This window comes from Thamnophis elegans, chromosome 8 (assembly GCF_009769535.1).
Source record: "Thamnophis elegans isolate rThaEle1 chromosome 8, rThaEle1.pri, whole genome shotgun sequence".
Taxonomy (NCBI): domain Eukaryota; kingdom Metazoa; phylum Chordata; class Lepidosauria; order Squamata; family Colubridae; genus Thamnophis; species Thamnophis elegans.
Window position 1 is genome coordinate 74678456 of NC_045548.1, and position 72089 is coordinate 74750544.

Consider the following 72089-nt stretch of genomic DNA (forward strand, 5'->3'; position numbering starts at 1 on the left):
ACACACACACACACACATCTGATACACACACACACAAAGACTTCTCATGCTAACTTCCTGGATTCCTGGATCAGATGTCTCCACCTTTTCACTGGCTGCCTAGTGATTATCTACTAATCGTGATTTTCTTAAGAAGTCAATGACCACATCTTGGTACCACAGTGAGCAACATCCTGATTAGGCAAAGCACAGAGTATGTTTGCATGTTTCAAACTTTCTTTTTCACGCTAGATGCAAAAGCTTTTCATGTTTTTTACAGGAGATCAATCCTCACCTGCTATGTTGGCACTGACTGAACCCCGTGCTTTATATAAAAACTCCCCTGAATATTTCTGTTCAGTCTCTATTTCCACATAGAGTGCATCTGGTGTATCAAATTCTAGAGGCAATTCTTGTTAGGTATAATACCAGAAAGTTATGACAAAGGGGTGAAATTCAGCAGGTCTGGACAGGTTCTGGAGAACCGGTAGCAGACATTTTGAGTAATTTGGAGAACCGGCAAATACCACCTCTGGTGGTGGGAGTGGGGTGGGAATGGAGATTTTGCAATATCCTTCCCTGGAGTGGGGAGAGAATGGGGATTTTGCAATAACCTTCCCCTAGAGTGGGGTGGGAATGGAGATTTTGCAGTAACCTTCCCTTAGAGTGGGATGGGAATGGAGATTTTGCAATATCCTTCCCTGGAGTGGGGAGGGAATGGGGATTTTGCAGTAACCTTCCCCTAGAGTGGGGTGGGAATGGGGATTTTGCAGTAACCTTCCCCTAAAGTGGGGTGGGCATGGAGATTTTGCAATATCCTTCCCTGGAGTGGGGAGGGAATGAAGATTTTACAATATCTTTCCCCCAGGAATGGGAAGGGAATGAAGATTTTGCAGTATCCTTCCCCTGCCACTGTCACCAAGCCATGCTCACAAAACTGGTATTAAAAAAATTAAGTTTCACTACTGGTCTGTATATTTAATGTTACATAGATTGACAGCAGCAAAAATTGTATTTACGCAATATTGGAAAAATGAGAACACCCCACCGGATGAAAATATAATCCGGAAAATATTGGATTGTGCAGAGATAGATAGATTGACATTGAAAACAAAAGATAAAGAAGTTACAGAATATTATTTAACATGGAATAGGTTTTATCAATGGTTAGAGTAAGAGGAAGAAATTTGATGAAGAAAGAATATTGTCATATTTAGGTAAAATATGAATGTTGTTTATAATTTCAAATATTTGTTATTATTATTGTTGTTGTTGTTGTTATCATCAGTATATGTGTTATTTTTTCTTTTCTTTTTGTAAAATGGTATGTCCGGACAATACACTGTATTCAAAATACTTATATAGAATTTTTTTTAAAAAAAACCTTGAAATAAAAAAAAAATAGAGGCAATTCTTTGAACATTGTGACACATGATGGGTGAGCAGACTTTCCTTCTGTTGATGAACTCTCTGAACCTCATCTAAATAAGATTTAGTTATATTTTCTCTGCAAGTTCTCTCAACTCCAATCACTTTAGCCTTCAATACCGTGATACAATAATCTTTCACTCTCCAACTTTTAAGATTTCTCGGGAAATCGCTTTCAGACACAACATAATTTTGGAAGGTTGAATCTAACCCGGAGATATGGAAATACAATAATAGACTTTTTTTTTTAAGTAGCTGTATATTTCTGTATCTGATACTTTATTATTAAAATCTTCCATACATCCAACGAAGGTTGGAACCCAAGAAAAGTCAATTGAGACTAATCAAATTATAAAGATATCTTCATAATCCGATGAGTCTCAATTGACTTTTCTTGGGTTCCAAGCTTTAGCATGGAGATAAGAGATTTAGGAGCAGATGTTGATGATAAAACTTCTCAGAGGAGAGCAATCCTGTTGAAATAAAATTTCCTTTTCATAATAGCTACCTAGGTTGTGGGCAGGATCCTCTTCCTTCCGCTGGTGATTTCCCTGCAAAAACAGGAAACAAATCTTCGTAGAACTTCATGCTCACAAGACACAGAATATATCTAGTTGCATCACACATTTTAGCTAGATCTGCTTTTCTGTCCCAGAATAGAAAGAAGATCTTCAAAAGATCTGCTTACTATCTCCTGCTACACTGGCGTTTAATCCTGTGAATTGTTCAACAGCACATCTGACAGATACTCCTTGATGTCTGTTAAATTTTGGACATTATAAACAAAATCTATTATGTTTGGAAATTGCTGTTCTTCATCTATGGAGCTACACCTAAAGAGGACTTAAAACTCATCATATTTACTCTACAACTTCACCATCAATCCTTCCAGAAATCAATTACACAACATAGTCATCTCTCCAAATCTGATGACCTGTTACCAATTGTTTCAAAAAGGTAAGATTTTTGGTTGCTCTTAGACTTAAGCAAATGCAATAATATTCATCTATTTTTCCAGTAATTTCTGCACCTGATTTTTTGTACCAAAATGTTTTTGGTTTTTTGACCTTTATACGTTGATAGTTATGGATATCTCAACTGTCCTTTTGGGGATTAATTTTCCAATGTACTGTTAGCCATAAAAATAGAACTTTACAAATGTCTCACAAACAATTAAAGGATCTGAAACCCACAATTTTTAATGGTCCTGATGTAAAGATAAGAAACCCTTTCAGCTCACCCATTTTTCAAACTAATCTGCCACTTATTTCCATGATGAAGTTCTCCCTCTGTGATTGTGTATGAAGATTCTCAATCTGTCTGGGGGAATTTCCATGCATTGCTTCCATCCAGGGGTGGAGAAGCTGACAAGAAAATTTGTACATTTAAATTTAAGCTTACTTAAATTTATACTTTGCACTGTTTCTAGTTTGGAATTGGATATCTCTAATAATCAAACTTTAATTGATTTGAGAACTTATTTCTCTCCCTCTCTCCCCCCCTCTCTTTCAGCTTATTGTGAGACCACAACACAGCTATCAATTTTTCTATAACACAGCAAATATGCAAACTCTCCTTCTTCTTAGAACTTTGTCCCATACACACACACACTCAAAGCACCATGGCACAACACCTCCCATAGTTACAATTTGTGCGGGGGAACGTTATCAAATATTGGCAGCGGATATAAGTTGTTACAATGGTAGGATGGCAAGATAGCAATTTGATAGACATTTTTTACAAATTAGCAGCCACAACACAGCTGCTCTTCTTGGATATATTTCCAAAACATCATACAGATTAACAGAGCGGGAAGGGACTGTGTAGGTCATCTAGTCGAACCCCTCACCCAAGCAGGAGACCTTACACCATTTTTTACAGATGGCAGTCCAGTCTCTTCTTGAAAGCTAGCAGTGATGAAGCTCCCACAACATCTGAAAGCAACTTCTGTTCCATGGGTGGATTGTTCTCACTGTCAGAAAGTTCCTCCTTATTTCTAGGTTGAATCTCTCCTTGATCAGTTTCCATCCATTGTTCCTTGCATGGCCTTCAGATGATTTGGAAAATAGTTTGACCCCCTCCTCTCTGTGGCAGCCCCTGAGATATTGGAACACTGCTATCATGTCTTCCCCTGGTCCATCTGATACCATTCCTATAGCAAAAATCATAAACGCATGGCCATACTAATATCATACATAATTTTCTTGGGTTGTTCACTTTTATTAATAGCATTTAACTTAGTATATCATATGGAACTTTGGATGAGCTAGGAATGAGGTCTGTGGAGATTGAATTTTGTGGTGTTGCAGGAGTTGCATTTTAGGCATCAGCTGGAGGAAGCTATGATTTCCTTGTGATCATGACTTGATAAGAATCGTGGAAATGTAAAAGAGCACAGATGATAATTCTGAGAAATGCAAATCTGATATATAAAATGCTCTTAGTGGTTGTGGTGTAATTTAGACACCGAATAACTGCCTGTTTAGATATTTAATGTTTAGTCGAGATAAGATGCAGTTAAAATAGGACAATTAAGAATTCAACCTCTAGGTCCAGGGACTCTCTCTACCTGCATGAATCATAACAAACTTTTTTGTGGATGATCTGAAGAATCTCTTTTTATGACCTACAAAGAAAGAGGCTGATTTGTTGTTAGTTGCAAAGTCATGTCCAACTCATCGTGACCCCATGGACATTGTTCCTCCAGGCCAAGGTGGCGCAGTGGTTAAATGCAGCACTGCAGGCTACTTCAGCTGACTGCAGTTCTGCAGTTCGGCTGTTCAAATCTCACCGGCTCAGGGTTGACTCAGCCTTCCATCCTTCCGAGGTGGGTAAAATGAGGACCCAGATTGTTGTTGGGGGCAATATGCTGACTCTGTAAACCGCTTAGAGAGGGCTGAAAGCCCTATGAAGCGGTATATAAGGCTAGCTGCTATTGCTATTCTCTACCATCCTCTGTTGTCCATTTAAGTTCATGCCAAATGCTTGGGTAACTCTTTGGCCACCTCATTCTCTGTCATCCCTTTCTTCTTCTTTTGCCCTCATTCGTTCCCAACATTAGGCTTTTCTCCAGTGAGTCCTTCCTTCCCATTAGGTGGCCAAAGTATTTGAGTTTCCTCTTCTGGATCTGGCCTTCTGAAGAGCCATCAGGGTTGATCTCCTCTAGGACTGACCACTTTGATCACCTTGCAGTCCAAGAGACTCGCAGGAATCTTCTCCAGCACCACAGTTCAAAGGCCTCCATTCTTTGGCGCTCAGCCTTTCTTATGGTCCAATCTTCACAGCCATGCATTGCAACTGGAAAAACATTAACGTTCACTATACACACTTTTTTTGGCAGGGTGATGTCTCTGCTTTTTAGAATGCTGTCTAGATTTGCCATAGCTTTCTGCCCCAGGAGCAATCATCTTTTAATTTCTTGGCTGCAGTCCCCCTCTGTGGTGATCTTGGTGCCCAGGAAAATAAAACTACCTCCATTTCTTCCCCGTCTATATGCCAGGATGTGAGAGTGCCAGATGCCATGATAGAGACCGTCATAGATTTAGGCAGGAAGAGCTTCAGTTAGAAGCAAACGTCCATTCATCTAAGATAATGTATTTGTTCTGCTCATTCACTCACCTTTTATATTCCTTAGTCTGCTGTAGCTGGAACAAGATGTCTAGAATATTGGCAAGGGACAGGGATCCTCAGGGATCCTAAGAATTGAGCCACAGTAGCGCAGTGGTTAGAGTGCAGTACTGCAGGCTACTTCTGCTGACTGCCAGCTGCCTGCAGTTTGGCAGTTCGAATTTCACCAGGCTTAAGGTGAACTCAGCCTTCCATCCTTCTAAGGTGGGTAAAATGAGGAACCAGATTGTTGGGGGCAAGAGGCTGACTCGGTAAGCCACTTAGACAGGGCTGTAAAGCAGTGTAAAGCTGTATATAAGTCTAAGGGCTATTGCTATTGAACAGAAAAGGTGTTGTAGTTTCAAAAGGATTCCTAACCACAAAGAAGTTTGGATTAAAGAATGTACTCAAAACTGGACATTGAAATTCAGCATAGAAACAACTTTTTTGTGGATAGTGGAAGTATCTACCTCTCGAGTAGGCAATTGGAATTTTTTTTTTAAAAAAATGATTTTATTGCATTTTAAAAATATTTGAATGGTGGAATGGCCAGAGTCACTGAGAGATAGTTGAATGCTCAGTCAGGCAGATGTTGAGACTGAATTTAGCATTTTTATCCATCTATCTACTCCTTTCCAAAGACCTTGGACTGGCAGATGTTTAAGTATGATAGTGTTAATGGTAACATCACAGAATGTAAGCTGTTCCTAGCAAAGGTGCTTTTTGCAATTGCCTGATGTTGAATTTGTCAACCCTTCTGGTTTCCAAGTGGTTTTTCCAGTTGTTTTGTAGTTTCACCAAAGGTGTTCTGACCTAGGCTTCCTTAACTAGCATGAAGCAGAGTCTGGGTCCTGGCAAAACCTCTTTTATTTACATGACTGTGAATGACTTTCATTCACAGTCATCAAGGCTTGGCAAACAGTCTTTCAAAGGAATGTTTATCAACACGAACCTTATCTTGCTTGGAGAGCTGCCAGATAACTAGTTTCCAAATGCAGGGCAAGGCAACACTTGGCACAGAGTCTCTTATAGTCACAAACAGAACTTTCCACTCTTGAAATGACCAAAGGGACGGATTGTTTCCTGCAAAAGCCCACTCCCCATTTGCACCATGTATGTTTCCTATGGGAGAAGCCAATCGCCTCCAAGGTGTGGCTTTACTCCCAAGTCGACCCTGCTTTCTTAGTTGTTCTTGTCTTCTGGCAGCTCTGCGCATGCGCACACTGGGAACAGGCTCCAGGTGTTCCTCTGCCTCACTGCTGTCTAGCTCCCTCTCTGCCTCCAACCCAGAGCCCTCATCTGAGCTTTCCTCAGCCCCCAGGACTGGCTCATGTTCCTCCCCAACCTCCTCACGGTCTGACCCTGCTGCCAGCTCTGCTGGCCACCGGTGGGGCACAACTGTGGGCACTCTTTTTGCTTCCTAATGGCATTGGAAATTCTATTTTATCTATTTGCCTATACCTACTGTTATTACTATGATAGGTTGCATAATCAGCTGGTTGTTTAGAATGTATTTTGCATAGTGTTAGCAAAGTTCTAAAACTTGGCTCAGTCAGTCAACATTAAAGATGAAGGTGAACATAACTGTGTTCTGGTACTTGAGGGGCTGTCACAAAGAAGAGGGCATTGACTCATTCTCTTGGGCACAAAGGGCAGGGCAAGGTGTAATTGGTAGATGCTTCTCAAAGAGAGATACAACTTAAACAGAAGGAGAAATTTTCTGACAGTGAGACAGACAATTAATGGAATAGATTGCCTTCCGGAGTTTTGCATGCTCCATCACTGGAGGTTTTCAAAAATAGACTGGACAACTCTTTGACTGGGATAGTATAAGATTCCTGCCTTGAGCTGGGGATTGTATTAGAAAACCAGTGAAGTCCCTCCCATCCCTATGATCCTATGATTGAGGAATTATTGAATCAACTTCTCCTTTTTTTTCTTTAACAGGAACTTCCATTCCAAAAGAAGAGATTTTGGAGCATTACAAAAGTCCCTTAATTGAATCTCAGCCTGGCAAACATGAACGCTACAAGAGAACATTCTGACAATAGTAGTACCAATTATTTCTATCGACACGCAATTATCATATCTCCAGTCACGTTAACCATCTGCTGCATAGGACTCCCATTGAATGGAATTGTCATCTGGCTACTCGGCTTTCAGATTAAGAGAAACCCTTTCACTGTGCTGATTCTGAATTTAGCTATTTCTGACTTTGGGTTTCTCATATTTGTGGCTATACATTCAATTAGTGTTTTTACAGCTGTTCAAGCCTTTCAAAGTTGGGTGATATTTTATTTGTTCGACTTCATGTATATCAACGGTCTGTTTCTTCTGACGGCAATCAGCATTGACCGGTGTGTTGCTGTGCTCTTCCCAATGTGGTATCACTACTCCAGGCCAAAGCATATGTCTCCTATTGTGTGTGGCTTTTTCTGGATCTTCTCTTTCCTCCTTGTTGGGATTGGAAGCAATATCAAGAATTTAATTTTTTCTTATGTTCCCTGGGACGTCGATTTGATTGTGACTGCTCTTCTTTGCCTCCCATTGATCACAACCTCTACTGGGATCCTATTCATGAAAATATGTGTTAAATCTGAACAAGTGAATCGGGGAAATCTTTTAGTGATGATCTTAATTACTCTTCTCTGTTTCCTTATTCTTACCCTTCCATTATATATTTATTTGGTCACTGCCCCGTTTCTTGGCATCAATAATTCCTCCTCGTTCAATTTTCAAAATTTTTTATATTTTAAACTCTGTGCTTCCCTAAACAGCAGTGTTAACCCAGTGATCTATTTTTTGGTTGGGAGGAAGAAGCAAGCTCAGCCCAAGGAAAGCATGAAGGCCATTTTTCAAAGAATCTTCAAAGAAGATTTAGTTCCTGAAACCAGATAGAAGTTTCCAAGCACAGTTTCAAGTTGATTGATTCCTGAGGTTTTCACCTGATTAAAAGTGAAAGTTTCCCCTTTCTCAAAAGTCATCCATCACATTGACCAATAGAGGTGTTGTCTGGTTTCTTGATTACTTTCTCTTCCTCCCCCTCCTTCCAACCAACTGTTGAAACATCCTTGGTTCTCACAGGAAAACAGCTACAAACCCCCAGCTATCTATTTTCTTCCCCTTCCCACCCAGGGGCAACCCTGAAGCTGTAAAGATGCCCTTAGCCAGATTCATGTCAGGGTTTGACCTGAGTGTTGTATGTTATGATTTATGAAGAATTTATTTTATGATGATTATGATCATGGTTTATCACATGTTGCTTGTATGTATCCTGAGAGCTTTTACATTCCTTGTGTGCCCAATCACACTTGGCCAATATTTTTTATTATTATTATTATTATCTATTATGTAACGGGAATTTATCTTGAAGATTGGGGGAATATGTGGGAAGCAGTTTTCCCCCCTCTACGGCTATTATGAATATACCCATAATCAAAATGACAGTACCGTAACTGAAACTGTTTTGCAACTCAGATCCATGATATAAAGCAGTGATGGTGACTCTATGGGTTAAATAGCCTACCCCGCCCCCCTTGGAGGCCCACTGGAGGCTTCAAGAGCTTCCCTGAAGCCTCCGGAGCGCAAAAAAACCCAGCCCTACGGGCAAACCAGAAGAACGGACTTTCGGTTTGCTCGGAGGCTTGTTTTGACTGCTCCAGAGGCTTCAGGGAAGCCTCCTGAAGGTCCCTGAAGCCTCTGGAGGGCTTCCGGGGGCGGGGGAGGCTGTTTTCACCCTCCCCAGGCTCCTATAAAGCCTCTGGAGCCTGGGGAGGGCGAAAAAACCATGCAAAAAATGGGGGGAGGGCCTGTAGTGCACGAATGCGTATTCGGGGGTAGTGCATTGCATTATGGGTGTGGCATGCCCGCACACGCCCCCCTGCACTCACCCCACTTATGGCACATGAGCCAAAAAAGGTTCTCCATCGCTGATATAAAGTTATGTCTTAGGGATAGTGCTGAGAATTGGATCCTGCCTTCACAAGCAAATGTATGTAGGCTGTGTGGAGAGTAGATTAGATTAGATTAGATTTATTAAATTTGTATGCCGCTCCACTCCCGAGGGACTCGGGGCCGCTAACAACCAAAGAAAGGCGGGGATACAATAAGACAAAAGACAGACAAAATAAAAACAACAACAGTCATAACGATTCAAGTGGGGCTGGAAGTCCATCAGCCCCAGGCCTGCCGGAACAACCAGGACTTTGTGGCTTTGCAGAAAGCCTGGGGGGCAGTGAGGGTCCAGATCTCCACGGGGAGATTGTTCCAGAGGGCCGGAGCAGCCACAGGGAAGGCCCTCCCCCGAGGATTTGCCAGTCGGGATTGGCTGGCGGATGGAGTTTGGAGGAGGCCTAATCTGTGGGATCTGATTGGTCGAAGGGAGGTAATTGGCAGGAGGCGGTCTCTCAAGTACCCAGGTCCGATACCATACCGAGTAAGTGGAAGTAACAGGATTCCTTTTCCAGTAGACATCAATGAGATTAAACATTACTGCTGTACTCTTATATCTGGTGTTCAGTCTCTTTCAACATATTGATTCTGGCTCCTGAGTAAACTAAGAGCATAGACCTCCACCTGTCAAGGTTCCAAAGGATGAGCCCAACCGAAGCATGCACATTTGAACCCTTCAGAATGCGGCAGTTTATTGAGTACATCATTTTGGCACTGATGAAGGCAAAACCAGATCTACCTAATTCCAACCAAACTCACATAGTTCCAATATGGATTTCCCCCTCTCCCTATTAGTGCAGTTCATATTGTCCAATTGAGTGTCATTGTTTTGATATGAGAAAGAGTCTCTGGAATTGGCAAACACCTGCCAAGTGTCCTTGGTTCTCACAGTTCTTCTTGAAGTCTGGAGTCTGCATTCCATCTCACCCTTCCCTCCTCATAGATTTTTGGTGAGTTGATAATGGTTGCAAAAACATAAGCGCTCTTTGAACTTGACACCACCATCCTGAAGTAATGTTGTGGAGAGAACTGTCCAGGATAGCTTATTTCCACCTGGTTTGGGAAGGTCTTGGTGAGTGTAAGATCCCTTTACCTTCTGGATGTTGAGTTACAGTCAAGTGAGACCTCATCAAATAAGGTCACCTCACAGATGACAAAGAACACTCCACCTGTTCAGTACTAGTGACTTGAGACAATCAAATATCTAACCATTGTGCCTATGGGACTTCCAAAGATCTAACATTTGAAGAAGCTAAAATTGTTTTATTTGTTGTCACTGCCCTTATCACATCTATCAATTGAAATCAATATTGGTGTGTGTCCAATAATAATATACTGCACAGGTAGGTTCCTACTGGTTTGCACCAGTTTGGTGGAACCGGTAGTGGAAATGGTGACTGGGTCTCCAAACTGGTAGGGACGGCATGCTCACCACACCCCCAAACCAGTTACCTGGTCTCTGTGACATCTTTTTTTGAACTTTTAAAATGTTTAGGTTTAGGTTTAGGTTTCGTTTAATTTATATTCTGCCCTATTCCTAGCGGGACTCAGGGTGGCACACAAACCCAAGGGGGGAAGGGAAACACAGAAACTACAAATACAAGCATTTAAAAAATAACCAACAGCCACACAAATCGAGAGGGGAAGGGAACTCATCAACCCCAGGCCTGCCAACACAGCCAGGTTTTAACGGCTTTTCGGAAGGCCTGGAGAGAGGTGAGGGTCCAAATCTCTGCGGGGAGTTCGTTCCAAAGAGCCGGAGCTGCCACAGAGAAGGCCCTCCCCCGGGTGGTAGCCAGATGGCATTGGCTGGTAGACGGAACCCGGAGGACACCAGCCCTGTGTGATCTAATGAGTCTTTGGGAGGTAATTGGCAGCAGGCGGGCTCTCAAGTACCCAGGTCCAATACCATGAAGGGCTTTATAAGTGACGACTAGCACCTTGAAGCGTATCCGGAGACCAATCGGTAACCAGTGCAGCTCGTGGAGGATAGGTGTAACGTGGGTGTACCGAGATGCACCCACGATCGCTCACGCGGCTGAATTCTGGATGAGCTGAAGTCTCCGAATGCTCTTCAAGGGCTGCCCCATGTAGAGCGCATTGCAGTTCTGCACATGCGCATGCACAGATCTATTTATAGGCAACTGCGCATGCGCGCACCGGACTGGCAGTAATGCTGGCAGAAACCCACCCCTGATATACCATGGTTCTCTGAAAATATGACCTACTCAGAAAGTAAGCCCTAGCCTAATTTTTACATGGGAGCCCAATATAAGCTTTACCCCCCCCCCCAAATAAGCCCTAATTAAGGCCCCAACCACCCCAGGGTACACGGGTAAGGATGGGAGATGGAGCTGCCCTACTACTTACCTTCAGATAGTTGCAGCCTGGCCTTGCACACTTCGGCTCATTTCTTCTGCAGCCAGCAAGGTGTTCCTCAAGGCCTCTGTAGCCAATAAGAGAACTTCAGATGATCGGCTATAGAGGCCTTCAGGAAAGCCTAGCTGGCTTTACCGGCTGAAGAAGTTCCTGAAGGCCTCTGACAGCAAAAATTAGGCTGGGGATGATGCAGGCAAGTGAGGTTTGAATGTTTGAATGTTTAATAAATTCATAGGCTGCCCAATCCCGGAGGACTCCGGGCGGCTTACAACAATACAATTAAAATAAAAGTTAAAAAACACAAAAAACATAGTTAAAAAGACCACAACATACACCCAGTCTAATCGGGACTGGAACTCAAACATGAGTTCAACAGCCCGGGGCCTGCTGGAATAGCCAGGTCTTAATAGCCTTTCGGAAGGCCATGAGAGTGGGTAGGGTCCGGATCTCTGGGGGCAGTTTATTCCAGAGGGTCGGAGCAGCTACAGAGAAGGCCCTCCCCCGGGTAGTTGCCAGCCGACATTGTCTGGCTGACGGAACCTGGAGAAGGCCTTCCCTGGGCGATCTTATCGGTCGTTGGGAAGTATGTGGCAGAAGACGGTCCCGCAGGTATCCGGGTCCTAGGCCATGTAGGGCTTTAAAGGTGATAACCAGCACCTTGAATTGCATGAGTCAATGAACAATCCCCCCCCTCAAAAAAATATATGACCTGGTGATTTTTTTGGTGGAAAAAATATAAGACAGGGTCTTATTTTCAGGGAACTGGGTAGCGAGCAGAGCAGAGCAACACAAAACAGAAATTCAACAATTTATACCATTTACAATATGTAGCTTGCCTAACCCAATAAAGGTCATCTTTGACTTACAATAATAATTGGGACCAGAATTTCCATCACTAAGCAATGCAGTCATAAAGCATGATGACATCCCTTAGGCAGAGGTGATTCGTTTAGTCCCAGTTGCTATCGTTAACTGAAATCCATGTTCAAACAAGGCAACTTTCAGCCAGATTAGCGAGGAAGCTGGCAGGAAGTTATAAGTCCCAGCCCTGCAGGCAGGTAAGTGATTGCTGTTGAGTGGGGGAGGAAGGTGGTGAATGTGGGAAATGGAAGGAGGTGAGGAAGTTTGAGAGGGTGCACGAGAGGCATTGCATACAAGAAAGTGGGGGTGAGGCATTGCACTGGAGAGTGTGATATACACACAGCGCAGATCAGGGAGGAACGGAGAGGGACGTGAAGGATGAAGAAGGAAGTGAGGGAGTATGTGAGAGTTGCCGCGTGGGTGGGAGTTTGTTCAAGTTGTACAAGTGTCTGGTGTGGTTTGCCAGTGAAGGGTGTGTGGGTGGGGGAAATTGACCACAATGGCTTTCACTCTTCCTTGCCAGCTTCCCTTCTGACTTTCGCAGAAACCAACAGGGAAGTTTGCTAATAGCTATCACATAAGTGCAGAACATTAGACTAGACTAGACTAGATTCAAATAGAATAGAATAGAATAGAATAGAATAGAATAGAATAGAACAGAACAGAACAAAACAGAACAGAATTCTTTATTGGCCAAGTGTGAGTGGACACACAAGGAATTTTCTTTCATGCATATGCTCTCAGTGTACATAAATAAAATAAAATTAGAATACATTAATCAAGAATCATATTCTATTCTACTCTATATGAAATGATTTTGGAAGGCTTAATATCCAGAGATGCCAAAATATAATAATAGACCATTTTTAAGTAGTTGTATATTTCCGCATCTGTTATTTCACATTAAAATCTTCCATATTGATAATCTAATAAAATTTCTACTGTCTTTTTTTCTGGTTTGAACTCATTTTCCAATTTTCAGCAGGCAGATCAAAGCTATAGGAGCAGAAGTTCATGTTGAAAATCCTCAGATGAGGAGACCAATACAGCTAAAAGAAAAAATAATAATTTTCCTTTTCCTGAGAGTCTGTAGAAAGAGTCATCCAGGTCATGGTTGTCCCAAAGATGTTTTTTTTTTTCTGGAGGCAACTGGACTTTCTTTTTTTTTTCTTTTGAAGACATTTCACTTCTCATCCAAGAAGCTTCTTCAGTTCTGACAGGATTGTGGGGAAAGGAAGGATTTATATTCCTGGCAGACAGCAGGTCATTTGCATCCTTTTAGAGGGTCATTGAGGCCACTTGGAGGTTCATTTGTGTCCTCAGGGTCACCTGAGAATAGCAATAGCAATAGCAGTTGCTATTCTACACGGAGGAGAGCCTTCTCAGTAGCAGCTCCGACCCTTTGGAACGATCTCCCCATGGAGATTCGCACCCTCACCACCGTCCAGACCTTCCGCACAGCCCTTAAGACCTGGCTATCCCGTCAGGCCTGGGGATAAAAATTCTAATCCGCCCCACCCGAATGTTGAATGAAAGTTGCGTTTTATTGTTTTAATTTTTTTTTTTTACTCACGTATTGTCTTTGTTTTGTCTTGCACTCCCCCTCCCGTGAATTGTAAGCCGTCCTGAGTCCCCTCAGGGAAAAGGATGGCCTATAAATAATAAATAAAATCTAAAAAAAAAATCAGTTAGACTTATATACCGCTTCATAGGGCTTTCAGCCCTCTCTAAGCGGTTTACAGAGTCGGCATATCGCCCCCAACAACAATCCGGGTCCTCATTTTACCCACCTTGGAAGGATGGAAGGCTGAGTCAACCCTGAGCCGGTGAGATTTGAACAGCAGAACTGCTGAACTGCAGTCAGCTGAAGTAGCCTGCAGTGCTGCATTTAACCACTGCGCCACCTCAGCTCAATGTTCCTGGTTCCTATGGTCTGCATTTTTTTTCTCTGGAAATCCATTCCTACTCCCACACCATTCATAGGATGCTCATCCCAAATTGTATAGCTAAACGCCTGTGGAGATTCTCCGTCATCCAGGTCATGGTTGTCCCAAAGATGTTTTCTTTTTTCTGGAAGTAACTGGACTTTCTTGGGGTTTTTTTCTTTTGAAGACTTTTCACTTCTCCCCGGATGAGACCTGATGATTAAGGAAGGAGATTGCCAGTTTGACATGAGAAGAAAAAAAAATAGCAAAGTTTCACTGACAGTTAAATGGCGCGGTTGACAAATGTGACTTTGACCACTCAGGAAGAGATTACAGCTGATCGTAATCATTCAATAGTGCAGCCCATCCTTTTCTTTGGATATTATCTTCTTTGGTCACTAGAAATAGGAGGGTGGGGATGCTAAAGCTTCAACTCTCCCTCCGGGGATGCCTTTCTGCACATGTTTTTTTCAGAGGACAAGTTCCAGGGATTGGGTTCAAAACCTGTTGTGAGCATCCTCCCAATCCCACTAGTAGTAATAGCAATAGCAATAGCAGTTAGACTTATATACCGCTTCATAGAGCTTTCAGCCCTCTCTAAGCGGTTTACAGAGTCAGCATATTGCCCCCAACAATCCAGGTCCTCATTTTACCCACCTCGGAAAGATGGAAGGCTGAGTCAACCCTGAGCCGGTGAGATTTGAACAGCCAAACTGCCGAACTAGCAGTCAGCTGAAGTAGCCTGCAGTACTGCACTCTAACCACTGCGCCACCTCGGCTAGGAGTGGGTTCCTACCGGTTCGGCCAAACTGGTAGTAGCTTGGCGGTGTGGGTTGCTGGAACCGGCAATGACCCAGGTGTCAACATTCCAAATATCATGTAGAACTAAATCAGAGTCCAAGGCAAAATGATCCTTAAAGTTCCAATTTAATAAATCAGACATCTTAGCACATCTGTGTAATCCCAATTCTAAAGAACTTCCTGGGATTCCACCCAGTTAAAAGTTCATGATCTTGTCCCCACACCCACAAATCCATCACATGGTCCAATCTTCTTCTTCCACGCTGTCATCTCCATCCAGCTGCTTCCGGCCAGGTGTAAAAGTGTGGAGACAAAAGATGACCTTGGCTTCTAGAAAAGAATGACAACAACACATTCCAGAATCCTACTCCTTTCTATTTCCCCCTCCCATCAACTATACTAATGAAACAGCATAATGAAATAAGAGAAAGTGTGCCAGGCCAAAATTCTAAAAGGAATATAATTGCAGGCCTGACACCAGGCCTGTCACACACCCCAAATTGGTTCTCTATCTTGTTTTTGGCTCCTGCGTATGCGCAGAGCAATTGTTGTACTGCACATGCACGCACAACACGCATCAAGTGCGCATGCATGGAGCATCCCTGAGCAAACTGGCAGTAGCTGCTGCCGGAACCCACCACTGCCTCCCAACCCAATAAATCCAGACCCTTGAAAGCTGCTGTGGCCTAGAGGTGGATCTCTCATCTCTCAATCAGGAGGTTGTGAGTTCGATCCCAGATAGAGGCAGGCGTAGGGTCTCCTGCTTGGGCAGGGGGTTGGACTAGATGACCTGCAAGGTCCCTTCCAACTCTGCTAATCTGTTAATGACATTTTAGTTGCATATGATAGAGGATAGGAAGGCTATAAACAAAGATGAATTTGTGTCATCTTTAGCATAAAGATCAAGATTTAATCCCAAAGTCAATTTTTCAAGAGGCAATTGGACTTTTATTTTTGGGGGGTTTTCTTTGAAGACATTTCACTTCTCATCCAAGAAGCTTTCTCAGCTCTGAGTTGAAGAAGCTTCTTGGATGAGAAGCAAAACATCTTTTAAAAAGTCGAGTGCGGTTTTGACGGGTCACGCATCCAATGAAGGTTGGAACCCAAGAAAAGTCAATTGAGACTAATCAAATTATAAAGATATCTTCATAATCTGATGAGTCTCAATTGACTTTTCTTGGGTTCCAAGCCTTAGCATGAAGATAAGAGATTTAGGAGCAGATGTTGATGATAAAACTTCTCAGAGGAAACCAATCCTGTTGAAATAAAATTTCCTTTTCATAAGTACTACTCAGGTTGTGGGCAGACTCCTCCTCCTTCCGCTGGTGATTACTCTGCAAAAACAAAAAACAAATCATCATAGAACTTCATGCTCACAATGATTAGGCAAGACACAGAATATAACAAGTTGAGTCACACTTTTAGCAAGCTCTGCTTTTCTGTCCCAGAATAGAAAGCAGATCTTCAAAAAGTCTGCTTACAATCTCCTGCTACACCTGCGTTTAATCCTGTGAATTGTTCAACAGCACATCTGACAGGTTCTCCTTGATGTCTGTTAAATTTTGGACATTATAAATAAAATCTATTATATTTGGAAATTACTGTTCTTCATCTATGGAGCTACAATTCACCTAAAGAGGGCTTAAAACTCATCAGATTTTCTCTACAACTTGACCATCAACTTGACTCAAAACTCATCAGATTTTCTCTACAAGGATTGACCATCAATCCTTCCAGAAATCAATTACACAACATAGTCATCTCTCCAAAGCTGATGACCTTGTACCAATTGTTTCAGAAAGGTAAGATGTTTGGTTGCTCTTAGACTTAAGCAAATGCAATTATATTCATCTACTTATCCAGTAATTTCTGTTCCTGATTTTTCACACAGAAGAGGGGATTGATTCATTCTCTAAGGCAGTGGTCACCAACCGTTGGTCCATGGACCACTGGTGTTCCGCAGAAAAAAATATTTGCATTTTTATATTGCACTAAACCAGGGGTTCTCAAACTACGGCCCCTGGACCTGATACATGCAATGAACATTTGTGTTGCTCCAGAGAGTTTCCACATTTGGGGTCTTTTGTGAGGGTCAGAGGGGGGAGAAATTCCAACTTGAGGCATGTGTCAGCCTCCTGGCGTGGGGTTTTGGGCAAAGGCTGGAGGGAAGTGCAACTGGTGGCAAAGAGCTCCTTCTCCTTCTCCTTCTCCTTCTCCTTCTCCTTCTCCTTCTCCTTCTCCTTCTCCTTCTCCTTCTCCTTCTTCTTCTTCTTCTTCTTCTTCTTCTTCTCCTCCTCCTCCTCCTCCTCCTCCTCCTCCTCCTCCTCCTCCTCCTTCTCCTTCTCCTTCTCCTTCTTCCTAAAAGGATAAGCTGCCTTCAGAGTCAGACATCAGTGAGGCAAACAAACAGCTGGAGCTTGTTCCCAGTGTGCACATGCGCAGAGTTGCCAGACAAATGGAACAGCTAAAGAACAGAGGTTTGACTTGGGGGTAAGGCCACAGGCAGACAATGAATGGCCCCTCCCTGAGGAAATAAAAGAGGAGTGGAAGGGGAGTGGAGTTGCAGGAGGCAATTAGTTTGCTTAAACTATCTATAACTATATTTTTATTCAACAAATTACTGACTTTCTAGAAAGCATTCTCAGTACAATCTATTTCATTTCCCCCTACATAAGGTACATCAATACTCATTTTCTTATGGCGGCCATCAGCATTGTTCAGTGTGTGGCTGTCCTCTTCCCAACCTGGCATCGCTGTTCCTGGCCAAAGCATTTGTCCTCTATTGTCTGTGCTTTGCTCTGGATCTCCTCTTTCCTCCTTGTTGGAATTGTGGGCATTATGAAATTAACAAAAATCATTGTATATCACAGCCTGTTGGTTTCTCCACTTCCTTGTGGAAGCTGTTGTTTGCCTTCCACTGATCACACTCTCTACTCTAAACCCAGTGGTGGAATTCAAATAATTTAACAACCGGTTCTCTTCCCTAATAACCAGCTGGGTAGGCGTGGCTCAGTGGTCATGTGACTGGGTAGGTGTGGCCAAATGAACATCACTCACATCGATGGGCGCTTTGCCTTAGCTGTTACTATGGAATAAGGGTTAATCCGAGAGGCAGTTTCTGTAAGCAGGGCAATAAAGATTAGGCTAGAACCACCAGAATGTTTCCTTTCTGCCTTCCATACAGGATTAGCCCTGTAAAGTGGAAAGAAACAAAAGGAGATTTCTTTCAACAACCGTTCTCCAAACTGCTTAGAAAGTTAACAACCGGTTCTCCCAAATAGGTGCGAACTGGCTGAATCCCATCACAGTCCAAACCATCCTCTCTCTCCTCCCCTCCGCACTGCCTCCACTGGTTTAGGAGACAGGAATGACTGAATCCACTCTTCTTTCTTTTCTTCCAACAGGAGCTTCCAGTCAAAAATATTGTCAGAGGAATCCAAAAGCTGAATGATGAATTCCAGCCTGGGGTGTGTGGATGCTACACAGAGCTACCATGGATATAGCAATGCCAGTGGCTCCTATGAGAATGCGGGAAAGATCACTTTTGACTTAGGAGTAATTGTTTTGATGGCCATTATTTTAATTATCTGTTGTATTGGGTTTGTGGGCAATGGCTACATCATCTGGCTACTTGGCTTCCAGATTAAGAGAAACGGCTTCACCACATTCATCCTTAACTTGGCCATTGCAGACTTTGGGTACCTCGTATCTATATTTATATTTCACATCAATATTTTTTTTTACCATTTCCAAGGAAGTGAAATATTGCAACAGCTCTGTCTCTGTTTCATCCACGTGATGTACATCAATGAACACTTTCTTCTGACAGCCATCAGCATTGACCGGTGTGTGGCTGTTCTCTTCCCAATCTGGTATCGTTGTTCCCGGCCAAAACATTTGACCTCCAGTGTCTGTCTTGTCCTGTGGATTTTCTCTTTCCTCCTGAGTGGAATTATTAGGATCATAAAAGCCTTTGTAAATCGCAGACTGTCCAATTACCATTTACTTGTGACTGCTATAATTTGCCTTCCATTGATCACAATCTCTACCGTGGTCCTTTTCATCAAAGTGCGTCTTAAATCAAAGAGTAATCGGGGTCGGCTTTTACTGACTGTTTTAATTACTCTTCTCTGTTTCCTAACCCTTGCTTTTCCACTATCTATCCTTATATTGATTATTAATTTTTCTAATAGTGACAAACCTTTCAATAATCTGGAACATCGGGTTATGTGTAGTGCACTGCTTTCTTGCTTAAATAGCAGTATTAATCCAGTGATCTACTTTCTAGTTGGGAGAAAAGAAGGAGCTCAGTTCAAGGAGAGCATGAAGGCCATTTTGCAAAACACCTTCAAAGAAAGTGAAGCCACTGGAGGGAGATAGAAGAGCTCAAACCCACTTCCAAGACCTCTGTTCTTCCTTCTGAGTAGCAATGAATAACTTGCTCTTCAGGCTGTCGTCTTATAGGTGGGACCAAATCTCTTTCAACATATTGGCTCTTTCATCTGAATAGACATATAGAGAGTTGTAAGAGGCGTCTACATCAATCCACAATGCTGCGCAGGACATGAATTCCTACGTTTCTGATCATTTATAATTAGTAAAAGTACACTTGATTTCTATCAATGGAGTCTCGTGGTTTTCTTTCCTAATTATTCAATGGAGGAGTGCTAACAGGAGGAGAATAGGGAAAACTCTGGGGAAAGTTACTAGAATAATAAAAGTAAATACGCTGAAAAAAAGATAAATAACCACAAAAATAGGGAGAAGAAAAAGAAGAAGTTAGGGGAAAGGGGGAGAAGAAGGAAAAGAATTAAAACTGGGATTTTTGGGAGCCCAGCAGAGGTGGGTTCCTACCGCTTCGCACCAGTTCGGTAGAACCAGTTCGTCAAATCTACCAAACCGGTTAGAAGAGGTTCCACCAGTGGACCCGGAAAGCAGGACACACCTACAGAAGAGGTTCCAAAACTTTCTGAAACCCACCACTGGAGCCCAGGAGAAAATTGTTAGAAGAGGGGGAAAGATTTACATTAGTAGACTAAAGAGAATAGTGGTAAGATTGTTATTGTTACCCAACTAATTAAGAAATAAAGAAATGATAGTATATTGTTAATGGTAGAAAAAACTTGAAAGAAATGCCCTCTATGCTTAAATTGAATTAGAGGATTTATGCAATTTATAGCAAAATATACCAAAGGAGAAAATAAGAAATGAAAACCTGACGTAACTTTGAAGATGCAATGGAAGATATTGTTTATGTATGAAGAAAAAAAGGATGGGCCCCAGATTTGGACTCATTCTCTAAGTTAGCCCATTTGAGGCACTTTGCTGCAAAAACTATTAGCCTACCATCCACCCTTTCACTCAATTAAAACTTATGGGAATAAGAGTTTTAGTAGTATATAGATATCATAGTTCAACTGAATTCACAAAGTACACATGACATAGAACTTTCCATAGAAACATCTGCCTAATGCATTTCTCTTTCAGCGTGATGGGAAACCATTTTATCCTACTTTTGAGACTTCATCCATTGGGGGGGGAAAAATCAGCACTCTGCTCTTAATTCTCACCAAGAAATAATAGATTTCTTTAATCCATTAAGATACCCCACCCTTTCTCAAAATATATAAAGCCATCTCTTTTGTACTTGCTGGCAAAGGACTAAGGCTTCATGATTGCGGAGCAAGCACTTATAACTATTCCAGAAGAAGAAGTTATTAAGCTCCAACATGCGTTGGTGAAGGATAACTGAGACTAGAAGAAGGTAGGACATTCTGTGTGTAAACCGTTGGGTATGGGCTGGTAGAACTCAAAAGTCTTTTTCGGGGAAGATCAGGAGGAGATATCTATTTCCAGTTAGGCATAAAAACATCAAGTGGAGCATCTTAATATTCAACATCATTTTACTCCTGTAACTTCTTTCGCCTATTACTTAGAATAGAACAACAAAGTTGTGGTATGTGATAGCACTTGCTCTCTGGTGTTTTATGTACTCTATATTTAAGCCATAGCTTTCCTTTCTGTTGTAGAGCAGGATGACTCCTGAAAGAGTCATCTTGCAACAGCAAGATTGGCAAAAATGTATAAAGACAGATCACCTAAATGTTGGAAATGCAATCAAGCATCTGGTATATATTCTCATATGTGGTGGACATGCCCAAAAGCAAGAAAATATTGGACAAAAATACATAAGTGGCTGGAAAAAAATGATAAAACAACGTATAGATCTAAAACCAGAGATATTTTTGTTGGGCATCCTACCAGAAACATGTGATAAAAAGATCACATACTTGATCTTACGTATCTTAATTGCAACTAGAATTGTATTTGCGCAACAATGGAAAGATGATGAGATCCCGTCTGAGGGGAATGTAACTAAGAAAATATTAGACTGCGCAGAAATGGATAGACTACATTTGCTATTCAGGATAAAGAAGAAACTTTTGATATGGGATATTGTATCAATGGTTAGGTAAAGGAGGAGATACAATTGGAGGAAATGGTAAAGAGGATAGTTGTTAAAGAAGATGATGCCAAATGTTAAATATTAATGTTATTATATTAGTATGTTATTATATTATTAATATGATGGTGAGGAATTACAACAACAAATATGTATAATATGATTATTTAGGCATAATTGTACCCAGAAGACACACTGTTTGATGAAAATTGGATATTCGATAAATAAAAGAAATAAAACATGGGGGGAAATAATATTTCCTTCCCAGAAAGAAAGATTCCCTCCAATTACTAGATGTTTCCACCTTTGGTTAGTTTTTCTGAACGGGGAAATTAGTCATTTTAAAAAAGCTTTTTGTAGATAGTGGAATTAATTATCTAGTGAGAGATACTTTTAATTTCATTGTGATTTCATTTATTCTTCATTGTTGTGAGTTGCCCAGATTCACTGAGAGCATACAAACCATAATGGACATTTTTATTCATCTATTGAGTCCATGGGTATGGTAACATAAAGGTTCCTCCCCCCACATGTGTGCTATATTTCCTGACTCTAGGGGGCAGTGCTCATCTCTGTTTCAAAGCCGAAGAGCCAGCACTGACTGAAGACATCTCCATGATCATGTGGCCGGCATGACTCAACACCAAAGGAGCATGGAATGCTATTACCTTCCCACCAAAGCTGGTCCTTATTTTTCTACTGGCATTTTTACATGCTATCGAACTGCTAGAGTGGCAGAAGCTGGGACAAGTCATGGGAGCTAACTCCATTAGGCGGTGCTAGGGATTTGAACTGCCGACATTTCTTATTGACAAGCTCAGTGTCTTAGCCACTGAGCCACCACAGTTCAATATTAGTTAGTGCCAGAAAATGGTCAATGGAATTCAAGAAGGGGTTGAACTTGGACTGTTTATGGCAAAGTAATGATTCTAAACTGATGACATGTTTAACTCCTCCCCTCCAGCTACCGGCTTTTCCTCTACAAATTATGCTTTTTCGAAGGTTTAAAAGTATTTGCTTTCTTCTGCCTTGTTTTTGGAGCTTCATCTTCCCAGAAGAGTTTTTGAAAAATAACCTTGATGCTCTCCACTGCTATTTAGGCAAGCACTCAGGCTTAAGTAGAAATGAAATTCAGGAAATTCAAAGAAATACTTGACCTCAGGAAAGTAATCAACAAGCAGCAAGATATATAATGGAACATTAAGAATAAGGAAACAGAGAAGAGTCATTAAAATCATCACTAAAAGTCTTCCATGTTTGATCTGTTTAGGCTTAAGATATATTTAAATGAATAGAGTAGAGATTATAATTAATGGAAGGGAAAGCACAGCAGTCACAACCAAATGGAGAATTGGAATGGTAACATATGCAAATTCAGATTCCATAATGTTTGGAATTCCACCCAAGAGGAAAGAACAAATCCAAATGAAGGCACACACAAAAGGGGACAAATGTTTTGGCCGAGAACAGCGATGCCAAATTGGGAACAGGACAGCCACACACCCGTCAATGCTGATGGCTGTCAGAAGAAATAGACCACTATGTTGGAAACAATTCAGAAGGAGGGGGTGAAGAACCCAACACACATAGCTTTGGAATTGCTAAACTATGACATTTCCTTTCATCTGAGAAGTTTTGTGCCTTCTTATGAGTCCCTAGATGTTGACGTGCCAGGCTATGGGAAGGCAGTGGAAGGATTCTCACAACAAGATTTGAACTCAATCTCTTAGCTGTGTGCTCTGTAGGAGCATGGTCAAAAGGGTTCCCCAGGAAGGCAAATTAAGCTTCACCATCCTTGTATTTCTAATGACCAAAGAGGGGAAATAAACATTAAGGGTTAATATCAAAACAAAATAATGGACTGTACACTAGAATGGATGTCCTCAGTGGTCAAAGTCCCATTTATCATCTGAGAAATTGAACTATCAGTGATTTATTTATTTTTTTGCTTTTTGGTCTTTTCACATCAATTGGAAAATAGTTTACTTAATCAGATCTTCTGAAAAAGAAAGATAATCTGGAAAACAACTTCCCTTGTTCCCAAAGGCCTTTGTTTATAAGGAGGTGTTACATTTTTCTTTCAAAATTAACTGTCTGACATGTCTTTGGTTCCCCAGTCCTAGCAGGCTCATGGCAAGTCTCTCTCTTCAACAATGACTGTTGATGATTATCTTAAACAACTAAGGACCATGTGATGCTAGATTCTATTTTAAAAATTATGGAGGTGTTGGAATTGTGGGCATTATGAAATTAACAAAAATTGTTGTATATCTCATCCTGTTGGTTTCTCCATTTCCTTGTGGCAGCTGTCATTTGCCTTCCACTGATCACATTCTCTACTCTAAACCATCCTCTCTCTCCTCCCCCCCCCCCCCACTGCCTCCGCTGCTTTAGGAGACAGGAATGACTGAATCCGCTCTTCTTTCTTTTCTTCCAACAGGAGCTCCCAGTCAAAAATATTGTCAGAGGAATCCAAAAGCTGAATTATGAATTCCAGCCTGGGAGGAGTGGATGCTACACAGAGCTACCATGGATATAATTATACCAATGACTCATATAAGAATCCAGGAGATTTGGATTTAGGAGGGATTGCTTTGATGGGGCTTACTTTAATTACCTGCTATGTTGGCTTGGTGGGCAATGGCTACATCATCTGGCTACTTGGCTTCCAGATTAAGAGAAACTGTTTCACCACATTCATCCTTAACTTGGCTGTTGCAGACTTTGGGTACCTCGTACTTATATTTATATATTATATTTATTCATTTTTTGCCAATTTTGAAGAAAACAAAATTTTCCACCACTTCTGTTCCTATTTTGTCCAAGTGATGTACGTCAATGCAAACTTTCTTCTGACAGCCATCAGCATCGACCGTTGTGTGGCTGTTCTCTTCCCAATCTGGCATCACTGTTCCCGGCCAAAGCATTTGACCTCCAGCGTCTGTCTTGTCCTGTGGGTCTTCTCTTTCCTCCTGAGTGGAATTATGAGGATTATGAAAGCCTTTGTATATCGCAGAGTGTCCAATTACCATTTCCTTGTGACTGCTATAATTTGCCTTCCGTTGATCACTCTCTCTACTGTGGTCCTTTTCATCAAAGTGCATCTTAAATCGAATCAGAGTAATTGGGGTCGGCTTTTACTGACGATTTCAATTACTCTTCTCTGTTTCCTAACCCTTGCTTTTCCACTATGTGTCTTTGTATTGATTATTAATTTTTCTAATAGTTTCAATAATATGATAAATCTGCTTTTGGGTACTATACTGCTTTCTTGCTTAAATAGCAGTATTAACCCAGTGATCTACTTTCTAGTTGGGAGAAAAGGAGGAGCTCAGTTCAAGGTGAACCTGAAGGCCATTTTGCAAAACGCCTTCAAAGAAAGTGAAGCCACTGGAGGGAGATAGAAGAGCTCAAACCCACTTCCAAGACCTCTGATCTTCCTTCTGAGTAGCAATGAATAACTTGCTCTTCAGGCTGTCGTCTTATAAGTGGGACCAAATCTCTTTCAACATATTGGCTCTTTCATCTGAATAGACATATAGAGAGTTGTAAGAGGCATCTACATCAATCCACAACTAATGCTGTGCAGGACATGAACTGCACGGTGTTTATAAAATGCTCAGCTTATTTTCCTTTCTAGAAATAGGATTTTTGGAAATACAGGGGAAGCACCAACCTCACCTGCTGTTTCCTGATGTCGTTTAAAGGCAATTGATTTGTGGACTGAATCAGCAATGAGTAAAACTAAAATAAATTGATTAGAAACCTGTTCAATTTCAGCAATTAATGGTGAGGCTTTAAGCTCTTCCTAAAAAGAGAAAGAAGAAGAGAGAGACATTTTTTCAACCATATCCCATGCCTTGGGAGCAATAGAAGAGAAAAAGAGGCAATAGGCAAAATCTTAAATCCCCAGGTCAGTAAGAAAGGATGGAAATATGGCTAGTTAAGAAGGGAAACAGCTACAGGTGGGTAGAAAAAGTCCTTACCCATTCTACAAATCTGCAAGGAAAGACTTCTCTCTTGGGGTCCTTGGTGGTCTCTGAGCTTGATTGCTTGCAGACATTTAGTTACCTGACTAGGTAACATCATCTGTGCTAGAAGGGAGTGGGGTTTGGTCTTTGTTTATGTACAATAGCTTGTCCTGTCAATGTTGATTGAAATGTTTTCCCCTTGATTAGATTGCTATTTACTGTTTGATTGTTTTTCTGAGTTTTAGTTTCTGGATTAGGGTGTTTTTGAAAAATTCACTACAGAGCATGCCAAAAACAAATATTTAAAATATGATTTCGAAAAGCGCCTAAATGCTTACAGCTACTGCAGGTTGGTAGACACAAAAAAGAACAAAACGAGAAAGCAGAGCCTTCCCTATTTTGTTGTTATTCCCTTGTTTTTGTTTCCTTTTTCCTTTTCTACATGCATAAACAATACAGTTAAAATAAATATAATAAATTAAGTATCAAGCTATGGGTAGAATTGTTATTATTTAAAAACGTTTTGATTATTTTGCTGTTCTCTCTTAATGCCACTTTTACCTGTAGATGTAAAATTTAAAGAACCTTATGCTTATCAGCAAAAGCATGTTGTTCATAACCAGTACTCAAGTAAACGTTTTTCCTTGTCTTTAAAATTATCTAAGTTACCTAAACAATGGTAATGTTAATAATCTTTTGTCTGTACCATATAAAAACCACTGTAACCAATTAATATACAGGCACACCACAAACCCAAATATTGTGGGTTTGATACCATACCACAACAATGAAGCAAGTATCACAATAAAGTTGAGTTGCACTTCCCCACGCCCCAGCGCATTAAGAAAGTTTTAGAAATTGACTTTAAGCTGAAATCATAAAAGTGTCTGATCTCTCATTCACTAACATAGCATCCAATTTGTGATGCTGGAAAAAACTTTGAAATGTTTGACTGGTCTCTTTGTTTGCCCCACACCACAAAGCACTATGTAGACGCTGAGTAAAACTGAAAATGCAAAAACTCAACATGATGCTCTTTTTTTGAAGATGCTCAACTCTGTCTCAAAGCTCTATGTACTGTATCTTAATATATCCAAGTTACAAGATAAATCTGTCTCAACAGGAAAATCCCAGTTCCCAGTTCACATAATGTTCCTCTGTTCACTACGCCCCCTGTTGGTGACTACCTGCATCTTCCATCACTCTTGGGAGCCACCTATTGGGAAGAGAGTGAAGTTCCATGTTGGAATAAATCAACCGAGTTTTCACATTAGTGTCAGCACTGTGTCTGCCCCAGATATTTGAACTATTTGAGCCGGTGAGATTTGAACTGCCAAACTGCAGCTAGCAATTAGCAGAAGTAGACTGCAGTACTGCACTCTAACCACTGCGCCACCTCAGCTTGAAGAATTTATATGAAGTCAGACGTACAATTTCATGTTATGATATTAAAAAAGAATGTATTGTATATGAAGTCAGACATATAATTTTATGTTATGATATTAAAAAGAATATATATGAAGTCAGACATACAATTTCACATTATGATATTAAAAAAGAATGTATAAGAAGTCAGATATATAATTTCATGTTATGATATTAAAAATGTATATGAAATCAAACATATAGTTTTATGTTATGATATTAAAAAAGAATGCATACAAACAATACATACAATTTCATGATATTAAAAAAGAATGTATATGAAGTCAGACATACAATTTCATATTATGATATTAAAAAAGAATGTATATGAAGTCAGACATACAATTTCATGTTATGATATTAAAAAAGAATGTATATGAAGTCAGACATACAATTTCATATTATGATATTAAAAAAGAATGTATAAGAAGTCAGATATATAATTTCATGTTATGATATTAAAAATGTATATGAAATCAGACATATAGTTTTATGTTATGATATTAAAAAAGAATGCATACAAACAATACATACAATTTCATGTTATGATATTAAAAAAGAATATATATGAAGTCAGACATACATTTTCATGTTAGGATGATAAAAAAGAATATATATGAAATCAGACATATAATTTCATGTTATGATATTAAAAATGTATATGAAATCAGACATATAGTTTTATGTTATGATATTAAAAAAGAATGCATACAAACAATACATACAATTTCATGTTATGAAGTAAGAAATTATATGGTCAGATAATTTTTTTATAGATATTTTCACTTTGGAAATTAAGAAGACAGCAATATTTCCTTTTTATATTGTTTGGCATTAGCTACTTTGTTCAATATATGTGTATTCTATTCTATTCTATTCTATTCTATTCTATCTTTTTAAAACATGAGTGTGCAGTGACAGTAACACTTCACAAAAATTCTCCCTTCCTAGTTTGCTACCCTTCTGGGCTGTCCTGTTCATCCTTGAAGACTCTTTGCAAAGCCACCTTCAGAGATGATCTGGGCTGATCCTTTCCCTTCTTCCTCCCCACTAAGAAATAAAGGAGTGGGTTGATGATGCTGTTGAGAGTGGCACATATTATCCCAATTGTTAAGAGGACAGGATAATGGAAACGTAAATAATAAACGATATATAAGGCATACTTTGGGAGAGAGAAAAGGAGGAAGAAAAGGAGAGCCAGCAATATGGTGGTGAGAAGTTTCCTTTGATTGCGTTGATATTTAGACCTCATATGAATCCAGAGGATCACAGATGACACAACCATGAGAGGCGTGCAAAGTAGACCATTCACAATCAGCTGGTAAAGAAAGCGTGACCTTCCAAAGCTGTTGGTCAGATGCAGAATGAAGTGCACCGCAGAGAGCAGGAAGGAGAGGATCCAGATGAGGCCACAAACAAGGGGAGACAGATAGGATGGACGATGGCAGCGATGCCAGAGAGGGAAGAGGACAGCCACGCACCTGTCCAGGCTGATGGCCGTCAGCAGAAACTGGCTGGCAGAATAGGTGAAGGAAAAGAGCTCAAAAAACAAGAAGAAAAAGTTTTGGACACTCTCATTTCTTTTACCCAGAGTTGACACTGCCACAAATATTGCTGCCATAATAAGGGATGCGAGGACCCCAAAATCAGCGATGGAGAGATTCAGGATGAAAGTAGTAAAAGGATTCCTCTTAATGGAAAAGGCCAGGAGGTAAATTGTCCTTCCATTTCCCACCAGGCCTAAGATGCCAATAAGGGCAAGGAACCCATTGATAAGATTTCGCATTAAATTATGAAGCAGTTGATCATCTGGAGAAGGCATTCCTGGTATTTTAGAAGAAAAGTTGCTCTCCGGAATACTTTCGGGAGGGATTCCACTGAAAGAAACAGGAAAGAGTATCAGTTCTCACATACAAACACAAAATACATACAAAATTGAGGGCCACATCAGGGTCTGATCTAATAAGTGTATACAGACATAAGTTTGACCATAGGGGACCAGATGGGCGTGGCCAGCATAGGTGTGGCCAACCTGGCATCACTCGTGTCGGGGGCATCTGTGGTCCGAGCACTCTGCCAGAGAAAATGGCCTCCCAAGATCCGTTTTCAGCTGGGATGTCCTCATGCAACCCTCTGTCAGCAAAAATGGAGCTCAGAAGGGGCGTGTTTTTGCTGGCAGAGGCACTGCGGGCTGGTCCTTTGCTATTTCTAGGGTAGCCCCCTGGGCTGGATCTAATCATCCTGGAGGCCGGAACCAGCCCATGGGCCTTGAGTTTGACACCTCTGCTATACATCCTTGAGTAGGACAGGAGAGAAAGTATTAGGATTCAGGGTTTTGTTGTTACTTTGTAATCCGTCTTTCTTCTCTTTTCTTTTTCTGGGATTATAATGGACTGAAATGAATTTCATGTTTTCCACTTTCTGCTCAGTTTCTGTTCCATTCTTTCACTCCCACCCTGTGGAACTATCTACCCGCAGAGATCCGGACCCTTCCCACTCTCTCGGCCTTCCAGAAAGCCATTAAAACCTGGCTGTTCCGGCAGGCCTGGGGCTGTTGACCCTAAAATACGGTCCAGCCCCATTTAGAACGGAGTGTATGGTGTGTTGCTTTTTAAATCTATCTTTTCTTTTTCCCTGTATTTTATTTTTGATTTTATTTCTGTATTGTAAGCCGCCCGGAGTCCTACGGGATTGGGCGGCATATAAATGTTATTAAACTCTAAACTCTAAACTTTCCAATTCTATCTATATAACATTAAAACTCTCATGTCTGTTTGATGCTCCAGAATATACGTAACTAAGTCTGGGTCAATAATATTTGCTACTTTGGAGTTCTTATTTATCGCTTCTGCTGGTTGGTTTTTAAGACTCTGCCAAGTTCACACTTGCTGTCAATGGAGGTTTTCTAGTAATTATCAATTGGGGCTGAGCTTCCCTTGTCTGACTCCTGCACTGAATCAAAAAATCCTCACTGATTCTCTTGGGATGTCTTTAGACATTCACAAATGTTATGAAACAATTGTAAGGCTGCAGTCCTGCAAAGAAAATATTTTGAATTATATTATACTTACATATTGCCATACGCATACGCGGTACCAAGGCTGACAGAATAGTCGTCAGAAGGATAGTCTTTAGAGAGGAAGAAATCACAGTAAGTCATGATTATGATCAGTAACATCAGGCAGTAAAAATGTGTTTTAGACACTTTTCCATATTTAGGTTTATATGTTTATGTTGGTGGCTCTTTGTAATGATCATAAGTCAATAATCAATCTCTATGGGACTCTCTAAGCCATCTGCTGCAGAAGGATTTAATCTAATGAGTGTATACAGACATACATGCACACATACATACATATTGCAAATTATTTTAATAATATGAGTTCCAGGTGTAGTTATAAAAGAAGAGACAGTCATTGTGACCTCTGAAACTTAAAATATATTACCCACTTACCTTTCATTAGCCTCTGCTAACATCATCAGAGTGTAAAACTACCATTGAAGAGGTATCTGCCTTTATACATCATTAATCAAGTTGGCCATTGCACATGTAATAGGCCCATCCACCTGCTTCCCACCTGTGCTTATGCATGTATGTATGCATGAATGTATGTGTGTGTATGTATATGTTTCCTTCCAAACATTTTTCATTTAATCTGGAGAAGAAAAAAGTATGCCTATTTTGCTCAAGTGATGTACATCAATGCAAACTTTCTTCTGACAGCCATCAGCATCGACCGTTGTGTGGCTGTTCTCTTCCCAATCTGGCATCACTGTTCCCGGCCAAAACATTTGACCTCCAGTGTCTGTCTTGTCCTGTGGATTTTCTCTTTCCTCCTGAGTGGAATTATTAGGATTATGAAAGCCTTTGTAAATCACAGACTGTCCAATCTCCATTTCCTTGTGATTGCTATAATTTGCCTTCCGTTGATCACTCTCTCTACTGTGGTGCTTTTCATCAAAGTGCGTCTTAAATCGAATCAGAGTAATCGGGGTCGGCTTTTACTGACTATTTTAATTAGTCTTCTCTGTTTCTTAACCCTTTCTTTCCCACTATGTGTCCTTGCATTGTTTATTAATAGTGAAAAATCTTTAAATTATCTGGAACATCTGTTTTTGGGTAGTATACTGCTCTTCAGGCTGTCGTCTTATAAGTGGGGCCAAATATCTTTCAACATATTGGATCTTTCATCTGAATAGACATATAGAGCGTTGTAAGAACAACTCTTTCTTCCGAAGAAATAGACCACTAGGTTGGAAACAATTCAGAAGAAGGGGATGAAGAACCCAACACACATAGCTTTGGAATTGCTAAACTATGACGTTTCCTTTCCTCTGAGAAGCTTTGTGCCTTCTTATGAGTCCCAAGATGTTGACGTGCCAGGCTATGGGAAGGCAGTGGAAGGATTCTCACAACAGGATTTGAACTCAATCGCTTTGCTGTGTGCTCTGTAGGAGCATGGTCAAAAGGCATCCCCAGAAAGGCAAATTAAGCTTCACCATCTTTGTATTTCTAATGACCAAAGAGGGGAAATAAACATTAAGGGTTAATATAAAAATAATAATAATGGACTGTACACTAGAATGGATGTCCTCAGTGGTCAAAGTCCCATTTATCATCTGAGAAATTGAACTATCAGTGATTTATTTTTTTTTTTTTGCTTTTTGGTCTTCTCACATCAATGTAATCTAATAAGTGTATACATACATACATGCACACATATATACGTTTTGCAAATTATCCTAAAAATACAAGTTCCAGGTGTAGTTATAAAAGAAGAGACAGTCATGTTGACCTCCGAAACTTAAAATATATTACCCACTTAGCTTTCATTAGCCTCTGCTAACATCATCAGAGTGTAAAAACTACAATTGAAGAGATATCTGCCTTTATACATCTTTAATCAAGTTGGCCATTTCACACGTGATAGGCCCATCCACATGCTTCCCACCTGTACTTATGTATGTATGTATGTATGTATGTATGTATGTATGTATGCATGTATGTACACACACACACACAAGCACACACATTTCGAAAAGAAGACTTTTCTTCCCATTCTTCCTTCATTTTTAGAAATACATCTGGGTCTCCAATTACATATGTTAACGTCAACCCTTGTATCCCTCCAAAGGACAATTCTGGGATGGTGTTGTATACAGGAAATCACAGGTATTGGTGTGTTAGTACTCTTACATTCTCCATAAGATTTACTTTATGAAGAATCCCCTGAAGACCCATTTTGTAAATGCACTTATTGAATGTTTTCAAAATGCCAGCACCCACCTCCCAACCCCAGGAGATGGTGGACAACATGAATTCATGTATGGGTGCTAGAGTTTAAATTTGGGAATAAACATTTGAATATTATAAACATTTTGGGTTGTCTTCAACAGTAGTATCCTTCCTGAAAAGAAGATGATATAATTTATGCTGTTCCTACTTTTAGTTGAATTAAATTGAAGCTCCATTGGGCAAAATGTGCATAGAACACTTCAAATCTGTGGTGAGGGAGGACAATCCAGGACACTGCAATTTAAGGGGAAATATTATTAAAAGAAGGCAAACTTGTCTGTTCATCTTGTCAAAACATCTTAAAGGAATTGTGTTCTTGAGGAACTGTCACTGTAGGTCTGCTGAACACACAAAACAGGTTAAAACACTTTTCCCTTTCAATCAAGCAATCAACGTTTATTTACTGCCCAAGACCAAACACTTTCAAGGGAACCAGCAACAATTATGAAAATTGAATTTTTAAAAACTGAGTGAAAATCTTTTAAAAGTTAGCAGCTAACAATTAATAGCAAGAGTAGAACTTGATCAGATATTTAAAGGTTTCTCACTGCTCAATGCGTTTGCCATTGTTCCAAAGATTGATATCTTGTCACTGATCAGCAAGATTAAGACCAGTAAGATATTCCAAACAAGAATCCTAAACTATGAATATGAATCCAAGCTTTATTGTAAGATTACTCTAACAAAATCTTTCAAAATTGTCTCCCTTACTTTGTTCTTACTTTAAAAAATTAGTAAGGGTCCTGCTGAACTGTTTCCCATTCCCCTTTTCCTTTGGTGGGCTGAGATATTTTTTGCCTAATGGTTGTTTAGTCTGTGGCTCTTCCTTCTGTCTCTCAAGATAATCCTCCCATACCATAAGATTTAAGGGACACGGTGGCTCAGAGGCTAAGATGCTGAAATTGTCAATCAGAAAAGTCGGCAGATCGGTGGTTTGAATCCCTAGCGTCACGTAACTGAGTCTGCCAAGGTGGCGCAGTGGTTAAATGCAGCACTGCAGGCTACTGCTAGATCAGCAGGTCAGCGGTTCAAATCTCACCGGCTCAGGGTTGACTCAGCCTTCCATCCTTCCGAGGTGGGTAAAATGAGGACCCAGATTGTTGGGGGCAATATGCTGACTCTCTGTAAACCGCTTAGAGAGGCCTGAAAGGCCTATGAAGCGGTATATAAGTCTACTGCTATTGCTAAGTCTACTGCTATTGAGTGAGCTTCCATCTCTCATTCAAAGTGACAATAAAATTATTATTCTATTCTATTATTCTATTCTAATTGCATTGGGTTTTTTTGCTCTTTCTGTTAGCTGTTCTGTCAAGGGAGATTCCCGTAGTAGACAGGACGTTCCTTGAATGCTCACAATTTCTGCCTCTGGAACTATTCATGAGTCTCCCAAGGGGTTGAATAGATTACTTATAGTAAATAAACAAGTTGCCCTTACTGGCTTGCAGTTTAGGGACCAGATCATCTCTTAGATGTTTCCAGGATTTTCTTGGGTTTTTGTGCCCAGATCTTGAGCAATTCCTCTTTCTCTTTCTTGCATGAAGAAAAAGATCTCAGATAAAAAATATTCAACCAAAGCCAGACACACACCAGTCAACAAATCAAGGATGGGAACATTGCTGTCACATTATCCTGAGAAAAAAGTTGAGTTCTAACATTGGCCAAAGGATCCTGTGGAATTAGCTGATCTCATACTAATAGTCCCCGAGTCTTCCCTTAAACTCAAAAAGGAGTATTTTGCAAATAACCATTAGCACAAAAAGAAACTCTCCCTTTACTGTAGACATACCTGGTGATGAATCTCCAGATGGGAACAGCTGGTCTCTTTCAGAATCTAAGCATGAGGTGTCTTTTCCAATGAATCCTCTTAGCCTGCACTTGATGTAAGTGCAGTTGAGAAGGAGAATGGAGCTTGATCAAGCTGCAAAGTTTCTCAGAAAAAAAAGAACTTACACAGCTTTCTTCTCAGAATTTTGCTACGTTATATGTTATCGCACACAGTATGCAAAGAAGTGCTTGAAACCCCAATTTTATCTTGAAATATGGAACAACCAAAAGCTATCTGACAGGGAAGCAATCTAATCTGGATGTCAAATTCCTGGAATCAAGGCCATTAAAGAAGTAACGTTTTATGGTATCGGCTTCCTTCCTCCCCAAATGAATCCAAGAATCAATGCAAGCATCCACCATCTTAACCATTTTGTCGTGTTTCCAAATGTTGCAGTTAGCGTACATTTTTAAAAAAGCAAATACAACTTTGCAAAGTCAAAATGTTTCTGTATTTCCTTCCAAAATTTCTTATTTAATCTGGAGAAGAAGAAAAAAGTATTCCAGCATTTTTCTCTGTTTTTGTCCAAAGGGAAGAGAATTTTGGTGAACTTGTCATGAGTGGAACATGGAGACCATCCACTCACTTGGTTAGTGGGAGAAAAGGCCTGGCTCTCCCTGTAGAATCACCTCCAAGGAATCTTCTGACTCCCGTTTTCTCACAGTCCAATTCAATCTCAAAGCAAGACAGGAGAAGCTCTTCTGATTAAGCTTTCTCAGCCTAGGAAAAATGGGCAGCTTAGGACACTTCCCTGTAACCAAAAGAAACATAATGGAAGAGAATCCTTCCATCATCTCCAACATTCAGGATGAAAAGCATCACCATGGGAAAACATGAATGAATAAATGAATGGATGGATGATTAACAAAGTTGGAAAGGATTTGGGGGTTCTTGTAGTCTAACCCTCAGCTCAAGCAGGATATCCTTTACCATTCCAGACAAATGGTTGTCCAATCTCTTCTTAGAAACCTCTAGTGATGAACCCTCAATGAAGGCAATCCATTCCACTGATTCATTGTTCTAACTGTCAGGAAGTTTCCCTTTAATTCTAGTTTGGTCCTCTACTTAATTTGTTTCCATCCATTGCTTCTTGTTCTGCCTTCAGATGAATTAATTCATTCATTCATCTCAATGCAGAACAAGAATTCATTCATTCATTAGTCAATGAATGAATCAATGAACAAATAAATAAATAAATATTCTTATATAATAGCAGAATTGGAAGGGACCCTGGACGTCTTCTAGTCCAACCCCATTCCTAGGCAGGAAACCCTATACTGTTTCAAACAAATGGCTATCCAACATCTTCTTAAAGACTTCCAGTGTTGGGGCATTCACAACTTCTGGAGGCAAATTGTTCCACTGATTAATTGTTCTAACTGTCAGGAAATTCCTCCTCAGTTCTAGGTTGCTTCTCTCCTTGATTAGTTTCCACCCATTGCTTCTTGGTCTACCATTGGAGAATAGTTTGACTCCCTCTTCTTTGTGGCAACCCCTGAGATATTGGAACACTGCTATCATGTCTCCCCTAGTCCTTCTTTTCATCAAACTAGACATACCCAGTTCCTGCAGCCGTTCTTCATATGTTTTAGCCTCCAGTCCTCTAATCATCTTTGTTGCTCTTCTCTGCACTCTTTCTAGAGTCTCCACATCTTTTCTACATTGTGGCGACCAAAACTGAATGCAGTATTCCAAGTGTGGCCTTACCAAGGCATTATAAAGTGGTATTACCACTTAACGTGATCTTGATTCTATCCTTCTGTTTATGTAGCCTAGAAATGTGTAGGCTTTTTTGGCACCTGCTGCACACGGCTGGCTCATATTTAAATGGTTGTCCACTAGGACTCCAAGATCCCTCTCACAATTATTACTATTGAGGAAGGTACCACCTATACTGTACCTATGTATTTCATTTTTCTTGCCTAAATGTAGAACCTTGCTCTTTTCACCATTGAATTTCATTTTATTGGACAGTGCCCAATGTTCAAGTTTGTCAAGATCCTTCTGTATCTTAAGCCTATCTTCTGAAGTGTTGGCTATTCCTGCCAGCTTGGTGTCGTCTGCAGATTTGGTGAGTTCCCCATTTATTCCCTTAGCATGAGGCAGAAAAGCAAAGGAAAATGAAAAAAAAAATGGCACATTTCCAAGACTTTCTTTTTCAGAAATAAAACACTAAAACGCTAACATGATGTTTGATTCCAGAGTGCAATCCAAAAATCAGTACCTCAGTGAATAGAAGGGAATTGGCTAGTCAAGTTTTGTAACATGGTTGAGAAATTTGAAACATGTCCGCCCGGAGCCGCCCGGAGTCCTCCGGGATTGGGCAGCCTATAAATCTAATAAATTCAATTCAATTCAATTCAATGTTCCAAGGGTTCACAGGGACCATTTGGGGCCCACTTGACACTTCCTTCACAAACAAACAAGCTTCACTGTCAACACTACAAGTGACTCATTCTCTGCTTTTCTGCAGCTCAGTTTAGCAACGCTACACTAAACCAGATAGTTGCTATGTTTTGTATACAAATGACTTAGCATATTCAATGAACTGAGACAACTGAGATTAATGCCATCAACACCGCTTTAGGGGTGGACGTAAACTCTTTTAAGATTGTTTTAGATACAGCAAGATCTGTGATTAATGTTCTTCCAAAATACGGGGTTTGTTGCCTGGCATACTATAGCTCAATAAAGCACATCGAGGGTGGAGATAAATCACACTTTTTTATCAATACCACTAAAAAGGAAAGACAAGAAAAGCAAGAATGGTTGCACAAAGAACACTCTGATCAACTGAAAGAAGAAAATAATAAGTACAAAAAAAATGGGAAAAGGAACACATAATTAAGGCAGAGGGCTCAGTGGCTAAGACGCTGAGCTTGTTGATCAGAAAGGTCAGCAGTTCGGCGGTTCGAATCCCAGGCGCCGCGTAATGGAGTGAGCTCCCGTCACTTGTCCCAGCTTCTGCCAATCTAGCAGTTCGAAAGAAGGTAAAAAATGCAAGTAGAAAAATGCAGACCACTTTGGTAGGAAGGTAACAGTGTTCTGTGTGCCTTTGGCATTTAGTCATGCCAACCACATGACCACAGAGCCATCATTGGATAGCACTGGCTCTCTGGCTTTGAAATGGAGATGAGCACCACCCACTAGAGTCGGGAATGACTAGCAAAAAACCTTTACCTTTAATTAAGGCAGAATAGCCCAAACTTTCAAAGATGGATTTAGGGGAGCTAAGACCTTCGATCAAGTAAGACTTTCAACAAATGTCAAAAACAATTTTCAAAAAAAGTTTCTTTTGATACATAAAAAATAAGAAAAAAGTGAAAGATACCAAAATGCTTTGCCATTCCGCTAATGGCAGAAGATGGCAAAGAATTAACAGGCAGGAGAGAGAAAGCAGAACTGCTTAGTTCAGAGGTCTTCAAATGTGGCAACTTTAAGACTTGTGGACTTCAACTCCCAGAATACTCCAGCCAGCTGGCTGGATAATTCTGGGAGTTGAAGTCCACAAGTCTTAAAGTTGTCAAGTTTGGGGACCCCTGGCTTAATTCATCCTTTGCATCTGTCTTCATCAGTGGTGGGATTCAAATAATTTAACAACCAGTTCTCTGCCCTAATGACCAACAGGGTAGGTGGGACTTGGTGGTCATGTGACTGTGTGGGCATGGCCAACTCAACATCACTCAGGTTGATGAGCGCTTCACCTTAGTTGTTACAATGTAATAAGAGTTAACCAGAGAGGCAGTTTCTGTAAGCAGGGCAATAAAGATTAGGCTAGAAACAACACCAGAATGTTTCCTTCCTGCCCTCCTTATAGGATTAGCTTGTAAAGTGGAAAAAAATGAAATGAGATTTCTTCCAACAACCAGTTCTCCGAACTGCTTGGAAAGTTAGCAACCGGTTCTCCCGAATAGGTGCGAACTGGCTGAATCCCACCACTGGTCTTCATGCACGGGAGGGTGGAAGTCAAGAGCTTTTATTTTATTTATTTATTTATTAGACTTATGTACCGCTTCATAGGGCTTTCAGCCCTCTCTAAGCGGTTTACAATTTTTTTAAGCAAATTGAGTCAGCAACTTGCCCCCACAGTCCGGGTCCTCATTTCACCCACCTCGGAAGGATGGAAGGCTGAGTCGACCTTGAGCCAGTGAGATTTGAACCGCTGAGCTGCAGATCACAGTCAGCTAAAGTGGCCTGCAGTACTGCACCCTAACCACTGCGCCACCTCGGCTCATGTTTCTCCGAGTTTTTCCTTTACTATTATAGGTTTACATCCTTATTGCAAAGGTTGTTTAACCAGTGTTAACAATTGGGGCAACACTCATGTCCTTCCTTATGATAAATATGATTTAAAACTATAACATCAGTCGGCCAGCAGACGGTTTATGAACCTCATAAACATAATTGTGAAAGTACAAGGGGACTCCATACGTTTGAGAGAAGAGAGCTATATCCATTGGAAAGTTTCAGGTAATAAGGCCCAGGAGTGAGCTTGCAGGCCTCAATGAACCAAAGTTTTGAACAAACATAACTTCGAAATGTACCAGATTTGTACCATATTTCTAATGTGCTGACTTGTGTGTTGCATTTTCTGCAAAGTATGTATATACGGATATATTTAGAGCAAGAACAATGAGTTGGTAGGAAATGGGGAACTGAAAGTAACAAGTGTCTGACAGCTTCAAATGTACACATGTGTTCACAGAAAGGGACAGTCAGTAAGAAAATACAAGGAAGTGAAAATCTGGAATGCGTATGTCAGTAAAAAAAGAAGGTATAAGAAATGTGGCCTGGGATGAGAATGGTGTTAGTTAAAGGACTTGAAGGAGCTGCTACATCTCTGGATTCCGTTGCAAAAGCTTGTTAATGTAAGTGCACTATTGCTATTCTATCTTTTGCTTCTGTCCTTTGTTCCAAATGATTAGAAACAATGAAACCTCTGATCTTAAATTAAGAGTTATTCTTTGTGGTTTCGTCCTTGGTTTTTTTAATTAGAATTTTCTTATGGCAAGGTCGACTAGTTCAACCCCCTGCTCAAGCAGGAGACCCTACACCATTTGAGACAAGAGGTTGTGCAATCTCTTCTTTAAAACCATCCAGTGATGGAAACCCCACATCATCATCATCATCAGCATCATCCTAAGCGCACCAGTGTGCCTAATGTTCCCGTCCTACTGTCCCCATTTATTTGTACCCATTTCCTGCGCTCTTGTTCATGTTTTATTGTTATTTCTGTTATATTGCACATGAATGACAAACTAAATAAATCAATAAGTAATAGACAAAGAGATTTATATGTACCTGGAAATAAGGACTGGAGAGTAATCTTTCTCTAACACAAAACATATATTCCTCTACATCAGGTCCTGGAATGGCTCCCTGGCATAGGAAGAATTTCAGAAAAGCATTCCAAAAGGAATCGATATATTGAGCTGTAATTGTAAAATGTACGTCTTCTCTCGATTCTTTGCTGAACAATGAAAAACATTATTTGGTAAAATGGTTTCATGGTTTAGCCGTTATTAGATTAGACACTGCTGTTTCTTTCTGACAGATAAGATAACCATCAAAAGAAAATGCAGAAGGGACCAATTTTTCATATGAAATCTATGTGGAGTAATTTTACCAAAGAGGATAGTTTTGTTAGACAATCGCGGTTATTTTTTTCAAAACATTTTTATATCTTAAAACTATTTTGGTCAGCTTTCAATCAATAAATGTACCCATTTCCTGTGCTCTTGTTCATGTTTATTCTTATTCCTGTTACCTTGTACATGAGTGACAAACTAAATAAATAAAAGAAATAAATAAATCTCATCACCATCATCATGGATTGCATAGGTTGAATAACAATCACAGCCTGAATAGAAAATGGAACAGATCATCTTGAGGTGGGAAAAAGAAGAAACAGCATGAAAATCCTCCCATACTATAAGATTTAAGGGACGCGGCGACTCAGAGACTAAGATGCTGAAATTGTCAATCAGAAAAGTCGGCAGATCGGTGGCTTGAATCCCTAGCGTCACGTAACTGAGTGAGCTCCCATTACTTGTCCCAGCTTCTGCCAATCTAGCAGTCTGAAAAATGCAAGTAGAAAACATAGGAACCACCTTTGGTGGGAAGGTAACAGAATTCCGTGTGCTTCCTGAAAAAGCACCTTTGGGACGTAGAGTAAGAGATAATTTTGTAAACATAATTGCATTTGCCACCGAGGAAATTACAAGCTTTTGTTTCCATTTCTTAGTATTCTTTCTTTCTGCACTTTTCTATTTTCTTTTTTCTCTCTCTCTGCCTCTCCCTCTCTCTTTTCTGTATTAGTTTCTGTTCGTTTTAACAATTTTTAATAAAATCCAAGTTTGTTTGTTTTTTTAAAAAAGAAATATGGATAAAACTGGAAAGTTATTATTGGGCAGAACCAGATATGTTAGCAGAATCTTACCAGCCAGTGATGGAAACCCCACATCATCATCTCATAAGTACACCAGCGTGCCTAACGTCCCCGTCGTACTGTCCCCATTTAATTGTACCCATTTCCTGTGTTCTTGTTCATGTTTAGTCTTATTCCTGTTATCTTGTCCATGAGTGGCAAACTAAATAAATAAAATAAAACAAATAAATAAATCTCATCACCATCATCATGGATTGCATAGGTTGAATAACAATCACGGTCTGAATAGAAAATGGAACAGATCATCTTGAGATGGGAAAAAGAAGAAACAGCATGAAATTTAAAAAAAAAAAACAAGTTTTTCTTCCTGCATATTAGGAAACAAGGAAGCAATTAAAGGGTTTACCTGATCTAATTAGAATACGATTGAATTGGATTATTTATTGGCTAAGTGTGATTGGACACATAAGGAATTTGTCTTTGGTGCATATGCTCTCAAGTGTTCATAAAAAGACAAGATACATCCATCAAGAATCATAAGATACAGAACTTAATGATAGCCATAGGGTACAAATAAGCAAACAGGAAACAATCAATATCAATGTGAATTGTAAGGATACAAGCAACAAAGTTTCAGTCATGCAGTCATAAGTGGGAGGATTATTCCATGAAACACCTTTATTCAATAGAGGTATGCCAATATTACCAGGATGAACAGGTACTATTAAGATTTCAATAGTGGGCATCACTATGGAGGTAATAGAAAGAAGAGATGACAGATTTAGTTTAAAAAATACATTTTGTCAGAAGTAATTGAAGATGATAGATAAAAGAAGCTAGAAAGGAGAAATGTTTCTCCTAATATTTTTTTTTCTTTAAAGAAAAGAAGATCAAAGATTCTTTTTAATTCTCAGCTAGGGAACCAGCAACAAACAAATTAATAGAACTTCCCATCATACAAAAAAAAGAAGAGGAAGAATTTGCTATTTAATATTATAAAATTGTACAATGGAGATAATATTGGGATGGATCTGAAAAAAGATGTGAAAAAGAGCATTCTAGAATTGCCTTCTAAGAAATATCTGCTGACTATCTCTTGAATAGGAGTTGTATTAACAGAGAAAAATGATCAGATCTTCACGTAAGATAATGGGAAAAAGAAGGCTAGCACACTTAACAGAATAGCTGTTATCAGGAAAGGAGATTAAAAGTGCTTAATGTTCATTAAGGGTTAGGAGTCAACTGGACTGAGCAATCTCATGGGCCCCTCAGAAATCTCTCTGGAATTGTTATGTAATTTGGCACGCATGAACATTCATACCCTGTGGCTTAAATTGAGCTAATGCACATTTTTCTCAAACTCATGCAACTCCTTTGGTTAAAAAGGAGAAGCCTGTCTAAATATCATGTAAAGATGCAGATTGAGTTCCCTTACTGGAAATTAGCTCCTTTTAAGGAAAGCAACAGACAATGTCGGCTGGTGGCTCCCTGGAGGAGGGCCTTCTCTGCAGCCGCTCCGGCCCTATGGAACGAACTACCCCCAGAGATCCGGACCCTACCCACTCTCATGGCCTTCTGAAAGGCTATCAAAACCTGGCTATTCGGGCAGGCCTGGGAGTTGACCTCATGATTGAGGTCTAGCCCCGACCAGAGTGGTGTGCATGATGAGGTTTTTAATTTATCTCTCTGTTTTTTAATTCCTTGTATTTTTTTAAGATTTGTTTCTTCTGTAAGCCGCCCAGAGTCCTTCGGGATTGGGTGGCCTATAAATCTATTGAATAGAATAGAATAGAATAGAATAGAACCCGACTGTCACCTGACACCCCTCATCAGCCAATAAGAGGAAAGAAGGGGATTCTGTTAGGTTTTTGGCGGGAAAAACCTTGGACCGCCTTCGGTAAAAGAATCAATAGCTTCCTGAAAGAGGAGTTACCTCAGGAACGATTTGCTCCCGTAGAGCCACAACTGTACTGCCATTTTGCATAGTTAAATGGTCTATTCCATATATGGAAACTCACTTTCTTTTGACACCTTTAATAAAGTGGGGTTTTTTTTTTCTTCCAATCCTGGCTTTCTGGCACCCACTTCAGCTTGACTTTTTCTTGGCTTTTTCTTGGGTTTGGATTTAGCCAGATCTGGGAAGGCTGTGGGTGTCCCTCCTTCCCAGCAGAGGTGGGTTGCTGCTGGTTCAACCCGGATCGGCTGAACCAGTAGTAGCAGGAGGGGAGGCTCCACCCACCTGCACATGCACAGAAGTGTCGCGCATGCGCACAAGTGTGCACAGGAGGGCGCCCGAACAGATTGTAAAGAAATTGGCAACGTACCTCTACTTCCCAGTTCCCCAGAGGACTGGAGTGGAGGGAGAAACTAGTATCTGGCAAAGAGGATGGCAGCAGCCATTGGACTGAATTTTTCAGTCAATGGTCATCCCAGGTGGAGGTTACCTCAGAACTGAAGGACCTCAGAGGAAGAGCTGATTCGACCCCGAGGATGCCTTTCCTTTATTATAGTGATCAAATTTCCTTGGAAAAAAGGACAAACCTGAAAAAAAGTGTCAAATCTGAAAGCGGTTCATAAGGACAACACCAGAGGTGGGTTCCTACCGGTTCGGCCTGGTTTGGCCAAGTAGATCGTAACTCGGCTGGCCACGCCCTCAAACTGGTTCTATCGGCGGCACCAGCTCTTTTTTTTGCTTCTGCGCAGAAGCAATTTTTTTTTTACTATTGTGGATGCACGAATAGTGCAAAGCGCATCCCTGAGCAAACTGGCAGTAACAGAAGCTGGATCCCACCCATGAACAACAGATTTTAAAGTTACAACCCAACATCCCACAAGAGAAGCTGTGTAAGAACATTAGATGAGTAGAAAGAAGAGGGACAAAGAAGAGGGAGTCAAACTATTGTCCAAAGCACCTGAGGGTAGAACAAGAAGCAATGGGTGGAAACTAATCAAGGAGAGAAGCAACCTAGAACTAAGGAGAAATTTCCTGACAGTTAGAACAATTAATCAGTGGAACAGAAGTTGTGAATGCCCCAACAATGGAAGTCTTTAAGAAGATGTTCAGCTATTTGTCTGAAATGGTATAGGGTTTCCTGCCTAGGCAGGGGGTTGGACTAGAAGACCTCAAAGGTCCCTTCCAACTCTGCTATTGTATTGTATAGTAGAACCACAGTACAGCAACCCCAAACATCAGGAAAAGGAAACAGATTGTATATACAACAACTAAAACTCATTTCATGTTAGAATTGAATAGAATAACAGAGTTGGAAGGGACCTTGGAGGTCTTCTAGTCCAACCCCCCTGCTTAAACAAGTTGTGAGAATTGTAGCAAAAAAAGGGGGGGCAAACAGGATTGATGTACAACATATAGTATAGAGAGTGCAATAGCCATTATGTAGGGCAAATAGCAGAAGGCTAGCAGAGATCATCTATGAACATCAGGTATCAGTCAAAAGATACGATGAAAACTCCTTCATTCCCCAACACGTGGACATAATTAATGAGTTTCAATTGGGAAACTGCGAGCATCCTAAACCAAGTTAACTCTAAAAATGCTACAGAGTTCCTTGAAGCCTAATGGTCAGGCACAATTGAGATATGATTTCTGTCATCCCTCCCCTTTAGATTTAGACATCGTAAAAAGCAAAAAGCTGAATTTTGCTAAAATGAGATTAAGTAGCTGATAGGTCAATTTGTGGGAACTGAAATATTCGCCACCTCATTTTTAATTGGGAGTAGCATGGTATGTGAACATAGACACTATATTTTCATTCATTTGCTTTCAACCTAATTACCAATAAAGTGATATTTTTTTCAGCTCAGAGTTTAAATGAGGGGTCTTTGGTGCTCTCTGAGCTTGACTGATAAGATTGAAGATGTTACCTAATTTACCTAATTTGGGTAGTGAAACTTTGCAAGCAATTAATCAAACTCAGAGAATATCAAGAACCCAATTTCTAGAATGTTCACCAATAATTGTGTGGATATCCTGATGTGTGTGTGTGTGTGTGTGTGTGTGTGTGTGCATGTGTCCGTGCGTGCGTGCGTGCAATTCTCCATTCTCTGGTTTACACCTTCTCTGACTCCACATGCGTCAGTTAAATGACAAAGCAAGGCATCACGACACAATGTCTTCTATCAGATTTTGTTGCCAATGTGGTTTGAAAATGTATCCATTCCCTGGATAAATTTAGAGGGGGGAGCCAGTTTTACAAGCCAGATGAAAGGATGTGGAAAAACCAAGAGAAAGAAATTGGATGGAGAAAGTTGGCAGTCTAGCTCCTACATTGATGTTTAAAGAAATGTTCTTATTATTTCTAGTTTGACTCTATTCCCAATACTGGGACATAATCTCAAACATACTAGAACATTAGCTGATAAATTCAAAAGTTCTAACCCAAAACAAAGGGGATGTGGTAGCCTAGTGGTTAAGACTCTAGGCTTGCCAACCAAAAGATTGGCAGTTTGAGATCCAAGTATCACATGACAGAATGAGCTTCCATTAGTTGTCTCAGATCCCAGCAACCTAGCAGTTTGAAAGCATGCAGATGCAAGTAGATAAATAGGTACCACTTCGATGGGAAAGTAGCAACATTCCATGCACCTCAGGGTATGCTGGTCACATGACTATGGAATATCTTCAGACACTGCTGGCTCCCTTGGCTAGGATATGGAGATAGTACTGCTCCCTAGAGTTGGACATGACAGGAGAGGGAAAACCTTTACCTTTACCTAAAACAATTCTGAAGCTGGAATGGACGTTCTCAGTGTTCAGTTCATTCTCAGAATGAAATTACTTTTTAATTCCATATTCTTTCAGTATAGACATCTGTTGTGTCCCAGCAGGATCCGGCTGATGGACTCGGATAGCGAGGAACCATATAAGTCTGCTATGGAAGATGTGGAATACCCTGGGCAGGGTTCAGACTCAGAGCAGGGACCAGAGGGGCTGGTTGGCCACCAGGAGGCGCCTGAGGCATGGAGCATTGGGGAGGATCAAAGGCAGTTTATCCCTGATGCTCGATTGAGAAGGGCTGAGAAACGGAAGCAGCAACTCTGTAGGCAGACTCACAGAAGACAAATACGCACAGGTGGTTGTGGATGGGCTCCTCCCAAGAGAGTTTATAAGTGAGGTGTTGGGAGGGGACATTTGCAGGAAACAACCTTTCGAATTAGTAGTGAAGAAATTCTGTCTGTATTCTAGCCATGTCTGTTCATTTGGATTATCTGCGTTGCTTCATTTGAACTATTTGGGTTACTGCCAAGCTATTCTACTGAATGTGAGTTGTCTGGGCCCTCAGCCAAAGGATTCGTTATCTCAGTAATTAAATAGTGGCAAACAGCCAAGCCTGTGTTCTGGTTTATTCACAGGCCGGGAGTGGGGGTGGGGTCAGAACAGACATCCCACTTTATTTACTCCATCCCAGGAGCAAGAAGCTTCTTTGTAGGGCTCATATGACGTAGAGAGTCTACAGAAAGATGGCCATGAAAGACACATTCAGAAGCTGTTAAAAAACAAAAGAAAAAGGAGATGAGCCTTCTCTGAGCCCTGGGAAAGTGTACAGCAGCTGCCAAAAAAGGCAACACAGTTCTAGGCTGCATAAAGAGAGGGAAAATAAGATGTTGAGACTCTAGAGAGAGTGCAGAGAAGAGCAACAAAATTGATTAGGGGATTGGAGGCCAAAACATATGAAGAACAGTTGCAGGAACTGGGTATGTCTAGTTTAATGAAAAGAAGGACTAGGGGAGACATGATAGCAGTGTTCCAATATCTCAGGGGATGCCACAAAGAAGAGGGAGTCAAGCTATTCTCCAAGGCACCTGAGGATAGAACAAGAAGCAATGGGTGGAAACTAATCAAGGAGACAAGCAATTTAGTACCGAGGACAAATTTTCTGCCAGAACAATTAATCAGTGGAACAGAAGTTGCCTCCAGAAGTTGTGAATGCCCCAACATTGGAAGTTTTTAAGAAGATGTTGGATAACCATTTGTCTGGAGTGGTGTAGGGTTTCCTGCCTAAGCAGGAGGTTGGACTAGAAGACCTCCAAGGTCCCTTCCAACTCTGTTATTCTAAAGAAACAGAAAAAGTCTCAAGCTTTATCCATCCTGAGTCACTGAGGTACAAGAAGTGGGAATAAAAAAGAAGACTAGAACTAAACTTTATGGAGATACGCTATATAAACAAGATCTTGCAGGCCTGCTTCCTGATCTGGAGAACCTACAAGGGCTTATGATAGCAGCCCCCTCAATGCCTTCTAATTTGATTTCATTAGAATAGAACTTAAAACATTTCAATGTGAATATTTAGAGCATTTTTGCTCCCTGGGCTGTATAAAAAACGATTGTTGCTTTCATACTATGTGGTCTCTTAGTGTCTGGCATCCCAAAGGATAAGACAAAAAAGAGAGATCCGTTTTTTCCCTTTCTTGCTTTTTTCCCTTCTGCAATGGTATCCCTTTAAGGTTCATTTAAACAGAAAAGTTTAATTGCCCATCAACAGTAATTTAGACATCTTAAAAAGATGCAACTTTTTCATACTAATTGCAGAGTTCAGCCAAACACTAATGGTCCAGAATTTAATGGCTTTATGAGGAATGTGTGAAAGAACTGAGAATCAAGACCATATTTGTGTTTACACTTTGCTGACAGTCCTGAGAGAGGAGAGGACTTCTTTGATACCAGATCAGGGACTACGATGAAGACATCCTGAAATAGGACAACTCAGTAGAATTTGGATATCAAAAGGTAGGTGCTCTCTGAATTTATGCATACGTCCTATACCTGGTATTTCTCTCTATGATTGATTGCTTATGTGTCATTAAGTTGTTGCTAACTCTTAGTAAACACATTGATATTTTCCATGATGCTCTGTCCCTTCTTCTGCTATGCTGATTTCCTCCCTTTCCCATGCCTCCTAATGCAACACCTCCCATTCCCCCAATGCTCCTTCAACATGAATTTTAGACTTCACTTGGAGTTCAACACACTACATTATCTTTTGCTTCACACATCACCATATCCACATCACTCTCCACCCAGAGGCAACCAAAAGAAGCAATAATTTAGCAAACTAGAAACTAGAATAATTTAGCAAGATGATGATGCATAGTCAAAATCTCTGTTTATTTTTTCCCCAGACAACAACAATCACAAGGTGTATCTCACTCTGATAGTTAAGGGTCTTACTTATAAATTGTCTGTAATACAGAACATAGAATGAAAGAGGCAGGTAGGCAGGCAGGCATTGCATTTTTAGGACTGCCCTGGAAAAGTTTTAAATAGCTTTTGGGGGATCTGACATAATTTCAAACAGCCATTAAGTGACTGGTGGTATCTCAAGGAATACCTGTAGGGAAGAAGTTTCTAAAACAAATTAGGTTGGTGGTTTTTTTTTGTTTTTTTTTTGCTGTCTGATGTTATTAACCATAGTCATGAGTTACTATAATTGCTTCCTTAGGTAACATGCCACCATCTGAAATGAATATCTCCCGAATTCGTATTGCGCCTGGATACTACAAATGGTAAGTATTATTATGCAGTAGTGGGATTCAGCTGGTTTGCATCGGTTCAGGAGAATCACTTGTTAACTCATTTTGGAGTTCTGAGAACCGGCTGAATAGTCAAGCCATATATGACTATATATATATAGTCATATATATATATATATTTGGCTTAATTAATTTTATTCTTGTTTTGCAGCCATTTGTACCAATTGTTCCAAATTTCATAATATTCCGACTCTTCTTTATCTTTTAATTTCAGTGTTAATTTGTCCATCTCTGCACAATCCAAAGGTTTTTTTTTCTCACTAATTCGTCCAAGCGGGTATTATTTTGTTTCCAGCATTGGGCAAATGCTATTCTAGCTGTAGTCAGCAGTTGTGTTAATATGTACTTAATTTTCTTTGTATATTTCCCTTTGATTATTCCCAGTAGAAAGATTTCGGGTTTGTATTTTATCTGTTCTCCTGTAATTTCTTGCACCCATTTCCAAATTTTTGTCCAATGTTTTTGTCTTTCTGGGCAGGGAGAGAGGGAAAGGGAGAGAGAGAGAAATAAAGTGTGTTTGTGCATGCCCATGTATATATTTCTGCAATAATGACTGTCTTTTGGTTTCTTTTTATTATCAGGATAGAAAATGAATTTGTTATTTCTGAACCTATACAAGTCAACATTTCTTTCAATGATACAGAAATTGTTTCAAATGTGTCTAAAATATCAGGATTCTACTCTTCACGATATGACGAATTGTTCGATAGTTTAACACAAAACCTTCTCTGTGCATTCTTTGCCTTGATTTGCATTTTGGGCCTGGTGGGAAATGGAAGGACAATTTATCTCCTGGCCTTTTCCATTAAGAGGAATCCTTTCACCACTTTCATCCTGAATCTCTCCGTCGCTGATTTTGGAGTCCTCACATCCCTCGTTATGGCAGAAATATTTGTGACAGTGTTAACTCTGGGTAAAGTAAGTGACGTTGTCCAAACATTTTTCTTCTTATTTTTCGTGCTCTTTTCCTTCACCTATTCTGCCAGCCAGTTTCTGCTGACGGCTATCAGCCTAGACAGGTGCGTGGCTGTCCTCTTCCCTCTCTGGCATCGCTGCCATCGTCCTCCATATTTGCCCAGTCTTGTTTGTGGCCTCATCTGGATCTTCTCCTTCCTGCTCTCTACGGTGCACTTCATTCTGTATTACACCAAGAGTTCAGTTGTGCTTTACCAGCTGATTGTGAATGCTTTGCTTTGTACACCTCTTATGGTTGTATCCACTGTAACTCTCTTGGTTTATACGAGGTCTAAAATACAACACAATCAAAGGAAACTTCTCACCACCATCTTGCTGGCTCTCATCTTCTTCCTCCTACTTTCTCTCCCAATGAATGTCTTTTATGTCATTGAATATTTTGGTTTCTATAAGGCCATCCTCATGACAGTCGGGTATGGATGTGCTGTTCTCAACAGCAGCATCAACCCACTCCTTTATTTCTTTGTCGGGAGAATGAAGAAGGGAAAGGATCAGCCCAGAGCATCCTTTAAGGTGGCTCTGCAAAGAATTTTCAAGGATGAGCAGGAAAGCTCTGAAGAGCAGCAAACTACGGAGGAAAGCATATTGTGAAGTGTCACTATTGTTTTATAATCATTTTAAAACCCCTAAGTAATTTGTGGGTTCAGTAAGAAAATTGATGTGATTTACTGAAGAAGCTGAACGCAAAACCATACAAACAGGAAATATTTATCTGTAGATAATTCTCAAAGTGAATATGCTTGTATAGTACCGTAAATGTTTTACTTATATAATTCCTTTATTCTTACTGCATGAAATTTTCAAAATGTGTAACCTTTACCATTGTATTTTATTTTTATTTGTTAGGTATTTTTCAAGATTTCATGAAGTTGATAGAATATATGAATTCACGAATGAACTTGGTAAAATATATGAATTCACAAATGAGTTTAGTAGAATATATGAATTCATCAATGAATTTGGTAGAATATATGAATTCATGAACGAACTTGGTAGAATATATGAATTCACGAATGAACTTGGTAGAATCCATGGCTTCACTAAAAATTCTAAAACATGTAAATATATACATGTAAAAATGTATAAAGAAAGAAAAGACAAGGAGAAAAAAGATGTACAGAATTCATTTCCGGAAATAAAATGTGACAATTATAGGATTCTCACATATTTCAGGTGTAATATTCACTTATATTTAACAATAACAAATTATTATAGGTAATTTTCATTTGCTGGTTTTTTAAAACTATTTTTTAAAGATAAATAGCTTCTATCATTGTAAGCCTCCCTTCTTGTCATTTTTTTATAGACATTTCAAGTTCTTATTTCTTTTTTTTTAAAGTAATCTTTATTAGTTATACATTTTTTTAAGAGTAAAACATACAAATACAAATACAATTTTAAACATACAAACCCCCCTCCCCTCCCCCTCCCCCCGCGGTTCTTATTTCTAGCTGGTACCAACATTAACTGGCAATATTCTGGAATAATGGGACCTAAGTCCTTCTCATTTGTAAAACTCATCAGGGTTTATCTGAAAGTGACTTTAGGGGTAGGTATGCATGGCTCAAGGGGTCAGAGGTTAAAATGCTGAGCTTGTTGATCAGAAAGGTCGGCAGTTCGAATTCCTAATGTTGTGTAATGGAGTGAGCTCCCATTATTTGTCCCACTTTCTGCCAACCTAGCAGTTTGAAAGCACATAAAAATGCAAGTAGAAAAATAGGGACCACCTTTAGTGGGAAGGTAACAGTATTCCATGCACCTTCGGCGTTTAGTCATGCCAGCCACATGACCACAGAGATGTCTTTGGACAGTGCTGGCTCTTTGGCTTTGAAATGGATGAGCACATAGCTTTGAATCATTTTCTTTGGCAGGCAAATGAAGAAGTTTAACTCATTTGTTTAATTGGGTTTTCTTTCTCTAGTTTTAGGACGTGGATAGCCAAAGAGTCTTGTTTTCGATTACATTTATTCAGAAATATTGAACATTCAAAATGGTTCACAAATTTTGAAAACCTCTGTGCATAACCCTATGTATTTCATCAAATGAACTCCCTAGTGTAGTATGGTGCATATGTAATCCTCAAATTACACTGGTAATTCAAGTAAAATTCTCAGAACTAAATAAAACACAACTTTCAGCCACCATGTTGCTTAATGATAGCAATACATATATTCACTGTGTTAAGTCAATCACCACAAGTCATCAAGTGAGGATTAGAAAACTATTAGATTAGTAGTATTTCTAATGTTAAAATAAATAATAAGAGTGATAGGGGGCATCCTTGTCTTACTCCTTTCAAAATATTAAACTTCATTTATTAGCAAGTTCGCTGTTTGAATCAAATAAATTGTTTCTATCATCTTCACAAATTTCTCTCCGAATTGCATGGTTCTTTATTGTGTTATAATGAATTGCCACTTTAAGTTGTCAAAGGCCTTTTGGACATTCAAAAAAATCAATGCAACTGGTTTCCTTGGATGTGCTTCATAATATTCTAGTGTGTTCAGAATTATTCTCATATTGTTTTTCAAACGTGACCATGACTACTGACTTCCACCCTACTTATCCATTAGCTTTGCTTGTTGGAAGCTGGCAAAGAGCATTGGAAATCACAATCACATGACATTGCAATGGGCCAGAATTCTGAGGACGGGCTGTGAGTCTCAAAGTCCCAAATGACCTCATTGTTCTATATGTAGTCAGAAGACGGCTGAAAGGCACTAAGTCAAGAAGGTGATAAGTTTTATCCCAACAGAAAAGTATCTCTCCAAGATAGAAAATTGCAATTATGAATTAAGCTTTTTTTTTTTAAAGGATATTTCTGGGATTTACCTTCTGTAAAGGTTCATTGAGGCAGCCTTTGCATAACATATTAGTGTAAGAAAATAACAGAATAACAGAGTTGGAAGGGACCTTGGAGGTCTTCTAGTCCAACCACCTGTTCAAACAGGAGACTTTGTAACATTCCAGACAAGTGGCTTTCCAGTTTCTTTTTTTTTAAAAATATAATTTTTATTAAACATTATTACCTTTAAAAAACAGAAAGAAAAATACAACAACATAAGAAAGACAAATCATACATAACAATATAAAGTAAATATACAGCCTTTTGTATCGGCATTCATTAGTTATACATTTTTTTTAAAGCGTAAAACATACAGATACAAATACCGTTTTAAACATACAACCCCCCTCCCCCCTCCCCGCGGTGACAGTCATTCACAGCCCAACTTTTTCTTTCCTTCCTCATTGTTAGGTCTCTAAGCCACATCTTCTCATTGCAAAGTTCAGGGATCTATTACAATACCCATGTTAACTTTCCCCATTTTAAGTCCCTGCTGTTCTCCTTGTCGCCCACATATACCATAGGTTCCAGCTAAGATAATGTTCCGTTTCTCCTTTGTCCCTCAGCCAACCCATCATTCTGTCCATTTCTGCACATTCATAGATCTTTTTAATTATAGCATCTTCCGATGGTATGGTAGTGGATTTCCAAAATTGTGCATAAGTTATTCTTGCGGCCACAATTATATGTAGGCTCAAATGCCATATTGAATTGCTTATGTTTTCTGGTTTAATGCTTAGTAGAAGGTTCTCGGGTCTCCATTCCATGTTTGCCCCGGTAACCTCTTTTAACCATTTTTTAATCCTTTTCCAATATTTCGTGGCCTCAGTACAGGACCACCAAATATGGTAGAATGTGCCATCCTTTCTTCCACATTTCCAACACAATGGAGATAACCCAGGGAACATCTTGGCTAACCTCGTTGGGGGGAAGTGCCACCTATAAACCATCTTGTATATGTTTTCTTTGAATGCTGTAGATGTTGTAAGTTTAATGGTCTTACTCCATAGATCCAGTTTCTTTTTAAAAGCCTCCAGGGATGGAGCACTCACAACTTCTTACCCTGAATTTTGATAGGACATAGTATCAATTGGTACATCTTGCATGTTATTTATTTTCTTAGGTTTATATCTTGGTTTTTCCTTGGAAACTGAAGGTTGTAGTCTCCTAAACTAATGTAACAACGCCACACATGAAATAAAAAAACTGACTGACTTAAACGACAGAAGGTGGATGAATATTTGGATCAGATAACTTTATTTGATTTGTAAACTGATTTGTACAACCTGGAGGAAATGACATGCACAACTGTGGGAGAAGCATACATTTCCAAAGCATTTTACATAAAGAACAAAAATGAATTAGACACTAAGCATGACCATTTGAGTGTTTGGAAGTAAAATTAGGTGAAAAATAAGTGTATCAGATATGAGCATGATGTTATAACAAGATATTTTTCAGCTAGGCTTATAGTAAGCTAGAACAAATATTTTACAGTTGGTTTTCACTGATTCTCCTTAGACATCTAACCAGTGATTTTCATCGTAATGTGAAATTGACTCTATAATACAAATAAAGTGGTCTCCGAAGATATCTCTGTGGTCATGTGGCTAGCATGACTAAATGCCAAAGGCACACAGAACGCTGTAACTTTCCCACCAAAGGTGGTTCTTATTTCTCTACTTGCATTTTTACATGCTTCTGAACTAGTTTGGCAGAAACTGGGAAAAGTAATGGAAGCTCACTCCATTATGTGGCACTAGGGATTCGAACCACCAAGCTGCTGATCTTTCTGATCGACAAGCTCAGTGTTTTACCCATTGAGCTACCCTGTCCCTACAGATGGATTAGCAAAGATATTTAAGGATAATTCTGCAAAATGTTGGAAATGTCACCAGACATATGTGATGGACATGTTAAAAAGCGAAAAACATGTTAAAAAGCGAAAAAATATTGGACAACAATATATACATGGCTGGAAAAAATGATAAAACAACATATAGACTTGAAACCAAAGACATTTTTGTTAGGCATTTTACCAGAAAAGTATAACAATCTGATTTTACACTTATTAACGGCAGTGAGAATAGTATTTTCACAACAATGAAAAACTGTAGAGATCCCGAGAGAGGAAGATGTGATTAGAAAAATATTAGAATGCGCAGAAATGAACAAGCTAACACTTACAATTAAGGAAAAGAAAGAACCTGAATATTTGTTGACTTGGGACTTATTTTATCAATGGCTAGCTGACAAAAAACAAGAGCTGGAATCAGAAAAATATATGAAAGGATCAGTGATACAAAAAAAGGGTAAAATTGGTTAAACAAATAGTATGATTATTACTATTATTAATAGTATAACTGATATTAATGCAATTAATATTGTTGTAAGCAATTTGATTATTACTTCTTAAAATAATTTGTACCCAGACAACACACTGTTCAATTGAAGTTGGAATTTTCATATGCTATAAAATAAAATAAAAAAAACTTATTACAAAAAGATGGGGAGACCTTCTTGACTATTATCATGTATCCCCGAAAATAAGACAGGGTCTTATTTTCTTTTAACCCCTGAAATAAGCACTTGGCCTTATTTTTGAGGAGGTCTTATTATTTTTGAGGTGCAGGAGGCGGTGAGTGTGGTCACCTCATGGCTGCTGCTGTGTTGCAATATTTTGGGGGAGGGCTTATTTTAGTGCATGCGTTCAAAAGCCCGACTGGACTTATTATCTGGGGAGGTCTTATTTTTGGGAAAACAGGGTAGTTTTATGGACTTCTTTTTTATAATCTTATTTTTAGCTCTATGATGTCACATATAGGGAAAAATGTGGGGGGAAATCATTGTACACAGTTATACCTAATAAACCACAATGTACAAACAATAACAAAATCTATCTTCTTAGCCCAGAAGGTAGGAACATCTTAACTGAGGTTCCAATTAAACGAGGAAGATCAATCTTTTCAGAAAATGATCATAACTCGGTTTCATCAGGCTGCATCTCATCTTCCTTGGTGTCTCCCTCATTTGTGAAAACCCTATGGAGCGCAAGTTTCATCGATACTCTGGATCGTTCCCCTTTATTTCTCCCAGCCAGGAAATAAAGGATTGGATTGATGCTGCTGTTTACTACAATACAGATGTCAGACAGATATGCAAGAATTAATATATGTTGAGACCAGGGGTGAAAAAAATACATCATCTCTAAAAAAAAATCAAACAGAATTTTCTTTTCTATTAGCGAGTTCTCGTCCCAAAAATACAGTTCAGTATTGAGTAACAATGTTAACTCATTCTCTTTTACTATACTGTAAGTAATAATGGAAAAAATGCTCAGAGGCAAACGAAATACAATGAAGCACATGAGCGCAAGCAAGGTTACCGTCAACACTTTTTTCCGCTTTTGCTGGCGTTGTTTAAAGAAAAATTTGACAAGCAAGATCAGAGAGGATATGATCATCGTTGGGTAACACACCAGACCGTTGAAAATCAACTGAAACAGTAGAAAAGGCTCAGGAAATACAACTACCATTTCCAATACAAAGTACATAAAGGGCACAACCCAAGTGATAACACACACAATGAGGGACAATTTGGGTGGCCGATGGCATTGGTGCCAAATTGGGAAAAGCACAGATACACAACGGTCCACACTGATGCTTATGAGTAAAAGTTGACTAGTATTATACAACACAAAATAAAGAAGATTGAAAAAATATGCTCTGAAATTAAATGGACTGTGAATTTGGAATATTTGAGTCAAGACCTCCATCATGAGGACTCCAGAATCTGCCACAGCCAAATTCAAGACATAGATGGAGAAAGAATTCCTTTTCATATGGAAACCAAGGATCCAGATGACTTTTCCATTCCCTAAAAATCCCAGAAAGCAGAGAATAAAAATGACAATATAAATGGTCATCTCAATAGAAATTGGAATATCTGGAATTTCAAAGTCAGGAATGTCATAGGTTTCATTGTTGAACTCTGAAGCAAATGATACGGTAGGTTCAAACTCTGCCATTCTGCTCAGCTCAATCTTCTTTCCTTCGGTGTTTAACTTTTTCTCCTTTTGTACATAAACACCTACAGATAGAGACAAACAATAAATCCTAAATTATAATAAATTATGTTCAGATTTTTTTTTACAGACAAAAAAGGAAGGTTTTTTTTCTTAAGACAAAGCTCTGAAGTTTTCCTTGAGGCAATACAGAATTCATAAAAGAAAACCAATAAGCAGCCAATAAATAATGTCTACTAAATTAAATATATAGGCAGAACAAATAAAAATTTCATATCTAGCAGGAGCCAGCTAGAGATCTGAAAGTCACACACATTTTAGAAAATAAATGCGCATTTATCCTCTTTACTTGCAATCCATAGACTCTTGTACAACACTAACGAAGCTTAAAATATGTGAAACTGGATGAGTTCCATTTCTCATATTTTTTTTCTGAATACAAGAGAGATCCCAAATTCTATCTGAAAGTCTTTCTGATAATCTGGGACAGCTTCAGATCAAGCTGTTCCCAAAATTTAGTGATAAACAATATTACTGAGTTTTGATGGAAAATGAGGCATGGTTGAGATAATGTTTTGAAATTCTCAACCCATCACAAAAAAAACCTATTAAAAAACCTATGCCTGAATCCATTAGTGTCAAAAGAGGCTCATGAAACAAAGAAAAAAAGAAAGGGAAAAATAATACACGTTTCAATTTATTTGCTAATATTTCAAGTAGTCTATTATTTCCTTGCACAAATCTAACACAACATATTTTAATAGCATTAGAGTAGATATTGAGATTAGGAGATCTCACGGTGGCTCAGTGGCTAAGACGCAGAGCTTGTCAATCAGAAAGGTCAGCAGTTTGGTGGTTCGAATGCCTAGCACCACGTAACCGAGTGAGCTCCCCTTACTTGTCCCAACTTCTGCCAACTTAGCAGTTTGAAAGCATGTAAAAATGCAAGTAGAAAAATAGGAACCACCTTTGGTGGGAAGGTAACAGCGCTTTGTACACCTTCGGCATTGAGCCATGCTAGCCACATGATCACGGAGAAGTCTTCGCACAGCGCTGGTTCTTTGACTTTGAAATGGAGATGAGCACCGCCCCCTAGAGTTGGGAACAACTAGCACATACGTGCGAGGGGAACCTTTACTTTTTTAAATATTGAGATTACATGGACATAATCACAAATCACTCTCGTGTATGTAGGGTCCCCCACTGATTTACAACTGATCTACTAAGTTGTGGTTCATTTCAAGATAAATACAGGAGAACCTTTACTATGTTAACAGTATTCTTCTTTAAAAGACCTTTTAAGACCTAATCTTTAGAAGAGAGAGCCCAGGCCATAGAAAAAGAAAGAATAGAATAATTTGGCACCCAATCTAATATAATAATTTTTAAAACCTTAGGTAATCTCAAAGAAGAGTTATGGTTACAGAATTTTCATGGGAAACGAGATAGGCTAGACATAATATCTTGAATTTCTCATTCCATCAGAAGCAAGCTATAAAGATACATAACTCTGCCTGAATCCACTTGGATCAAATGGGAGGCTCATGAAAACAAACTTTGTCTGTGTGTTTTTTTGCTAATATTCAAATAAAGAATTTGCTTCCTTGCACAAGACTAATACAGCAAACTTTAACAGCATTTCAGTAGTTGTTGTGATTCCAGGAGGCATACGGTAATCACAAATTCCTCCCATGTTTATAGGTTTCCCCACTGATTTCAAGGGATCTATCCTAAGGTTTAAACCAGTTCAAGATAAGCACAGGAATTCATTTAGTCTGTTAAGAAGTTTATTCTTTAAAAAATCCTTTAAGACCTAATCTTTAGAAGAGAGAGTCTTGGCCATTGAAAAAGAAAGAATAGAATAACTTGGTATCCAATCCATTATAATACTTTTTAAAACCTCCGATGAGTTCAAGAAAGGGCTACCATAGGTTATTTTCCAATTTTACCTAAATAAATGATCTGCACACATTCATACAGCAATGGCTTTGAATGTTATTCATAGGAACAAACAATAAACCAAAGACAGGAATTAATCATTCATTTTTCCAAGACAATAAGCTGCCCCTGGATGTATTGTTCCTCTCAGAGCTAACTTTGACAGAGCAATATGTGATTGGTCCAAATTCATGGTTTCCTTTGAAGTTATTTTGAAGCAACAAATACACAAAGCTATAGTATGGGCTCTACAAAACCTCTACATAAACTAAAACATTCACAAAGTGTGGTTTCACCACAAAGCAGTAATGTTTTGGCCCTGTAACATAGCCAGTCCTTCAAGCTTCAAACAACCTAGAACTACATTGTCTACTCTCTGACCTAAGTGTAGTACACAGAATTATCTGCTACAACGTCCTACCTGTCAATGACTACTTCAGCTTCAACCACAAGAAGCTTCTTCTCTGATAACATTTTACTACAAACCAGGGCATACAAAACCTTTGCCTGACCAATTCTCGAATACAGCTCACCTGTCTGGAATCCTCACTGTATAATGGACATTAATAAAATTGAGCAAGTCCAGAGGTGTTTCACGAGAAGAGTACCCCTTTCCTCTGCTCTCAATAGAATACCTTATACCACTAGGCTTGAAATTTTGGACCGTGATAACCTGTAACTACTACGCCTACAGTCTGACCTAAGTGGAGTACACAGAATTATCTGTTTGTTTGTTTATTAATATTTGTAGGCCGCCCTTTCCCTAAGGGGACTCAGGGCGGCTTACATAAAATAAGGAAGGGATGGTACAGACAATCTGCTACAACATCCTACCTGTCAATGTCTACTTTAGCTTCAATCGCAATAGTACACAAGCACACAATAGATACAAACTCAAGGTAAACCACTCCAAACTTGACTGCAGAAAATACAACTTCAGCAACAGAGTGGTCAATGCCTGGAATGCACTATCTGACTCTGTTGTTAGATCCCCAAACCCCCATAACTTTAACCTTAAACTGTCTACTGTTGACCTCACCTCATTCCTAAGAAGTCAGTAGGCGCACCAGCATGCCTAACATCCCTATCCTATTGTCCCCAATTATTTGTACCTATTTCCTGTGTTCTTATTCATGTTTATTGTTATTTCTGTTATATTGCACATGAGTGACAAACTAAATAAATCAATAAGTAATAGACAAAGAGATTTATATGTACCTGGAAATAAGGACTGGAGAGTAATCTTTCTCTAACACAAAACATATATTCCTCTACATCAGGTCCTGGAATGGCTCCCTGGCATAGGAAGAATTTCAGAAAAGCATTCCAAAAGGAATCGATATATTGAGCTGTAATTGTAAAATGTACGTCTTCTCTCGATTCTTTGCTAAACAATGAAAAACATTATTTGGTAAAACGGTTTCATGGTTTAGCCGTTATTAGATTAGACAGCACTGTTCCTTTCTGACAGATAAGATAACCATCAAAAGAAAATGCAGAAGGGACCAATTATTCATATGAAATGTATGTGGAGTAATTTTACCAAAGGGGATAGTTTTGTTAGACAATTGCGGTTATTTTTTTTCTAAACATTTTTATATCTTAAAACTACTTTGGACAGCTTTCAGTCAATAAAATAATATGCAAAGCAGTATAAAAGCCAACAGCATTATAACCGAAAATTGAAAAATGAAAACCAAAAAGGGTTGGATAGTTGTTAACTCATTCCTGGAGCTGCTAAAAGGCTTTCATGAACATTCTTAATATTTTATATGGGATCCCAATAGATTTTGGATCACCACGATATAAAAAGGATGCTGAGACTCTAGAAAGAGTGGAGAAAAGAGCAACTGAGATGATTAGGGGACTGGAGACTAAAGCAATATGAAGAACGGTTGCAGAACTGGGTATGTCTAGTTTAATGAAAAGAAGGACTAGGGGAGACATGATAGCAGTATTCCAATATCTCAGGGGCTGCCACAAAGAAGAGGGAGTCAAGCTATTCTCCAAAGCAACTGAGGGTAGAACAAGAAGCAATGGGTGGAAACTAATCAAGGAGAGAAGCAACTTAGAAGTGAGGAAGAATTTCCTGACATTGAGAACAATTAATCTGTGGAACACCTTGCCTACAGAAGTGGTGAATGCTCAAACTCTGGAGGTTTTTAAGAAGATGTTGGATAACCATTTGTCTGAAGTGGTGTAAGGTTCCCTGCCTAGGCAGGGGGTTAGACTAGAAGACCTTCAAGGTCCCTTCCAACTCTGTTATTCTCTTCTCTTCTAGTTTATTAAATGAACTACTGTGTGTATCCATATATCTGTGGTTTATCTATTCCAGGGGTATCAAATTCGCAGCCTACTGACTGGATGTGTCACATGTTGGCCATGCCCACCCCTGGTTTAGCAATCCCAGGACCTGATATAGAGGAATATATGTTTTGCATTTGAGAGAGGTGAAGATTACCCACCAGTCCTTATTTCCAGGTATATATGAATATCTGTGAGCCGAGGTGGCGCAGTGGTTAAATGCAGCACCGCAGGCTACTTCAGCTGACTGCAGTTCTGCAGTTCGGCTGTTCAAATCTCACCGGCTCAAGGTTGATTCGGCCTTCCATCCTTCCGAGGTGGGTGAAATGAGGACCCAGATTGTTGTTGGGGGCAATATGCTGACTCTGTAAACCGCTTAGAGAGGACTGAAAGCCCTATGAAGTGGTATATAAGTCTAATTGCTATTGCTATTGCTGTGTCTACCTTGTGCAGAAGAGGCAATGTTATAGGGGCAGAAGGTTAGTGCCTTGTGATGGAATCACACTATGCGGCTGGCTTAGTTTATGCTACAGCTCATTTGATAGCTTTGTGCGTTTCCTACCGAAACTTATTTCAAATTAAACTGTTGATTTGCAAAAGTCAAATTGTCGCTCTGTAGCTCTGAGAGGGACAACACATTCAGGGGCAGCCTGTTGCCTTCAGTAAATGGATAGCCAATTCCTTTCTTTAATTTATAATTTATTGCCACGAATAATATTCAAAACCATTGCCATATGAGTATATGCAGATAATTTATCTTGGTAAAATTGGAAAACAGCCTACTGTAACTTTTTCTTGAGCTCACCCGAGGTTTTAAAAAATTATTACAATGGAATGGTTACCAAATTGTTCTATTCTTTCTTCTTCTATGGCCAAGATTCTCTCTTCTAAAGATTAAAGGGTTTTTTAAAGAAGAAACTTGTTAACAGATTAAAGGTACTCCTGTGTTTATCTTAAACTGATTTAAGTCTTAGAATAAATCCCTTGAAATCAGTGGGGAACCTTATATACATGGGAGGTGGGTTGCTCCCGGATTGGCCCAGATCGGGCGAACCAGTAGTAGCGGCAGTGGACAGCTCCGCCCACTATCCAGATGTTTCTGTGCATGTGCAGAAGCGTCACACATGTGATAGCATGCCCGAACCAATAATAAAAAAATTGACAACCCACCACTGATGGGAGGAATTTGTGAGTATGTCTCTTGGAATCACAACATCGACTGAAATGTTCTTAAAGTTTGCTGTATTAGTCTCATGCAAGGAAACAGACTCTTTATTTGAATATCAGCAAATAAAAAAAATATTTAAAAACAAAGTTTGTTTTCATGAGCCTCCCATTCGATCCAAGTGAATTCAGGAGGAGGTATCTTGACAGCTTGCCTCTGATGGAATGAGAAATTCAATATATTCTGTCGAGCTTATCTCATTTTCCATGAAAATTCTGTCACTGTAACTCTTTCTTGAGATTGTGGGAATCAAGCAGTATTTCTATCAACTTCCCAAGGGTTTAAAACACCAGGTTCTCTCTGGTGTTCAGAAAAAAATATGCAAAATTGAACGCATTCCTTTTCACATAATTTTAATCTTTATAAATATTGTACAAGAATCTATGAATTGCAAATAAAGGTGAAAAAGGTGCATCTATTTTAATGAAACTCCATTTCCAGGTTTCTTTTTTGCAAGTATATTGCTGGCCAGTGATAGAGATGGGATGTTTATTTTTTCTATCTGTATATTTCATGCATTAGACATTTATTTATTGGCTGCCTCTCGGCTTGCTTCCATGGGTTCCTTATTATCATCAAGAAAATTGCATAGCTGATTGTACTGTTATAGAGACTAACTTGATTTTGTATTTAATAACGGCAGCAAGACTGTTGGTGGCGCAATACTGGAAGAAGGAAGATTTGCCTACTATTCAAGAATGGATATTAAAAGTAACAAACCTAGCAGAGATGGCTAAAATATCAGCATATCTCAAGGACCACTCAGATGAGAAATATAAACTGGAGTGGAGAAGATGGATTGATTATATTCAAAATAAATACGGGACTAAGAAATTCCAGATAGTTTATGACTGAAGAAGCAAGGAATGATATAATCTGTTTAGAGTTAGCCTAACAAAGAGGAGTTAAAGCTCAAATGAAAGATGATACTAACTTTCTTTAAGGTTATTTTAGAACATCTTTGTTAAAGATTTATACCCTGTATTTGTTCTGGGAAGTTGGGGGAGGCGGAAGGTTGGGGGGGGGTTCGGGGGGGGAAGGCAGGGGGGAGAGGTAAATATTTGCAAAAGTTTTTTTTTCTAAAAATTTTCAATAAAAAAAAAGAAAATTGCACAGCTTTTTCTTAAGAGACATTTCCCTTTTAACCACTTAGTTAGATTTCTTTTAGTTGAACAAATTTTCTGAACAATTAGAACTTATTGTATGTCTGCTTCGCCTCTCTTTGCAGGTGTTTATGTACAAAAGAGAAAAAAAATTGAACTGAGTAGAATGGCAGAGTTTGGCCCTACTTCATTATTTGATTCAGAGATGGAATATAATACCTGTGACAATCTAAATTCATCATTATTTGATTCAGAGGTGAAGTATAATACGTATGACAATCCAAATGGGACTGACTTTGAAAATTACCACATTCAAAATATTCCAAATTTTACTGAGACTATCATCTTTAATGTCGTTATTTTTACTCTCTGCTTTTTGGGACTTTTAGGGAATGGAAAAGTCATCTGGATCCTTGGTTTCCATATGAAAAGGAATTCTTTCTCCATCTATGTCTTGAATTTGGCTGTGGCTGATTGTGGAGTACTTATAATGTTGGTTTTAATGCAAATGTCCCAGATTCTTAGTCAAAATCATGTTACAATAGATTTTATTTCCTTCCTCCTTTATTTTGTGTTTTACAATACTGTTGTGGCCAGGCAGGAGCCATTGGAGCTGCTGCCAGACTCCAACAGCGAGGGGTCTTATGAGTCGGCCCTGGAGGAGGTGGGGGACCCTGGATAGGGTTCCAACTCCAAGCAGGGTGAGGAGAGACTGGTTAGCCACCAGGTGGTGTCTGAGCCTTGGATCAGTGGGGAGGAGACAAGAGTGAGTGATCCAGAAAACACCTGTGAGTTGTTCCGGGATGCATGCCGTTGAAGGGCTACTCGGCATCAAGAACAACGGCATAATTACAAGAGGTGATTACGCTCAGCTGAGGCTCATTAAGAACCTCTCCTGATTATAAAAGAGACTGCTTGTGCCACGCCTTTCTGCAGAAGTCAACGTTAAGGACTAACAAGAAACAAACTTGGCAGGCTGGATTGCTGCCAGAGTTTGTTTGTATTGCTGCCACGTTTTGTAGGACTTGCTGCCAGAGTGCTTATCTCTTTGTTTATGTGGCTTGCAGCCAACGAGAGTCTGGACTGATTAAAAGAAACATTCTCATTTATGTTGGTTTTGGCTTTCGTTCCTGAACGGAGGAGGGAGGTCAGAACACAATACTAGCCAACTTTTACTCATAAGCCTCGGTGTGGACCGTTGTGTATCTGTGACTTTTCCAATTTGGCATCAGTGCCATCGTCCACCCAAATTGCCCCTCGCTGTGTGTGCTATCCCTTGGGTTCTGCCCTTTGCCTTGGAAATGGTAGTTATATTTTCTGAGCCTTTTCTATTATTTCAGCTGGTTTTCATTTGTCTGGTTTCTTACCCGCTGGTGATCATTTCCACTCTGATCCTGCTTGTTAAAATTTTCTTTAAACAGCACCAGCAAAAGTGGAAAAAGGTGCTGACGGTAACATTGCTTGCACTCATGTTCTTCATTGTATTTCACTTGCCTCTGAGCATACTTTCCATTATTATTTCCAGCATCCTAAAAAGGCAATGGTTTAAATTAGCTAGACGATGCCCTGCTTGCGACTTCACTAATAGAAATTAATCATATGTTTGCATTTGGTACATTTCCATTCCTGCTGGACCACAATTTATATTCCTCTGAGAAAAGTTGAGACTTCACCAGTATTATTTGGATGGAAGCTCACAAAAGTTTGCCAAAGTCTGCCGCTTCCATTCCTCTGCATGCAACTTCATTTGTACCATAGATATATTTCATGTTAAGATGTAATTTTCTCCGTCTTATACACTGAATACAGCATTTTTTTGCCTCCTGAAACCCCACCCCCTTCACCAAAATGGCCGTGCATTGCCATTAGGAGACTTTCAGAGTGTTCCTGGGGTCTAGGGAGGGCAGAAATAAGCAAAAAAACTGCCCGGATTTTTGCTCACTCTCCCCCACAGCCTTCAGGAGCACTCTATAAGCCTCCTAAAGGCTATATATGGCATTTCTTTGACAAACAACAGGCCCCTTTTTGTGAAAAAAAACCTGTTTTTTGTTCATTTTTGTCTCACCCCCACCCCCCAGGAGCACCCTACAAGCCTCCTAAGGACTATTCATGCCCCTTTTTTGGAAAAAAATGGGCCTGTTTCATGAAAAACGGGCCATTTTTGGGAGGTTTGCAGAATGCAAAACCTTTTTTTTTAAAAAAAAATTGCCTCTTCAAACCTTGGTGCATCTTATACTCCAAAAATAGGGTACTTTCTCCCTGTGCTAGCACAGAAGTGGCTTCTATTTTTTTTTTCTATGAGATAATTATGTTTATATCTCTCTTTCTGCTATCATCTATAAAAATGCTCCACCCATCTGCAAGCTGATATGACAAGAAGGCAGATAACCCTGGGCTACTGCAGGCTATAACATAATCTACAGATTTAGGGCTGCATTTTTTCCTGCTGAGAAATGAGTGCTACTATTAGGAGCTTTTATATTTCTCACAGTTGCAAGAAATTTCAGGGTGTTTTTTGGGGGGTAGAACGCAACAAGCTTTGCACACCTGGATGGAGGGAATTTTCTGCCATTTCTTCCTTGCAAATCCTCTCAAGCTCAGTCAGGTTGGATGGCAACCACTGGTGAACAGCCATTTTCAGGTCCCTCCGGAGATGTTCAAGAGGGTTCAAGTCACAGTCCAGCTGGACCACTCTAGGATAGTCACAGAGTTGTCCCTAAGCTACTTTTTTGTCGTCTTCTCTGTGTGTTTAGGATTGTTGTCATGTTGGAAAGTAAACCTTCAACCCAGCCTTAGGTCCTGAGTGTTGTGGAACAGGTTTTCATTGAGGATATCCCTGTATTTTACTCCAGGGGTGGGTTGTTGCTGGCATTTCTGCCGGTTCGGTGCCACAAAAAAAATTGCTCTTGCTTCTTGTCCTGCCTTGTCTTGCTTTGGAGAATAGGTTGACCCCATCTTCTTTCAGGTAGCCCCTTAGATATTGGAACATTGCTATCATCTCATTCCTTGTCCTTCTTTTCATTAAAGTAGACATTCCCAATTCCAGCAACCGTTCTTTATATGTTTTAATCTCCAGTCCCCTAATCATCTTTGTTGTGTTCTCTGCACTCTTTCTAGAGTCTCAACATCCTTTTTACATTGTGGTCACAAAAACTGAATGCAGGATTCCAAGTGTGGCCTTACCAAGGCCGTATAAAGTGGTATTAACACTTCACGTGATCTTGATTCTATCCCTCTGTTTATGCAGCCTAGAACTGTGTTGGCTTTTTTGGCAGCTGCTGCACACTGCTGGCTCATATTTAAATGGTTGTCCACTAGGACTCCAAGATCCCTCTTACAGTTACTACTGTTGAGCCAGATACCATCTATACTGTACCTGTGCATTTTGTTTTTGTTGCCTAAATGGAGAACCTTACTCTTTTCACCATTGAATTTCATTTTGTTAGCCAACACCCAATGTTCAAGTCTGTCAACATCCTTCTGTATCTTTTTCTGTTTTTGTACCATGTCAATGTCAACTCTGAAGCGAACCTGGCTGAAGCCATTTTTTTGCTGCCTCATAGTTGCCTTGAACTCTGAGAGGGGAAAAGGAGGGGGAAGTAGATAGACTGGATAACAGTCAAAACAAAAGTTTTTTCTTGTGGAAACCAAGGTCATCCAAACAGGTGGCAGTTGGGGGAGAAGAGGAGTGACCCAGCAGCCTGCCAGCTACTTTCATTGGACAATGTGACCGGGGACACCTGGGGAGGGAATTATTTGCTCTTTTAGTTAGTGGTGAAATTTAATTTTTTTTAACACTGGTTCTGTGGGCGTGGCTTGGTGGGCATGCCAGGGAAAGGATACTGCAAAATCCCCATTCCCTCTCCACTCTGGGGCCAGCTAGAGGTGGTATTTGCTGGTTCTCCGAACTACTCAAAATTTCCGCTCCTGGTTCTCCAAAACCCATCAGAACCTGCTGAATTTCACCCCTGCTTTTAGTTAGGGGGAAAAACTGTGGGAACTTTTAGAGTTGGTTTTCAATAGCTGTACTGATAGGATGCATCCAATAAACATCTTCTTTGAGGAATCAACCTGACCAGTGGTGGGATTCAGCCAGTTCGCACCTATTCGGGAGAACCGATTGTTAACTTTCTGAGTAGTTCGGAGAATTGGTTGTTGGAAGAAATCTCCTTTTGTTTTTCCCCACTTTACAGGGCTAATCCTGTAAGGAAGGCAGGAAGGAAACATTCTGGTGTTGTTTCTAGCCTAATCTTGATTGCCCTGCTTACAGAAACTGCCTCTCCGGTTAACCCTTATTACATTGTAACAGCTAAGGCGAAGAGCCCATCGACCTGAGTGACGTTGAGTTGGCCACACCCACATGGTCACATTACCAGCGAGCCATGCCTACCCAGTTGTTCAATACGGCAGAGAATCGGTTGTTAAATTATTTGTATACCACCACTGAATCTGACTCCAAGTTCTGCTTTTGGTGGATGCGTTACTTGGAATGTTGACATTCAAATTCAAAGGGGATAAGAAATTTCAGAACACACTGGTTTGCACAAAACATCTTTGGCAACTCCTTAAATTGAAGAGTTCTTTTTTCCTGAGATCATAATGCAGTTGGGGAAGGCAGGTCATCATTTTGAGAAAAGACATTGCTGCTTTATGGAGAAGCCAAAAAGAGATACCTAAGCAGCCCTGTGCACACCAGAGTGCTGCATGAAAGGATATTTAATACTATTTGTGCTAATGTTTTGGGCTGCATTTGCATTTTCTTAGATTTCATTGCCTAAAACTTCTGTGTCAGCAATTCCAATTGCTTATGCTGAAAACTCTAAATGCACTAATACAGTACAATGAAACACTTTCATAAAACTCTATAGCTCGCCAGAATATCTATGTTTCCAGTATAGCACTTAGCACTTAGACTTATATACCACTTCATAGCACTTTACAGCCCTCTCTAAGTGGTTTACAGAGTCAGCCTATCACCCCCAATAATCTGGGTCTCATTTTACCTACCTCGGAAGGATGGAAGGCAGCAGAGGTGGGTTCCTACCAGTTCGCACCTATTCGGTAGAACCGGTTCGTCAAATCTACTGAACCGGTTAGAAGAGGTTCTACTAGTGGACCTGGAAAGCAGGCCACACCTACAGAAGATGTTCCCAAAATTTTTGAAACCCACCACTGGCAAGGATCTTGTAACTTGACAGCTTTAAGACTTGCCTGCTTCAATGCCAGAGTTTCTGAATAGCTACTTGGACCAACCTAAGTACTAATTCATAATTTCATATCCGGTCACATGGGCAGCAAGCCACTCCCATCCGGTCACATGGGTGGCAAGCCACTCCCACAAAGGAGGCCACACCCACAGAGTAGATTCCAACAATTTTTGAAACCCACCACTGGAAGGCAGAGTCAGTCTTGAGCTTGGTAACATTCAAACTGTCAACATGCTGGCAGCTGGTGATTAGCAGAAGTAGCCTGTAGTACTGCACTCCTAACCACTGTGCTACCATGGCTCATGTACTTGTATTGTCATCAGAGGTGGGTTGCTAATATTTTTTATTAACTCTCAGAGTGATAAATGGATAAATGAATGCGTTTGATAGCTCCTTTGGAGCATATGCGCAGAACGATCCCTGGAAATGTTATTTCCTGCTAAGCTTGAATTTTCCCTGGTGACCATAATGGGTGCTAAAACATTTAATGTCATTAGGGTGTTGTTGTTGGGTTTATTAGTTTGGGTTTTTCCATTTTGGTTCTTTAAAGGGAAAAAAAAGCATACTATCCATATTCAGTGGAAAAAGATATCAATTTAAAAGCATTTTTAAAGGACATGGTTTTACAAGCTTTTAGTTAGGCTTGGTCTATCAAGCAGAGTTAGTGATGAAAGTCTCCAAATTCTGCCATGCCATCACAGCATGGAATATACAGTATCTTGAACACAGGTTAATTTAAGATAAACAAGTTGACCATCTCTTTATCTATTGCATAATGAGGATCTGATGCTTAGGACTGATTTGTATGAGATAGATACAAAAGACATATATGTTAGAACAGGGGTGTCAAACTCGCTGTCAACTCATAAAGTTGCCATCGTGAGGAAAAGGGGGAGCGCATTCCACACATACTTTCAGCTAGAGTGCGATCTCAGATTACTGCAGCAGGTTTGGGAGGGTTGCACCTCATTGGGGGATGTGATTTATGACACAGACTGAGGGGAGGGAAGGAACAGGGGTAAAGTTCAGCAATAATTCAATAATAATTCAAAGGAGGCTCAGATCTGACTGCAATAAGGTCTTGCCAAATGGTGCTCCTAATAAAGGACTAGTTTTCTTTTGAAACTTGGCTAATAAAGGACTAGTTTTCTTTTGAAACTTGGCTCGAGACTCATGAATCAATTAGGGCATCTTTTGGAAACCTGACACTCACATCATGACGGTGGCATCATGTGACATATCATGACTTTTTTCCACTTTGCTAAACCAGGCATAGGTGTGGCCAGCGTGTGACGCATCTGGCCCATGGGCCTTTTGTAGATTGTGACTGTCACTGCCCTCTCTTTATTATTTACTTGACAACATGAGACCTGTTGGATCAGTTTCCCCCCCACATCTAATACAGCCTTACACTGTCCCCCTCTCTGCCCTCCTCCTCCTCTATGCAGAACTGTCTGCCACTTTGCTGAGAGAGAAGTAATTTCAGGAGTGTGTTGCTGACAGCATTACTGCCTCTTCACTGCGTGCGCGCTTCACATGCCCAATTGCTTTTAAAATGTTCTGCACATGCAGAGAACGTTAAAAAAGACAAAAAAACAGCGGCGGGTGTGGCCATTCTGGGTCACTGCCGGTTCTGTGACCCAGGCCAACAAACCACTACCAGTTCACTCAAACCGGTAGCAACCCATCTCTGGGTAAGTATTGATTACTCAATAATTTCAACAACAGCAGACTTTTAAAATTCATTCATTTATTTATTAGATTTGGTTGTTGCCCTTCTCATGTCAATAATACCTGCCTTCACTGGAAAAGTTCTTCAAAATTCAGAGACATATTCAGAACTGTATCTGAATACCCCTTAGACATAACTGGAGAGAGGAAAACTTTACCTTTAGATACTGTATATTGATTCAGTTTTCAGCCCACATGACATGGAACTTTCTTTAGAAACCTCTGCCTAATACATTTCTCTTTCAAAGTTAAGGGAACATTTGAGATTTCTGACAGTCCCATGGGGGAAAACAAACAACAGTCTGGTCTTAATTCTCAGCAAGAAATAATGGATTGCTTTAATCCATTAAGATACCCCACCCTTTCTCAAAATGTATAAAAGTGTCTGTTTTGTACTTTTGACAAAGCACATGGTCGGTATACTAAGGGAACATTAGTTTATAATCATTCCAGAGAAAGAAGGCATTAAAAGCTTCAATAACCACTGGCGAAGCAATAATTGCAACTGGAAGAAGGTAGGACATTCAATTATGGGCTGCTAAAACCCAGAAGACTGCTAGAACCCAGATCAGAAGCAAATATGCATTTTCAAAAAGGGATAATACCATCAGCTGGAGCATTTGATATCATTTTTTTCTGTAAAAATGTTCTTGGAGTTGCTTTACGATAGAATTTGTCTTTGCTTGTTTGATCTACTCTATATCTAAGGGATAGCTGGACTTTCTCCCTTGGGGTAGGACGGCTTCTGAAAGAGATGGATCACACTTTATATTTGTATTTGCATTTACTAGTTTGTCAAACATGTACAAGATAGCAGGTATAAATATAAACATGGACATGAACGAAAGAAATGAATACAAATAAATGGGGACAGTAGGACAGGGATGCTAGGCACGCTGGTGCACTTATGTACATCCCTTTTATGGACCACTTAGGAATGGGGTGAGGTCCATGGTAGACAATTTAAGGTTGAAGCTGTGGGGGTTAGTGGATGTGACAAAGGAGTTAAGTAGAGCATTCCAAGCATTGACCACTGTGTTGCTAAAGTTGTATTTTCTGCAATCGAAGCTGAAGAAGTCATTGGCAGGTAAGACGTTGTAGCAGACAACTTTAGCAATGGAAAGGAGCAGCCGAAACACAATAAAGAAAGGGATTATTTCTAAAAAGCCTCCTTTAAATAATTTGTTTTTTTCTCAGCATTAATAAGTACCGTAACAATAGCAATAATGTCTTCACACAAAGAAAGATTCCTCCAATCATTACAAGTTTTCACACACTCACCCTTTCCTCCCACCCCCTTCTCTTTATTTTCCTTGATTTTCTAGGGAAAAAGGGTATTCCGAAAGGATTCCATGCAACCACAACTATATTTCTTCTGAACACACTAATTCAGCCGCGTTGCCCTCCGTGCTATTTTTGTTCGTCAGTGCAAAAAAGGACAACTTCGGAGCAGGGTTGCAAGGTTGACACATTAAACAGTTGCCGAGAGGGTGTGTTGACTACAGTAAGTATACTAATGTATGTGACATTAGGTATTTTGAGCCAGGATCACAGAAGACTGTAGGGTCGTTGTAGTTGGTGAGTGATGGGATTCAGCCAGTTCGCATCTATTTGGGAGAACCGGTTGTTAACTTTCTAAGCAGTTCGGAGAACCAGTTGTTGGAAGAAATCTCCTTTTAGTTTTTCCCACTTTACAGGACTAATCAGGCAGGAAGGAAACATTCTGGTGTTGTTTCTAGCCTCATCTTTATTGCCCTGCTTACAGAAACTGCCTCTCTGGTTAACCCTTATAATAGTTAAGGTGAAGCATCGATCAACCTGAGTGATGCTGAGTTGGCCACGCCCACACTTTCACATGACCACCAAGCCACGCCTACACAGCTGGTCATTAGGGCAGAGAACCGGTTGTTAAATTATTTGAATCCCCCCCACTGGTTGTCACTAATGTTATTTCTTCTTTAACATCAGAATTTGGAATCTTTGCTGATTGTATATTTTCAAGCATAAGCCCATCTGCTAACTCTCCAATTTTCAACTCAAAAACCATGGAAGACAAGCTCCTCATGGATAAGCTGACTTTAATTTTTATGTATTATGTATTGGTATTATACTGGTGGACAAACCTACCCATGGTTAAACAGAATCTGGGATGTATTTTTTGGGATGTATTTTTGCAATTAAAATTCTCAGCTTATCTGCAGGTATATACAGTATTTATGAACCCCTAATATTGGTGGAGGGATGCGGTGGCTCAGTGGCTAAGACACTGAGCTTGTTGATCACAAAGGTTGGCAGTTTGGTGGTTCGAATCCCTAGTGCCGTGTAATGGAGTGAAGTCCTGTTTCTTCTCTTCTGCTAACTTAGCAGTTCGAAAGCATGTAAAAATGCAAGTAGAAAAATAGGCACCACCTTTGATGGGAAGATAACAGCGTTCCACGCACCTTCGGTGTCTAGTCATGCTGGCCCCATGACCACAGAGACGTCTTCGGACAGCACTGGCTCTTTGGCTTTGAAAGGGAGAGGAGCACTGCCCCCTAGAGTCAGGAACGACTAGCACTTATGTGCAAGGGGAACCTTTACATTTATTCTATTTTTCCCCTTGCAAAAAGAATATGGCCTACACCCATATTGACACTACAGTACAGATTTTACCTAGAAAATCTTCTAAGCTAGAAAAAACCCTTGCTCTGGATTTGGCAATAATTCTGGTACATTCAAGTTTTCTTGTTTTTTTCCCTTTTGCTATATTGTTTTCTAGAAAGAGTTCTTTATCATTAGATTGGAATTTGCAGCACGTCTACTGTTGACAGTAATATTTCTAATGTTCTGCTTGGATTTTAAAAGAAAGTGTTTCAAAATTTACTGTTATTCCCCTTCAACTGATTTCTACT

At 39.8% G+C, this 72089-nt stretch overlaps 4 protein-coding genes across 4 annotated transcripts; 3 read left to right on the forward strand and 1 right to left on the reverse strand.

Annotated features, from left to right (window-relative positions):
* The first annotated feature begins 6966 nt into the window (after positions 1-6966).
* On the forward strand, positions 6967-8649 carry LOC116512715 (mas-related G-protein coupled receptor member H-like). The gene has a single exon (XM_032223337.1). The coding sequence runs from the start codon at positions 7033-7035 to the stop codon at positions 7909-7911; it is 879 nt and encodes a 292-aa protein (XP_032079228.1). The 5' UTR covers positions 6967-7032; the 3' UTR covers positions 7912-8649.
* Positions 8650-23879: 15230 nt separating this feature from the next.
* LOC116512032 (mas-related G-protein coupled receptor member X2-like) lies at positions 23880-24797 on the forward strand. Its single transcript, XM_032222305.1, has 2 exons — positions 23880-24346; positions 24620-24797. Exons 1-2 carry the CDS (start codon positions 23880-23882, stop codon positions 24795-24797), a joined length of 645 nt encoding a protein of 214 aa, XP_032078196.1.
* Positions 24798-27744: 2947 nt separating this feature from the next.
* LOC116512033 (proto-oncogene Mas-like) lies at positions 27745-29949 on the reverse strand. The gene is made up of 2 exons (XM_032222309.1): positions 29861-29949; positions 27745-28666 (listed from the first exon to the last, which is right to left on the reverse strand). Exons 1-2 carry the CDS (start codon positions 29947-29949, stop codon positions 27745-27747), a joined length of 1011 nt encoding a protein of 336 aa, XP_032078200.1.
* Positions 29950-38737: 8788 nt separating this feature from the next.
* On the forward strand, positions 38738-49938 carry LOC116512641 (proto-oncogene Mas-like). The gene is made up of 4 exons (XM_032223244.1): positions 38738-38778; positions 46846-47043; positions 47756-47819; positions 48428-49938. Exons 3-4 carry the CDS (start codon positions 47761-47763, stop codon positions 49410-49412), a joined length of 1044 nt encoding a protein of 347 aa, XP_032079135.1. The 5' UTR covers positions 38738-38778; positions 46846-47043; positions 47756-47760; the 3' UTR covers positions 49413-49938.
* The last annotated feature ends 22151 nt before the right edge of the window (positions 49939-72089 follow it).

What these genes read in the sequence shown, in the direction of transcription:
- LOC116512715 (XM_032223337.1), top strand. Translation starts at nt 7,033, where the DNA reads ATGAACGCTACAAGAGAACATTCTGACAATAGTAGTACCAATTATTTC.
- LOC116512032 (XM_032222305.1), top strand. Translation starts at nt 23,880, where the DNA reads ATGAATTCCAGCCTGGGAGGAGTGGATGCTACACAGAGCTACCATGGA. An exon ending in TCCAGCGTCTGTCTTGTCCT is followed by an intron (nt 24,347 to 24,619) that starts GTGGGTCTTCTC and finishes TTTTTCTAATAG; the next exon opens with TTTCAATAATATGATAAATC.
- LOC116512033 (XM_032222309.1), bottom strand. Translation starts at nt 29,949, where the DNA reads ATGACTTACTGTGATTTCTTCCTCTCTAAAGACTATCCTTCTGACGAC. An exon ending in GCGTATGCGTATGGCAATAT is followed by an intron (nt 28,667 to 29,860) that starts GTAAGTATAATA and finishes TGTTTCTTTCAG; the next exon opens with TGGAATCCCTCCCGAAAGTA.
- LOC116512641 (XM_032223244.1), top strand. Translation starts at nt 47,761, where the DNA reads ATGCCACCATCTGAAATGAATATCTCCCGAATTCGTATTGCGCCTGGA. An exon ending in GCGCCTGGATACTACAAATG is followed by an intron (nt 47,820 to 48,427) that starts GTAAGTATTATT and finishes TTTTATTATCAG; the next exon opens with GATAGAAAATGAATTTGTTA.